Source organism: Tachypleus tridentatus, chromosome 2, assembly GCF_004210375.1.
Source record: "Tachypleus tridentatus isolate NWPU-2018 chromosome 2, ASM421037v1, whole genome shotgun sequence".
Classification (NCBI taxonomy): Eukaryota; Metazoa; Arthropoda; class Merostomata; order Xiphosura; family Limulidae; genus Tachypleus; species Tachypleus tridentatus.
Window position 1 is genome coordinate 37,472,331 of NC_134826.1, and position 60,948 is coordinate 37,533,278.

Here is a 60,948-nt window from a genome sequence, read left to right on the forward strand (position 1 = left end):
TGTTTACAGGATGAAAACCTTGTAAGTTGCACGAAAAACTGGTACTAAACTTGTAACTGAAAGAATATTCGTAAGGAAAGAAAATGTTAGTGCTATTATATTTTAATGGTCAAATGTAAGGATTGGAATTGTCCAACCCAAATCATTTTCGACCCAGTTTCTTCCAACTGGAACCAAGATCTATCTACCTGATAAATAGATGGTAGAGAAGTGAATTAGACTGCACTAGAGGATAATCTGTGTTATCTATTATTGAGCAGGGACATAATAAAGTAGTCCAACTGGAGGTGCTAGTCAAACAGAGATCTGACAAATCATAAACGCGAGAATTTGGAAGAAGAAGCTCATTTTCTATGAGCATATACGGCATGTATATATATATACATAATATATATAATGTATATTCCTGTAACTTAAAGTGTTATATAAATATTTTCCTTTTTATGAACAGTTAATTCACCTAACATTTTGAATTATATATATTCTAACTTGAAAGGGATTACTTCCATTTCCGTTTCTATAATAATGCGTGTTAGTCTACTCTTCCTGAAAGATGTAGGAGATCATTGTTAGTAATATTTCATTTTGTGAAATACAATTTGCTATATACATATTCTTAGTATGTTGTACTAATCTCTTTCAAGGAAGGTAGGTAATCCTTGTTAAAGTTGTTTAATATATTTTTGTTAAAAGGTATTTCTAATGTATCTTTGTACTTGTAATATTTTTGGAGACTTGTTTTTATGCAGATTTCTGCTTTAAAGAGGTTTTATCATGTTATTTTATCGTTTAAAGACGTTCCATTTTTGTATTGTGCATAGTTGAAGCATTAAGGGATTTATTTTTATCATCATTGGTAATTATGTATTATACGGTACTTTTGTCGTAAAAGGTTTTCTGCAAATTTACATTACATTATTGACTAAGAGTGTATCTTTCTTATTTGAACGGTCCCGCATGTCCAGGTGGTTAGGGCACTCGTCTCATACTCTGAGGGGTGGTGATTCGGATCCCCATCGCACCAAACATGATGGCACTTTCAGCCGTGGGAGCGTTATAATGTGACGGTCAATACCACTATTCGTTGGTAAAATAATAGCCCAAGAGTTGGCGGTGGGTGGTGATGACAAGCTGCCTTCCCTCTAGTCTTACACTGCTAAATTAGGGACGGCTAGCACAGATAGCCCTCGAGTAGCTTTGTGCGAAATCCAAAAACAAACAAAATCTTACAGGTATTTGGGTATTGATGTTTATATACCCAGGAGGGTCAGGTTTCGTCGACCTCTTTCTCTTTCCTTTAAATTTTGGTTTTGCAACTGTTAAGTGTATTTATATATTGTACACGAGGGCCTGAGTAACCCGCACGTACTCATACCCCTTTCATGGTACGGCGCGCGGATCGTAACTTGCAGGACACAAGATCGAAACTCGGTGCTGAACATGCTCGCCCTTTCAGCCGTGGGCACATTATAACGTAGCGTAAGAGCTGGCGGTGGGTGTTATGTTGTAACTGCTTTTCTAAAACAAGATAAACAAAGATTAATATTATTCCAAAATTTAATCTTCTCGTAATATCTACGTGTTTTTTACAGAGAACTTACTTCTCAACTAATACTTTTCTTTCAAATATAATATGGATGATATGGAGCTGCTTTAGTGTACCTGTAGAACAAAAATATTTTCTTTAGTTGTTACCAAAAAAGTGTTACTAGCACTTTTAATCACTATATATAAAATTTATATAAAAATCACTATATAAAATTTAAAGGAAGGAGAAAGAGGTCGACGAAACCTGACCCTCCTGGGTATATAAACATCAATACCCAAATACCAAATAAGTTTTGTCATATATAGTGATTAAAAGTGTTACTAGCACTTTTAATCACTATATATGACAAAACTTATAAAACAAAATATCTATAAAAGGTAAATATGAATATATTTGCAAATAATTCTTCAAGTTTTAGAATTCCGTTCTTGAATGTCGTAGTAAATTCCTAATAAAATGTGTCAACTTAAAAGTGCAATAGACATGTGTGGTTTACTAACTATTGCATTTGCGCTTGATGTAACCAAAATAGAAGTATAAAAAACTGTTTTCAAAATTTTTAACCAATGTTACCTAAATGGTTATGCGTGTATAGTTGTTCCTAACTTTCGATTAATAGACTAATTAACCATAAACCTTTGAGCTATTGTTGTCTGACCGAATAGTTAGGTGTAACAGTTTTTATTATTGTGGACCAACTTTTCCAATATACAAAGCACATCTTTGCAGCAACCAGCACTGACATATGTTTTTATTTTCGGTTAAGTGTTTAAAGCTCTCAACTGCAAGTTTCCATTCTGTTTGGTCCTGGCATGGCCAAGCGCGTAAGGCGTGCGACTCGTAATTCGCGGGTTCGCGCCTGCGTCGCGCTAAACATGCTCAACCTCCCAGCCGTGGGGGTGTTATAATGTTACGGTCAATCCCACTATTTGTTGGTACAAGAGTAGCCCAAGAGTTGGCGATGGGTGGTGATGACTAGCTGCCTTCCCTCTAGTCTTACACTGTTAAATTAGGGACGGCTAGCACAGAGAGCCCTCGAGTAGCTTTGTGCGAAATTCAAAAAATAAACAAACCATTCTGTTTGATGTAGTAGATAAACACATTCATAGTTTATTATTTTTATTTGTTAAAATTATTTAAAATTCCGCTTTAATCAAAACTATCCACAATATCCATTGTAATGTTTTTCAATATATATAAACAAAAAACGTTGAAAACCCGACTGAGCTTTATTGATGCGTAATGTGTTCACCATAAAACATTGTAGTAAATTAGTAGCTAAAACGACGTGATTTTTTAAAATAAAATACATATAGTTTTTAAAATAAAAGAATCTTTGTACATGGTGACTAACAAATTACCCGTGTAAAAATTGTTGGAGCTTCTCAATCTTGTTGGGTAGTTAAAACTTACTCTAATAGTTTTCGATTCATTTTTACATTTGAAAAGTGAAAATAATTTCTTTGGAATAACAAAGTCTTAGTTTCTGTTAGATATATATATATTTTTTCAGATGAGTTTAAATTTTGTTTAATTTAAGTGTATACGGATTCCAAAAGACAAACAAAAAACAAATTTAAGCACACATCACAAGAACGTAGACTTCCGAAGCTCAGTGAGCATATTTTCTTAGTGGTATACTGCTCTAAGGTATAAAAGTACTAATAAACTACTCAGATTATTATGTTGTGATTTCTTAAAAGCATTTCGCAGAGAGTGGCCTAAGCGTGTGAATAGATACATGCCGAAATGAAAGAGGCCCTCTAATGATCCATCTCTGCGTTTATCACTTCTGCTGTAAATCGGTAAATTTCTAGCAGATAAAGTGGATGTAAACGTTATTCTGTATATATTTACTTTAGAACTGCGCAAAAAAACATATATATCTTAAAAGAAATGTATATTACTTATTTCTAATCTTACTTTCAGTGACAAAAACAGCAAGTTAAAAGTGTTAAATGGATAGAAAAATATTAATCAAACGAGAGTTTTCATGAATCGGATGAAAAAACAACTAATCGAAAAATTACTCTTTTTAAATCGAGATACGCTAATGAAGATGAAGATAAATCTTTTAAAGTTGGCTATAATTTTAACCAATAAACTAGGTAGAATCAAATCATACTAAAGCTAAGTTACATTTTTAGTTATGGTTAACTTGTGTAAAATAGCCCTCCATCGAATTTTACAAGGCATTTAGATATAATTTTTCATGCCTACTTAATTGATTATTTATCAAAATTTTTCTTACAGTAGCTTTGATGTTGTTTAAATGTATATCTAATGTTCTTATATTAGTTAGAATCCACATTACGTTAAACTGAGATATACAATATTCAATGGAATAAATTTCTATTCATTTTTAAATATACTCAAGTTCCGAATACATAAGCACATATAGCCTAGTTGCTTTGCGCCATAAAACACCAAACCAACCAACCGAATACATATGTCAGGTAGCAAAACATGCACATGAGGAGTAAGAAAATTGCACAGAAACGTTTACGAAATCGTCGTATGATTCAGTTGTACGTTTATACCAAATGGAATTTTATAACGACCTCCACCTATGTTTCCCTTGAGCCACTCTTCCAAGTGATATAATCCTGATTTACAGTATGGCATAAATGATAATAGACCCCACAGGATGTCATAAGGTGACTTGTTCTATTGTAGCCACTCTGAGGAGATGCATGGTTTGTGGTGGGTTTACAGATATCAGAAGCGGATATTGGTGATAAATACAAAATTAAGTGTTTCTGAGAAAGGTTTGGCAGAGTTAAAATCTGGAGATTCCTCTGGGCAAGAAAGATAAATAAAATCACTATGATGCTTGATGAAGGATTTTAAGGCAATATACCAAGTATTTTTAATGCCGTTTTAAACATAGAAGGTTGAGTAGGTAAGGTTGAAAGTCACAATCAGCAAGTCAATTAACAACTACAGCAGATATAAAATCACGGTGGAACGGCATGTATCAGAACTTTTTCACATTGTTTGTAGTGTAGTACCACCAAAACATTATCTCAAAATATTCATATACTCAAATCATAAAGGTTGTACAGATTGAGAACTTAAGGCAGGGATTCAATTGTACTTAAAAGCATCGAAAAACAAAAGAATGCGGGTAAACTCTGGGCACAGAAGAATCCAGAAATAGACGCAATAAATCGTATCCCATCCTCAATCAAAGCATGGCACTTAATAACAAATGAGAATTCACGAACGTAAAGGTCAGTGGTAAAAACTATACACATGTCACAGCCTACATTATGCAACGTAATCGAGGAGGATTTCATTCTAAAAGAGTAACACAAGCTGCTTTTGTAACATATCTATTTAAATATTACATAACTTGGTATTCATATAAAGAAATACTGTTCATGTCATCAGATATAGTGACTATGGGTTTCTCTACAATAGGACTGTTGAAACGAGCACTGAGAAATAGTAGTTCTCATGTACTAGATGGATTATGAAAATTAGCAGAGTGGAATGTTGCGTTTTGAGGAGGAAAACTTTGCGATGAAGTAATTTATAATAAAAGCAAACTTGCATGGTTTTTATCAAGCTGAATGAGCGTCAGGCAGACCATTACTATACGTAATAACGTAGTGAGGCTCAAAAATAGGTTTAATATATCGTACTTACCTTTTGTAATTTTCTCCCATCAGGTTAGAAATGCAACATTGTGGGATGGAAGCGATCGATATCAGCGTTTAAGTGCGGCATGGATGTCATTCACTTTTCTAAAAAAAATCCTAGAACACAATTCCTAAGAAATCGTGTTCCCAACATCATTACATTACTTCCATCAGTTTCCACTATTAGAAAAAACAAAAGCCTAGTCAACTTCGTTGTATGAATGTTTCTCTACTTCACTTGACCTGTAGTACAATCGCGGACGAAGAGCAGCTCACTAAAGCACGGCACTCGCTTATAGTTAACCATTTTTCACAAACTAATGTAGGACCTTTGATAAAAATCAGTGAGTTTATGTTAGCAGGTAAAATAAGGTAATAAAAATTAAAATGGTACTATAAAATGTTATAGTTTGTTTCGAATTTTGTAAGAAATAAAGTCAGTACCCTGAAACGTCGTTAGTACCAAACTAGTACCATCCATTAAACTAACTTTAAATTTATTTCAGACTTGGCTTCATTATATGTCTTCTTCCCCAGTAAAAAAAGACTGTATCTGAAACTGGTACTAAAGAATAAATACAATTGCTTAACGTCTCATTGAATTAACCAAACATTATTAAGTGCTATTAAATATATATTACTTGCACGAAAAAAAAATGAGTCCCAAATTGGCAAGCATGTCAATTTATTCCAAAACATTCAACGAACGGACGTTGTTTGTATTCTGTGTTACATAAAAATTATAGTTTGACCAAAACTAAAGATAATTTGTCCGTACAGTTAATCAATCTTAGTATAATAAAATAATCGTCGTTAGTACAGCGGTAAGTCTACAGACTTTCGACGCTCAAATCAAAGGGTTCGATTACCCTCGGTGCGCTTTTCTATAAGAAAACACACATATTTTTGGAGCTTTTCAAACCGTAGTTATAGTCATGAAGCCTCACTTAAACTAAGTTTTGATGAAAGAAAAACAGAAAGCGAAATTTGTCGTTAGACTTGCAACATTTCATTGAGTTAGGATTTCGTCTAACTCCGTTCTCTTCAGTAAAACCAACCAAAGAGCAAAATGAGGTATCTTTGAAATAATTAAATTAATCATCTTTCACTCAAGACTAATGACTGACATTCATATAGTGATCTGAAAAAACGTATAATATTACTCTTACCAACTTGTTCTTCCATATTTTTAATGGTCAATCTGCAATAACATTTCCTCATAAAATGTCAACGTTGTGAAAAAACTCCTTATTGGAAATAGTTTTGTCCCCTGAACTGTGTTGAAACATAAATAGATAGAATTAATATCTTATATATTACTCAAATATCTGTGTGAGTTCAGTTCTTATTTTTAATAGTACAAGTACGAGGTAAAGTGCCCATGAAGAAATTAAATAACGTTTAAATATAATTCTGGTTGTGAATAGTTATTTCACAAAGAAATTAATTTTTTTTCTTTGTATCCATAAGTGAAAAACCTAGATAAATGCTCTTTTGTTAATAGGTTTTAGCACCAAGTAACACAACGTGTTTTCAATACTTTTTCCATCACAGTGAACCGAGCCCTAGACTTTAGCATTGGAAGTCCTTAAACTTACTGCTGAATCAAAGGGAAACATAAACATCTTCTGATATATTAATTTTAGTGAATGATACAAACGAAATTTACATTAGAAAAAAGAGCTATTCTGATAATAAATTGTCGTATCGTGTTAAAAATGTAAATAAAAGTAGAAATATACTAATGACATGTGCAAAACAATACTTGTTGTTAGTATGAAAACACGGTTAAAAATAAAACTTCTAAATGATAAAAAATATGAAGCTCTGGATTTTTAATTAATGTGCAATAACAATCATCTATAGCAGTGTAGATGTTTTCTAATTATTTTTTTTTGTGTGTATTATAGTAATTAGATTAAAGACTGGGCAGATTTTTTATTTCACTAGATGGTAAGCATAAGACTTTTTTGAGTGTCTTTTTTGAGTTTTACTTATGCGAAACATGCTTAACAAAATTATTTATATAGAAAAATACAGTTATAAGTTGTATTGTTTTATTAAGAAACAAATGGAAACGTAACCTAACTGTAAGAAATTTATTTCATTCTAAATATGCTAATTCATTACATAAACGTGATTTTATGCTACATGCATAAGAGCTTGTGCTTAATCTTCTCCTAAGTAAATGACTAATTTCTGTCTTAAAAATTTGTACAAATTAACCTGTAGTAAATGATTAAAAATAAAAGTCGTGTTTGTTTTCTTTCCTTTTGCACTTCACCATTGAAGTTTGTTGAACTTCGCGCAAAGCTACTCGAGGGCTATTTGCGCTAGCCCTCCCTAATTTAGCAGTGTAAGACTAGAGGGAAGGCAGCTAGTCATCACCACCCACCGCCAACTCTTGGGCTACTCTTTTACCAACGAATAGTGGGAGTGACCGTAACATTATAACGCTCCCACGGCTGAAATGGTGGGCAGGTTTGGTACGACAGGGATTCGAATCCGCGACCCTTGGATTATAAGTCGAACGCCTTAACACGTTTGGCCATGTCGGACATCATTGATGTTAACATCAGCATGAAATTTGGCAAATTGATAATATAACACTATTCTATACCTTGATTTTTAAATTAATAAAAATCTTTAACAATTGTCTTGTTAGGAGTCTAATTTCCGATAAAGAAGACATTAATTAAAATTAAGTGCCCATAGCTCAAACTTTGCAAAAAAATTGTAATATAATATTTTTATTTCAATCTATAAGAATGTTCACATAAAGCATGTGTATCAAATTTTTATCATTCGTAAGTAACTTATGGTGTCAAAACATTTTATGTTATGTATTTCTTTACCCCTGCAGCATTAATGACATATATAACTAAAAGTGTACTTTTAAATTTTGCAACAGCATTCTTTTGTTTTCTGCTCAACTTGAAACTTATAAGACATATTTCACAGTGTTTTCTTAGCATGTAAATGTGCTTAGTTATAAGGATTACTGACACTTTAATATTAAATCGAATGTCAGCTGAACTTCTATCATTGTCTGAAATGGACTTAAAATCGAAATGTTACAAAATAAAGTAAAATAGTGAGATTACAATCAATATTTTTATTTGTTAAATTTTGAAGGAAATCGATAACTTTTTTGTATCTATATAAAATTTCATCAGGTTAATAACATCGTCATGTTGGTGTACTTAAACAAGTCCGTTATAAAGAATCCACACGTATTCAGTAAAACATGTAAATAAAGATACAATAAATGAGGTTAGTCCTCAAGACTAAAACATCATATAAGCTTGTTGACAAAAAATACAATAAAAATATACTCCGATAATAGACTCGTTACTTAAAAGGTATGATTTATCATATAGAGTAAAAATACAAATGAGGATTTATGTTACAGTATATTTTCACTGTAAATGGTTTTTGTGTCAGATAACCAAACAATTCCCATGAGTTATTACTTATTTTACAGCAAGCCACATAATGGCCAAAGAAACAGTTGTGTTCCTCTACACAATCAAGGAGTCGATGAGAACTCTTTTACATTAATTATTCTTTCTGCTTGTGTGGAAGGACATCTAATTTCTTTGTAACTGGGGACTTCCTGCAATAACCTCTTCACTAGCCTATCAAGTTTAAATTATTTCATACGATATATAACATAGTCTTCTTATTAGTTTCATTTCATCACGACAATTTATCATGATAGTTTTAGCTCGCAATTGGTACACTTTTGAAGTTACTCCCTTTTTCCCTAGAGAATAAATCAATTTTATGATGACAAGGTGTGTGTGTTCAATTCAATATAAGAAGCGTATTTGGCGCTAAAATGAGAATACGTGTATGAGGCAAAGTTATCCTTTCTTTGCAAACATTAGACGTATCGAAGATTCTCTGAGCATCTGAGCGCCTTTATCATTATCTGCCTTTAGAAACTTTGAAGTTCGATCTGTCACATATAAGTTTGTTCTTACTTCACCCTTTCTCCTAATATTAACTTTTCTTACTAAAATATTTGAATTGCCACTCAAAATATCACCAATTTATATCTTGAGGTTTATTGTTATTGTTATTTTGAAGTAAGCACAAAGCTGCACAATGAGCTATCTGTGCTCTGTTCACCACGGTATCGAAACCTGATTTTTAGCGTTGTAAGTCCGCAGACAAATCGCTGAGCCACTGGAGGGCATCTTGAGATTTACTAAGACATATTGATTGCCGGTTTCATGAAGCCTTAGGGAGACTGAATATTACAAAACAAATATAATCAGATCGAATCGGTAAATAGTGGTAATTAAACTCCCTAGTTTTTAGTAATTGAAATTATTCTCAAGAATTCTTGATGGTCAAATACTTTCATACTGGAAAAGAGGATGTGTTATAGGATAACTGATAAATAATAAGCACTTGGTATTTCATTTTTTCTTTGCGGAGATTCGAGATATCTAAACGTTTAGCTTAAATTTATAACACACACTTAGGTCAAGCGCTTCCTTGTGTGTCACTTTCCTCCAAATACCCTTTAGATTATATTCCATCTAGTCCCTTACATTATTCAATGACACATCTGATGAATTTAATAACAGTACCTTCTAGCATTTCCTCCAACAACTTTATTGACTTCAAACACGGTCCAGGAATTCCATTAGCATGGTTATTGTAAACCTTAGCATTTGAGTCTGTAATATTGCTAGGAACATGCCATAAACATCATTAATAGTTTTAGTTAAAATAATATTGCCTACACACCGAAGATAGAAGTTACAAACCAATGGATTCCCTTGCTTTAAATTTTTATATTAGGAAAACATCATTAAAAAGTGAGCAACGTCAAACTTAATATATGTAGAAATACCATTACGAGTAGGCTTTCAAGCACTTAAATATGACAATGTGTTCTTTATATTTGTGAAAGTATGGATAACTGCGTTCATAACTACCAAAAAGCAATCACGCACTGTCTCTCTCTTGTCGGAACAGAACTTGTTGTATTGTATGCTTCGTGCTTAACATTTGAAACACAATAAGTTGTAATTTGAAAGAACTTCGGTGAATAATTCCAAGATATAAGAAAATATATAGCGAAAATTAACCACCAAATCTCACGTAGATAGACGCTCAAAGACAGTAAGTGTAAGACTCAAGATCTCCAAGGTCCATTTGTCTTTTTCTTCCTATCTGCATCAGATGCTACAGGATTTCAGTTTTGAAATTTCATTACAAACTTGTTGACACCTAACTATACTAAGTAGTTTCTTTCAAATTTTGAGTGAAGCACCTTGAATTATACTTTTCTCGATTTTCACAGTGAAACGTAACTGTAACTTGATAAACTTCTTACTTACCGAATAGCTATTTCAATTTAAAACAGTCATTCAGAACAGCTGCTCTGAATATTTAAGTAATTGTTTAGCTGTTGGTTATATCTTTGCAGAGCATTGTTTACTCATCTCATAATTCTTTAAAAAATCACACAATTCAACTGTGTTAGTTTTAGTTTCTTTTTTATACGTCTTATGTAGTTTTTCCTGGTAATAAAGAACTCCAAGTTTCTTTGAAAAACGTTATTGTAAATTTATCACTATTTGGTATACTACCTTCCTCAAACTCCTTATATATAGTCTCTGAACAATGTTATCTGATGACGTACTATTGTTGCTGAAATTGCTTTCTTCTATTTCTTTTGCAATGTAAATATCCTTTTTGAGTAACTTCAGCATTTTCCAAATTTCACTTCTGTTACCTTTAACAAAACAGTATTAAGCTTTCCCAAAAATTTCGTCTTTTAATTCTTCTAATAGTTGTTGTTAAATTAGATTATTTGGGAGGACGATATCACAAGTACCATCCTTTACTACTGACTTTATTTTGCTAACAAGAAGAATTTTTTTATGTATTTAGGTTGAATTCTTACAGGCCTTCCTTTCATTTATTTTGAAACGTTTTAAGTCAAAGAACACTTACCAATAGATCAAAATAAATTCATCAGTTTTATTTTATCTCTAGATATGTTATTCTTTCTGAAGCTTAAAAATAATAAAACTTTTGTGTTTTTCTTCATTTTTCTATTTCTGCACAGCTAGTTTTTTATTTTAGTTCACGATAATACACATAAGGATAATAAAAAAGAGAAATAACTAGAAAGAATGAATGTTGGATTCAAAACAATTTGTGCTTCTAAATGAAACTGACGTCTGTTGTATAAAGAGAATACGTTTCACAAGAACGATGCATATCTCTGAACATGGGTTAAATACAAAGACATAAAAAAGAAATTTGCTAAGCTTGATCTTCAGCGCTCAAAAGTGGTGATATCTTAGTTTCACCAAATAAATATTACACAGTCAAAGACAAGATGCTTACTTGAAGTAGGTTTCTTAAATAATTTTTTATATGTCTACTTTTTTTTCAATGTCACTAGCAATGAAATGCGTAGTATTATTCATTTAGATGAACCTATACACTGAAACTAGATCTAAATGATATTCCCTGAGTGGCACAGTAATACGTCTGCGGACTTATACTGCTAGAAACCGGGTTTTGATAGCGGTGGTGGGCAGAGCACAGATATCCCTTTGTGTAGCTTTGTGCATAATAACAAAACAAAAAAAAACAACAAACTAAATGATGCACTCTTACTATAAGACTGCACTGAAATCTGCATTGGCCTTATATAAGGGAAAATATTTAAACTGTGATTTCCAGTTTATGTTTCTTTTCAATATTTCTTAATTGTACAAGATGAAACAAAAGTTCGTAGCTTTTTTTCAGTAAAATATGATAATTATCTAAAAAATCAGACTGATGTTGTGACAAGACAATGGATCCTTTGTGTCTTCCACCACACTTGCTGATGTAGCCCTAGAAACCCCTCTCATATCTCAGTGCAAGAAGGACAAAGGTATAGCATAAACTGGAGATATTACTATCAGAATTGAATATAAGATAAAATAACATACAATACACTTAAGGAAACAAAAGATTGTGTATACCTTAATTGTAAGAGGTAGACCTGTTTTCAGTCTTTCAAAATACTTCAGTTGTAATTTGTAGACAAAATTACGTCGTCAATTTCCAGAAAACTTGATCTGATACTTTGAAATTTAGGACCATGGAAGATAATCCGAATCTTACATGTTCACCAGTGGTTAGTTGTGTAGGTTACAGAGGAAAGAAATTTCATGTTTGACTCTATCTGGAATTTTGTACATGAAAGATTCATTCCCTTCTACGAAGTCATTTGTAAATCGATATTATTTTCATCCAACAAGTTACAGTTAGCAAAACAGATGAGTAATTTTTACAGCGGTAACAAACTAACTCAAAATTGTTGACTATTTCTAAATTTATGTCTTTTGGCTAAAGTAGAAATATAATGCAGAAGCAGTCTTCGCTCATGATTAAATGAAGACTGTTTTTGCATTAATAAATAAATAGTAGATTTTTGAGATCAATAACATTGCTCATTACAGTAATTGTTGAAGGACAATTACTATTTATAACACTTACAAAGTGGATTTTTGCTGTAAAATATAAACCTAAATTATCGGTTTTTCACTTAGACAGATATTACAATTGCAAGTCCAGATTGGTCAATTCGGACAACATAGTAAGGCGTAGAAAGAATTTGCATTCGCTGATCGCGCAAGGCCTAGGTTACCTGATTCCTTTATAAACTAAACTAAACTAAACTAACAATCGTGGCAGGTATTCCGATTTAATACTCAGCATCTCAAAAAAAGATGCAAGCAATCGAGAGCGCTCAGAAGAGTTATAAACTAAACATAAAGAAGTGATTATATATACTGGCTGTCTTCACGGTATCGTGACTTTGACTAAACAAAATCAGTTTCATAGAATGTATTTTTCATTTGAGAAAACAAACAAACTGCAAGTACGTTTTTACCTACTTTCTAACCAATTTGAAAGTTCACAACTTGGGGCAATATAAATATAGAATACCATATACATAATTTTACTCAAATGATCAGTGTTGGGGAGTAACCTTGTAAACTTTTATTTTTGTCGTGTTGTACAGAGACTGTGAAGCTATCCTCACACGATGTTTGTGGCGCAAGCGTAGTTGTAGTGCAGTATAAAATTAGTAGTATGTATGTATTCCACAAAGATCACTGTAGTTTCCATGTAGCGCAAGTTTAGAAATCAGCAGCACAAAACAGCAATAAATCAAAATTAAATATGTGCCAAATGTCATATAAGTCAGAGTCGGTAGTTTGGAGCAAAGTTATCGCCCCTCCCCACTTACACACAAAGATTGATCTCATAACTGTAGTTCTAGAGCAGCATAAAATCTAGAATTTGTGGTACAAAACAATATTAAATTAGAACTAAATATGTGTGTGGTAAATTTGATTTGTATTAGAGATGGTGGGAGAGGGAAGTAAGTTACTGGACCGTCTTAAACCAGTCGATTCAAATCAAGTAAATATATTTCAAGGTCAGACGTGTCTTACTTTTCAATATACACATGAGAAAGTGCAAGATAAATAATATCTGAACTATTATCAGAAAGTCTTAAGCTAATTTTTTTCTATTTCACAAATAAATAGCTTATTCACGATCATATACACTAATACTGTATACATAGATCAACCATAATGTTAAATAAAAACAAGAAATAAAGAGTATTTAAAAGATGAGAAATAAGATAAATTGATCTCCTTAACATCCCACCTCACTAAAACGAAACAATAATTTGATCTGGAAGAAAAATGCAAAATTGTACATATCTATAAAAAGAAAAAACCTATACAGTCTGGAAATTCTAAAAATAAATAAAAGTTTAAAACTAAATGCAGAAGAAAGTTTTAAACGATCGAACAGTTTAAGCTTTTCCTCACTTTTTACTCCACTTGTTTCGAGGTCAGTGTTTCCCAAAGTGTGGTCCACAACCAGGTGCTGGTACGTGGAAAAAGGAAAAACACCAGTCGCATAAAAATAAAAAAATAAAATAAATTTTAACCCTTTTACTACCTATCGCCATTTTTTGTACTTTCTCCAAGGCCTTGTTGTACATTGAAGAAGTTTGTTTGTTTTTGAATTTCGCACAAAGCTACTCGAGGGCTATCTGTGCTAGCCGTCCCTACTTTAGCAATGTAAGACTAAAGGGGAGGCAGCTAGTCATCACCACCCACCTCCAACTCTTGGGTTCCTCTTTTACCAACGAATAGTGGGATTGACCGTCACATTTTACGCCCCCACGGCTGGGAGGGCGAGCATGTTTAGCGCGACGCGGGAGCGAACCCGCGACTTTCGGATTACGAGTCGCACGTCTTACGCGCTTGGCCATACCAGGCCCTATTGAAGAAAGCAAACGCAAACGCAAACTAACGTGGCAGGGGTTTAGTTTAGAGAGAGAGAAATCAGATGAGTTCTCTCTCCAACTGGGGTGTTCAGGAACGTTGTAGTTCCTCTTCGTCCCCTTACATGAGAATTTTTTTAAAATATCCGTGGAATTTTTACTTTATTTTTAATATTTCAAAAATGGAGTGGGGTATTTGTGAGTGAGAGGAAGGGCGGGAGAACTGGACGAGAGCAGCGAAAGTGAAGTGGGCCAGACCTTGGCTCGAGGACGGAGTACACTGGCAGCTGGTGAATTGATTTTTAAAATTTACTATGATTGATTTGATACCCTGTGACTGGGTAAACGGCCCTTTTTAGAATGAGGCTGGGACCTACAGGTCCGATGCCAGAGATTTTGCTGTGGGGGAAAACGGGAGTACCCCGAGGAAACCCACTTTCACGGCCTGGGCGCCGAATAATCTACCCAAACCGTGCCCGGAAGTGGCTGGGAAGAGAAAGGAAAAAAAAAAAAAAAAGGAAACTGATGAACTATGTTGGTGGTATACGTGGAAACTGTTAGCTGCAGACTTGTAGATCAGGTGGTGACTTCGTCATGAACTTGTTTTTACACTTGAATACCATTGGTGCAATTGAAAAACGTGGTCTCGGTGGTGGAACTGCTGGCTGTTCTTCGGTGAATTGTTCTTCGTTGGTCTGTGATGCTTTGTTTATTGAAGAAAGATGTAATTAAACCAGTTAATGTAAACATATTCTAATAAAATAAATATTTCCAAATACATTATAATTTAAATATTCATTTCATCTAACTTGGATTTCTTAGTACTTCAACTAAGCTAATATAACAGGAAGAAAAAAGAAAAAGTATGTACTTACAGGGGCGTCGAGAGGTAGGTCGGGACCCGGGGAAAGTCTTCATAAATTCATAATGCATTCATGGGCACATGAAGAATTTTTCTGGTGAGAAAGCAATTTTCCATAGTACTGCGATTTTTCCTGAAGTATATTATGAAAATGAGAATATATTATTCTTTATCCTATATTCAACCGAGTCCCAGGAATATAGCTCCCTCCTCTTATCAGGCCTGTGTACTTAAGGCTACAAAACTATGGAATTCACAAATTTATGGCTGCCTTTATACTTTCTGTCCCTAAGGAATTAAAGTGTCCTCATTTAGATCAACTTAGAGAGTCTAAGATTAAGTTTTACGATGTTGATATTCTTGTGAATGGTTGTTGTATGTGAGATAAAATTCCTTCTTTGATCTTAGCTGCAAAGAGGGAAAGGTCAGCTAGAAATAACTCCCTGCTGAGTTCAAGTTGATCTTTCTCCGTCTGCAGGTAAAATCAAAGAAGTGATTTTGTCTCACATAAAACGACCATTTGTTCATTTAAGTTAATTAGTTCTTCGACATCAACGTCTTAGGAATTTTATTCCAAATGTGTTGAGTGTGCTTACTCTGTTAATGTAAACTGACAGCATGCGAGACCTGAGTCTTGCGTCTGGTAGCACCAAGGGGCAGCAGATAAACAGACAAGTTTTTGGTGGCCGGTGCTAGAAACGTCAGTTTCTTCTGAAAAGAAAGAGTTGTTTGTGACTTAGTTTGTACTAATTAATAAAAAGTTGTTCATTATTAAGAAAACCCATCTACAATACAGATAGATGACTGAAGAAACATACATCACACAAGAAAACCTCAAGTTATGTGTAAATGCAGCCTAGTTCTAGTAAAACTTAAGTTAGTAAAATAATATGCCTAATTATAAACGTTGAAGTGATGTGCAGCTTGGTAGCAAAGAAAAGAAAACAAAGAGCTATTAGACTCGACTGTATTGTAATGAATATTTGAAGTGTGGTTTTATAAGTGGTGGTAGCAATAAGGACTTGACACTATGTGTTCTTTATTGCTCAGCATTATCAAATGAGAGCATGAAACTACCGAAACTAAAATGCCACTTCAATAGCAGACATCTAGAATACTCGATAATGCCAATTTAATGTGCTTTGTGATATATGATTATAAGAACACAATACATGAAAATCTATTGTCTTGTAAACTATTTCCAACAAGAACAATGGCTGGCGAAATTTTTAATTGAATCAATAACTTTATGTATGCAAAAACGGTTGGTTTCGGTAGAGAAAGCACTATGTAGAGTAGCGAACAACGTTTCGACCTTTTTCGGTCATCGTCAGGTTCACAAACAAATAATTTCACACACTTTTTACACGAGATCTTCCAGTGGAGACTTTATTATGGCTTCATATGAAATTTCAAAACCAGACTATGACCGAAGAAGGTCGAAACGTTGTTCGCTACTCTACATAGTGCTTTCTCTATCCATACCAGCTGTTTTTACATATATAATTTTCTCTATAAGTGGGTTTTCTCGTCATCACGGATCAATAACTTTATAATTCCGAATGGTATTCAATGGAAAAAAATGTGTTGGATTGAATGCCTCTGGTGCTTGTTCAGTAAGAGGAATTTTCTAGAGGATCCAAACAGTGGCACCAGACTGCGAATGGGTGCATTGTAACATTCATAGAGGCGTTAGCCGTAAATAAAATACCCTTACTTTTGAATTCAGCTGCAAGAATATGTTAAATTAATAAACTGTATAAAAACTAGTTTGTTGAATTCCAGAATCTTTACTGTTTTGTGCAAAGTATTAGGATGTGAACAAGGGAACGTCTTAAAACGACTCACCGAAAATTTGTTTTTGGAGCAACATCCCCCATCAGCAAAGAATGTAATATATGAATTTAGAGATAGGCTTCATAATTTAAATTGTTTAATTAAGGTGGCATATTTATGTGACATTTTGGCTTCTTAAATGCGTTAAATCTAAATTTACAAGGTGGTAACATAAATATTTTTAAAGTACAGAAAAGATAAAAGCAGCTATAAAAATTAGCTTGTGTTTGTTTTTGAATTTCGCACAAAGCTACTCGAGGGCTATCTGTGCTAGCCGTTCCTAATTTAGCAGTGTAAGACTAGAGAGAAGGCAGCTAGTCATCACCACCCACCGCCAACTCTTGGGCTACTCTTTTACCAACGAATAGTAGGATTGACCGTCACATTATAATGCCCCTACGGCTGAAAAGGCGAGCATGTTTGGCACGACGGGGATGCGAACCCACGACCCTCAGATTATGAGTCGCACGCCTTAACGCGCTTGGCCATGCCAGGCCCAATTAGCTTGTGAGTACATTGATTTGAGAAGAGAAATCAAAAGTCTTTTTCTACTTTAACAAAATTACAAAACCAAGATAAAGAAAGCAATATTCCAGATGAGATTTTCTCAGTAATCAAATATAATCTTCTGGGCTAAAATCATGCTTGAAGGAATACTTTCCTCCAACTGACAGTATTAAAATATGAGTCAGAAACCCTTTTACGGTTGACACAGAAAATGAGGAAGAGTTACAAGTCATTGAATTAGAAATTAGTTCCATTATTGAACTGTCCTGTGACGTTGTCACGACTTCTCAATACCGCTTTTCTTAAAAAATTACAAGAATAGATTAGATGTCGAGCCAGATTTGAGGATCAAAATGACTTCTTTCCTTCTGATTTAAAATTGCTGGGTGATGAAAGCAACATCATTCATCTCATTAGGTGGGTTATTTATTAAAAGATCTTTAATATATATACATTTCATGTAAAGATTAAATAACATTTAAATATCATTTCTTTTATTTCTTTTTACACAGTAATACTATAAAACACCCGTATATTTTACAATCGATGTTGTATTGATAAAACTATTGCTTCCAGTCTGACGTCATTTCTTAGCGGGTTATCTTTGGGCGATTTGTAAAAAAAGACTTCGGGGTAAAGATTGTACTACGAAAGATAAGTTAATTGAGACCATAATTGAGGTGTGATACCGCGATCCAAAAATTAGTAAAGATTGCAGGACTCGATGCCAAAGCGGATTAATGATCTTCTGAAAAATAAAGGCGGTCATATCATGTGTTAATTTGTGAGTAATTTTTGGATTCTCAGAAATAAAACGCAAAAAATTGAAAAAAATCGTAATTTTCCGTCTTGTTTCAATTAATTTGCACAAGAGTGTAATTAGGTATTTGAGGAAACCCGGCCTCAGGAAAATTATAAAAGTAAAGCGGTCTCTAACTAGAAAAATTTGAGAAACACTTTTCTAAGTGAATGTCAAGGTCACTTCCATTTCATTGCTTAAACTCATATAAACTTTTTACAAAACAGTTCAGTCTGTTTCTATTGATATCTTCACTGAAGAAACCATGGTCGTAAATAAATGACTCTATTTTATAATCGTGGAGATGTACCAAGTACCAATGGTTTCAAGCATCAGTTATATAAAACATCGATCTGATTATCAATGATGCTTTAATTTAAAATACTTCAGTAAAGATACCAAAATATACTCACCATTAAGATTTGATTGCTTTTGTATATCACAAATAAAGATTGTTTCATTCTGTCCTTTCTGCTTTAAATTCAGTCGAATGTAAAATAAATCAGGCCTTAGTCTGTAAAACATTTTGTGGTTAACGTCTGGTAATTATACAGATCCTACCTAATTATTTCCAAAGAAATCAGTGAACCTGAAGCTATTACACGTACATAAATGTTTAAAACCAGTTTATACCTTGAAGTATTGCCCACAAAATCTATTTTTGAAAAAAGAGTGATTGTTAGAAGTAATAGGTCAAAACTGTGTGTTTTGTATGTCGACTGCCCATCCATGCTTCTCAAATGAAGTCTCTACAAACTAAGAAAAATTTGGCTTCGTCATGCTATCCTGCAGGCAGGAGCGTAGATTTTTTTACACCCAATGGGGGGGTGATTTTTGCAACCACTTATGTAATCTCTGATTATGTGAACCTGAAAGCTGTTAACATGCAGTCACAAAGTAATCTTGTTGCCACGATACTTCAAGGTTTCCATGTAGGTTTGTATAAGTGAGGTGTTGTGAATAGTTTTCAAAATGTTAATAGAATAAAGACAAATGTGTCACAAAGTAACTGCTACATGAATTTATTCCTGCACACTGCACAGTATAAAAGATGGCCGTTATATTTGACGAGGTTACTAATAACTTTCATTGCATGAATTACGTTTTCAAATATTAATAAAATTAGTAATTACCTTTGATAAGTTTATATTACTGAAAAACTGTTGATGTTCTTTGATAACAATAATTAAAATGTTTTTGCGAACTCTTGAAAATTACACATCAATATAATGTAGCACATAATTATTCATACCTTTCATTGAAGATTCACTTAGTCTTCTAGTCTACATGTTCCCAAACGTAGACCTCATTTGTGATGATCTGTTTAGGAATTCTTTCATAAGCTCTTCTATATTTATCTTGTCAACCTCATCTTTGTGAGTGTGACAAACTGCTACATGGTTGAGGCAGCACTGAGACATAGTTGACCTTAACAACGTTTTCAACCGTCTTGATGCAGAAAATCTGCGTTCACATTCGCAGCTGGACACTGGACATACAAGTAAAATTTTCATGAGAAGAAACACTTCACTAAACATCTGCTGGCTTGTTTCATGCATTTTACAGTAAGCATCCTTCGCACTTTTCAGAGATACTGCTTTTGTTGTTCTTTTGAACATCGGCAACTGAAACTCGAGAAGTTTATAACCGAGTTGTCAGTCTTGCCAGATGTGATAATGTTCTCAAGTGCCAGGTATTGCCTCAAGTCACTGTTGAATCTAGTGGTCAGATGTTCTATGACTGTGTCCACAAATTCAAAATATTGGCTTCTGCAGTAATCTCTAGCTGTTGCAGAATGGTGTGCTGAGCCATCACCTGTGATCCTTCTGGGGGTCTGCGAATGCGTGGTTGTTTAATAGACACCAGATCTAGGGAAGTAACCTTTTTCTCAGCTTCATCAAATATCTTGTCGTAATTTTCCTCTGTTCGCAATACCCGAAATTGCTCAACTGTCATTGCAGATGTTCAGTCATGCCAGATATTGTCGCTGATTTTGCTTGGAATGCACGGTTTAGTTCCTCTAATGCAGCTAATGGATGCTGAGCCATCAACAGTCCTAAAACTCTCTTTCCTTTGTCAAATCTGTCCAGAAGCCCTCGTGCTTTCACTGCTACATCTGATTTTTCATTTGCTAATTGAGACAAAGAATCAACAATGTCACTGTAGTGATCATTAGCACATGTAATTGCAGAGAGGCGGCACAACCAGCGTGTTGGACAGAGTGAGCGGATATATTTAACTGGACCATTGTGGCTGTCTGATGATACAATATTTTCAAAGATTGTCTTGTATTTACCTGACTTCTGAAGCAAGACACCAAGTTCATTTACCCACTGGATAGAATCTCGAACACATTCATAAGCTACAACTGCATATTGCATTATTAAATTAGCCATGTGTGCTCCGCAGTGAAAAAACAAAGCTGACGGCTGCTTCTCTTTTATTTTTGCCTGGCATCCACTGTACGCACCACTCATGTTAGCGGCTCCATCACAAGTTTGTTGCTCTTAATCCTGACAGCGGTAAATTGAGTCTAGTCAGTACATGAAGTATAGTTGAAGATATTGTTTCACCAGTTGTATTGGAAGCACTGTACAAACCAAGAAATGTCTCATGGACGTCAAGGTTCTCATCTACGTATCGTACACATATTGCTGCTCTCTGTTCGGCACCTGTAACATCTTGAGTGCTATCAACCATTAATGCAAAGATTTTACTTTGCTGCACTTCGTGTGCTATGTTCCTCAGTATTTGATGGCTGAACATCTCCGTTATTTCATTCTGATTCTGGTGTGATATGAATGTGGTTTTCTTTGACAAATAGGCCGTCAACTCGGGATCTTCCTCTTCCAGGAGCTTCATTAACTGCAAGAAGTTCCCCTCCATATCAGTATGTCCACGTAATGCTAAACCTTGATGCAGTAAGAAACGTAAACTTCTGAATATTTTGGCTAGACTTCTTTTGCATTCTTCCTGCTACTTCTTTTTTCCATCATGTAGCTAGACAGTCACTGAAGTTACATCAAGTGAACCTTCTGGAGATATAGCAAATCTGTGCTGAGAGGAGAATTGGTGTTCGTTGAATTTTTGTTTTGCCTTTTTCCAGTTGCGAAAACCGGTGGACATGAAGGTATACTCCACTGGCCTCTCCAATTTCCCTGTAAAAAGGCCTCTATTTTCCGCCTTGGCACAATGAAAGCATATGACTTTTTGAGTCTGATTGTCGAAGTGCAGCCATGGGAACTCATCAAACCACTTGCCTTGGAAGGTGATATTTTGATATTTTGCTTTCTGTCGTGGTATAAGTTGTGCGTCTGGATAATATGACTTTCCACACTGTATCTGTGAAGTGTCAGATTTTTCATTACTGCACAAACTTGTTTCACAACTATTTGGTGGTTCATGATGTGCAATAGTTGCACAAGCATTTTCAGACTCGTCCTCTGATGAACATGGTATTTCCTCTGTAGGACAAGTTTCTATTCCTTTCCTTGAGGTTGTTGGATTATCTTCATCTGCATTGTCACTTGTGGTACTAGTAACTGGCTTGTAGAACTATCTAATATTGGAAAGTTTCAGACGCTTGCTTGTCATAATTGGAATCTGTTTCCCAGATGACTCAACAGGCTAAAATACAGTCTTTATTGAAAAACTCTAATTATAACGAACGAAGATAGAACAGAATGGAAGTATGACTGAACTGTACAATGTATTTAAGTCGAATGCGCGAACCTCACAGTGACTACCGAGCCGACTGACCGCCTGGGCATCGCTGGGACAATAATGCGTGCTAGTTACAACACAAGTAATTGCAACTTTCTCGAAAAATACTTAAACAATCACAAATATATTATATTCCTGTTAAAGCTCATCAAAAGGCAAACACGTTGTGATATAATGTCTATAACCACGTCTATTAAATAAAAACACCTAAACAAAAACTAGCAATACAATTCGAGTAGAGGCTTTAGGCTGTTGAAATTGCTCCTTTTGTGTTCTAATTATACAAGAAAATACAATATTTTTAATATCTATGACGAGAGAATATATTGTTCTTTTACCATAAAGCACTAGCACTTTATTAGAGGGCGGTGATGATCTGAAATTTTATGGATTAATGAGGGCCACAAACACAGGTCTAATGAGCCATGTTGTAAAATCGAGGCTCAGACTAAAGGGAGCGGAGGGGGGTGATGTAGGGCGCGTCTGGATCCGAGCGGCCCGAACCTGTCGTTAACTGTACACTAAACGTATACTATGGTCAGCGACTTCGGCAGCTATGGAGAGTAAGGCACTCGACAATAAAACCGGCTATACATGCATAAGAATAAATGGAGTAGGAAAACCGCACAATATACACATAAGATTGATGCAGCTACAAGCTACAAATGGCCTACCAGATCTGGATCACAGGAGTTTACGCTTGGGAGTAATATTTTCGAATTTTATGCTCTGTTCAATGTGTTGTGATGTAAATTTTACTTAATCTTACACTATGTACAAGGCGTAGGTAGATTCTGTGATAGTGTACATTTCGGCTTCTGAAAAAGCCTGCATCTAGGCCTAATTATGTAATTCGATTGGTAAGAACACGAGAATCAGAAGAACAAACACACAATTTGTAGACCTGTAATGCAATAAAACAATCAAACAGACCAAAATGTAGGGGGGATGATTTTATGTACCATACCCCCACCTAAACTGAAGGGGGGGATGTATCCCACCCATACCCATCAGGATCTACACACCTGCTTGCAGGGGAACGTCTGGAAGCAGAATATGTATATCTATTACTATTTTAAAATTAGCTATATTCCAATGCTAAATAATGAAGTACGAAGAATAATGAATACTTGAGAATAAATTAAGCTCTTACTGTATTTAATACCTTTAATGACATAAAACGTATATGAAAAAGAAGCACATGTTAAAAAGAAAATATAAGAAATGAATATTTCACAGTTTATGAGATATGGGGTCTTATATTTCCCCTCGGTGGACTAAGCAGACAGCTTGATGTGGCTTTGCTGTAACCAACCACATACATACATATATATTTCTTTTTCTCACACTTACTTCATTTTTTCTTAACAGTTAATGTATTTTGCCTATAACATTTGACATTATTTTTAAATAGCTGTTCATTGTGTACATAAGATAATTATTGTTTTTAAAAATATCGTTAAATTACTATTGTATAATTCTGTGTCAGGTCCACTGTGAAGAGCAAAGACATCGGGAATATTTCTCAGAGATTCCACCCATCAGGAGGCCTATGAGAGATGAAACAAAATGTGTGTGGAATGCATCAAGTCAGTACAGAACATGTAAGTGATGTACAAAGAGAAATTAAGAATATAAGAACCTGTATAATTTAGTAACATGAATTTTAAATATCACATTTATACATATATTGTAATATCAAATATATATTTATACTTTTTTTTTATATTTAAGTACTGAGACGATAATACTATAGTTTAACACCAGAGAAAAACAACATCACGTGAGTCAGAGCCTTCTGTTTAGTGGTTGAGATATGACGTAAAACTGGAAAGTTAATAAGTTAGTTAGAAATTGATGGTGTGTGTGGGTGTTGTATTACAGAGTGAGAGAAGTAAGATTCCATAATTATTGGCTTAGATTTACTTTAATTAAGGAAGATTAGTGTTATATCGTATAGTTTTAAACTATAAGTATATATTATAACATTAGGCTTAATGTATAAAATTAAAAGTAAAACGAATAAGTTAGTAACATTGTATTATTGTTAATAGTTATACTTGCAACTTAATTTAGTATGTCAATAGTTTTATGGACGACTTTAACTTTCAAGTTCAACTACGTAATCACTGCTTTTAACATCATTTTTAATAATATTAACTTTTTGACGAAATATTAAGTTTACTTATTTAGGAAGAAAAAACGTGGATGAGATCGTTTTTCACTGCTAGCAGTGCTGTTAGTGTTAATGATAATGATTTCTAAATTTTCCACACCTCTGCACTCTTCATCCTGTTAGCCAGTTATTGAGGTTTTTTATATTGTTTTATATAACAAGGGTATCAGTAATAAATATCAGTTTTAATCCCAATTGAAGTTTCATTGACGAAAAAAAACTAAAAGTGACCAAAGAATATCAACCATAACAAAAATCAGGTTGAATTTAAAGTATTGCAGGAAATGTATTTCATTGCTTGTATGAGGAGCTTTATTGAAATCAAAGTTTCTGATTTTTTCTTAAGTATGTCTGTTTTCCAGGTTGGCACAGTCTTTTAAAACTGGTTTAAACATTCTGGTTTTGTTGTATATCTCTAGTGCTAAGAGAATGCACCTGGCTGAAGGTTTTTGTTCATGTCAGTGTATTTGTAAAAAGCCTAAATTATCTGGAAACCATTTTATAAATGGAATTCCTTATGGAAAAGAAGGAACTACATATTGGAAATGATGTTTATAGTAGTATGGCTCATACTTTAATAAAAATTGAACATTAGTTTATAATAAGTATATTCAATAGGATAATTTACTTCTGTTATTAGCAAGATTATTTCATTATTAGTCCCTACAGATTGATCTAAAATAGCTCAATACCTGTATAAGTCTCTTTATTGAAGAATTTCTACTATGTTCTTATACATTTCTTAACCATAGTGATACTGTTATAGTTCATGTACTTGTTCAAATGACAATTTTCCTATGACTCAAATTTTTTTAATTTCCAACTGTTGAGATATAATTAATACTCTTCAGTACAAAATGTGTATGTTTTTGTTAGAATATCAAGCAGTTTCAAGCTTATATTCCAGAGCTATACCAGAATGTGCTGGATGAACAAGGAAAAAGTACATTTGCTTTATTATAAGTTCATTTGAAGCCCTAAATATGTGTAATTCTTTCATACAAATATCAATTTGTAATTAAATGGTACATCCATATTGTTCCATTGAAGAGAAACTGAGTAGAGGTGTGCAAGAGATGTTTTAGGTTTTATTTTATTTTGAGACTAAAGTTTTGATCTGAAACATTTAATAAAAAGGCCTGGCATGGCCAGGTGGTTAAGGCAATTGACTTGTAATCTGAGGGTTGAGAGTTCAAATCTTCATTACACCAAACATGCTTGCCATTTTAGCTGAGTGTATTATAATGTGATGGTCAATCCCACTATTCAGTGGTAAAAGAGTAGCACAAAAGTTGGTAGTGATAACTAGATGCCCTCTCTTTAGTCTTACACTGCTAAAACTTACTAGGATATCTAATATTGAATTAGGTAACCTTTCTTCAGAACTGTAGTTTTGTTTTTCAGTTGGTTCTAGTTTGTTATTGTAAGTATATGCCAAGTACATGTATATGCATGTTCACTGATCCGAAGTAGTTTTTCAACACTCAGTAATGACCTAATATATCATTACTAGAATTGTAAATTTGAAGACTAGGTTAAATAAAATGATAGACATCACTTTGGTGTTTGATGTAAAAAAACTGAATAATTTGGTGTAAAAGGGTCCTTGCATGTGGAAAAGAATTTGGTTAATTTTAGAAGTGTCATTTAACTACCTTGGACATTAAACAACAAGAACTAAGAATGTTGGAATCAGAATATACTTAAGACTAGCTTCTTCCTCAGCCTTTATATTCCAGATCCATGATTCTCAAGCCAGTTTATTCAAATCCAGACAGACCTAGCATGTTAGAAAATCTCAAAGCAATTAATGCTGTGAATAGGGACTTTTTAATTGCTTTTGTTATAACATTTGTCAGTTTTTTTCTAAAATGATTTCAGTTGTTTTGATCAAGTTTGGAAATGGGTTTGTTTTTGAAATTCATGCAAAGCTTCATGAGGGCTGTCTGCACTATGCGAGGAAGAATCAGAGATGTTACTTCAGAGGGCCTAAAACTACACACTGAAGAAACTGAGGATGATGTCAAGAAAAGAAATTCATGTTGATTCCTGTATGTGGTAAGGGGATCCCCAGAGAAAGTTCTGTTCTTTGAATTTACCTCCTCTGAGACCTAAACATCCACACGTGTTTGCCGTGCATGGTGACCTATGAGGGGGACGAGAGAATCCTAGTGGTTAAGGGGTCCAAGCATAAAACACTACTTTAGCCTTGAATTCCTGTAGATGGGTGTCCTGGGTTGGCTCCCCTGGGTCAATTGAGTGGTTCACTTGGGCTACGATCAACCAAGTACCAGTGTAGGATGTTCTCAAAGGGTGTTGTGGACATTACATCTGATGTTGATGTTTGGGTATAGTGCTCACAAAACACTGGCATTGCTGCAGTCTCCTTGTTTAGCACTGTGGTGTGTCCCCTCATAAGGTTCCATGGTGGATGGGTTCAGTGAGCACCAAAATCTACTTTCTTTACTATGGATACCCCAAATAAAAATTAAATAAAATAGTGAAAAAAACAATGCCTAGGTAAATGACTACATCTGAAAGGTTCTGAGTAGCAATCTTCAACTTCTGTAACACCTGCGCCTCATTTTCTTATACTACATTCTCTTTCAGACAAACCTTTAGGGCAAATTTCTCCCTTGTTTCTTCAGAAGGCTGGCTCTCCTAGTCAGTCAAAAAGATTTGCTCTGGTGATGTATTGGTAGAAACATTCACTGCTAAACACAATGAATGCCTCTTGCATTCGAAGGCAATTGGGGGTATACCCATTGAGGTCACTCCTCATGCTACTTTGAATTAATCATGAGGAGCTATTGTTGAGAGGGATTTGAAGGACATCCTTGAGTCAGAGATCCTTGCTGATTTCTGTAGTGAGGCATATCTCTGCTTGCAAAGGTGGAATTATGATGCTGACCAATGTTCTAATTTTAATATTTACATCACCATGTCCACTTGCCACCATCAAGGCAGGTTATTTTAATTTCAAGGAACAGCCACATATTCCAAACCCTCTCAGATGTTTCCAATGTCAGCAGTTCAGTCACTCGAAGACATGATGTTGTGGTTTCTTGATGTGTGTTTATTGAGATGGCAAGGGCCATGAAGTCTATGAGTGTATAACAGACCCTCACTACGTTAATTGTAAGGGTCTCACCCATTCTATTTTCTTTCTTGCCTTCAGTAGTTAGAAGAAAGAGGTACAGTGTTTGAAAATGATTCAAACCATTACTTACCCTGAGGTTTGAAAGTTACTCTCCACCACTTCATTTCAGATGTATGCTTCTGCAGTTCATTCTACTACTACAATGAAAATACAAACAGATCTCTTTGTGCTTCCAAAAGAATCATTCTCAAACCATATGAAAAGTCTTTTGACCTCCATGGTTAAAAAAGTTGATGAATCAAAGTCAACACCCCTCTGTGTCTCCATCATTCCTTCCAGCAGATCCATGGATCCACTTCTTTTAGTTTTGAGTTTGGGCATTTCCTCAGGTCTATCTTTTTCTCCAGCCCCAAAATGTAAAACAATTTGTTCTCTCTCTCAGTTGCTGGATTCTTCCAATGCTAGAGACCTGCCCAATCAACCCAGGACAGGATACATAGAGATTTATAGACCTCCCTTGAATAAAGCAAAAATATATGATCAAAAACAGAAGGGGTCTCCATCCAATTTGCCTTCACATAAATAAAAATGGCTACTTTGATACAGTGGAACTGTTGAAGTTTACTCTCTAATCTGGATGACATCAAAGCACTGATTGCTTCTTACTATTCTATGTGTCTTTTCTTATAGGAAACATTTCTGAAACCTGCCTATACAGTTACTTTTTGGCAGTTTTCTTTGTACAGAAATGACAGGCTGTATAATGGATGAGTGAATCTATTTCCTGATTCTCTTGCTATTCTTCTGATTGTTTTTAACTGGATCTGACAGGAGAATGCATTTCCTGATGCATGGTGCCAGGCTATTGTCCTACCTTTCTTGAAGCCTAGGAAGGATTTCAAGATTCCTTCAAACTACTGTCTAGTTGCTTTGAGCTGTCTCTGTAAGACCTTAGAGAGGATGGTTAATGCTCATGTCATTTGGTTCCTCTAATCAAAATCAATCAATCAACCTTTCATCCACCCAGTTTGGGTTCCAACGACAGTGCTACACTATGGACCACCTGATTTGACTTGAAACATCAATCAGAGAAGTCTTTCTCAAACAACATCTTGTATTAATATTCTTTGGCATTGAGAAGGCTTATGATACAACATGGAGGTATGTCATTTTGCAAGACCTCCACTTTTATAGGTTACATGGCCATTTGCCCATTTTTATTAAAAAAAATTTAATGGACAGGAGATTCCAAGTTCATGTGAGTTTGACACATTCCTGTACTTTTCTACAGGACCTTTAGGTTCCTCAGAGCTGTGTTTAGTGTGTTACACTTTTCAGTATAAAAATTAATGCCATCACTGAACAACTCCCTCTTACCATTACAAAGGAACTCTATGTTGATGACTTTCACATCTGATTTCACTTGACGGACATGTGGTATATTGAGAGACTGCTACAGATTACCCTCACTTGTATATTGAAGTGGACCACAGCAAATGGCTTTAACTTCTCTTTCTAAAACAGTTTGCATGCACTTTTGCCACCAATAGGATATTCATTGTGATCCTGAACTCCATATTGGTGAAGTTGTGATGTCTGTGGTTCCTGAGACAAAGTTCTTGGGGCTTATCTTTGACTGTAAGCTGACCTTTATACCACACATCAAGCAGCTATGGATCAAATGTACAAGGGCACTGAACATCCTCCGTGTCCTCTATTCCACCACTTGGGGAGCATATTGATGTTCTACGCTGAAGATATATCGTGCTCTTATTCAATCAAAATCCAACTATGGATCACTGGTCTATGGCTCTGCCAGAACCTCATCCTCAAAGATGCTGGGCCCCATTCATCATCAAGACTTTGGCTCTGCACTTTCTTGTTTCAGAGCTTATACACAGTTTATGAACCTTCTTCGTACCTCTGCAATTTGCAACTGTCTTTATTGTATGCTTTGAAACTTCATTCCTTACCAAAGCATCCCACCTGGGGTTATGATTTCCTTCCTTGGTGGGCCATACTTTTTTAGAATAGACGATCTGCCACTGCTCCTTTTGGCCTTCGTATCCAGGTTCAGTTGGATTAATTGGGTTTGTCTTTGGATAACATTGCTGTATCCACTGGTCACCCCATTTCACCATGGCTTCTTACAGTCCCAAAATGTGATCTGTCATTAAGTCATCTGAGAAAAGCAGACACTCCTAATTGGAAATACTATCTGCTATTTGCTGAACATCTTTCAAACCATCCTTCTATTCCTATTTATGCAGATAGTTTGAAATCAGGTGACTGTGTGAGCTCTGCCATGGTTTGTTGTGGTTTGGTGGTTGAGTGCAGAATCCCCTCTACAGCTTCTGTGCTCACTGCTGCACTGCATGCCATTTCTCTTGCCCTGGATCACATAGAAGCTAAGCAGTACTCAAACTGCACTATTTATACTGACTCTCTTAGTTCTCTACTGGCCCTGGAATTGCTTCACGTTAGTTCACACCCTATTTTCATCAATATTTAAAACCAACTGGCCCATTTCTCTCTAACATGTACTTCTATGCAGTTTCTCTGGATACCGGGTTACATTGGTATTTCCAGGAATGAGCTCATTGACACCACAGCTAAATCTGTCTTCTCAGGCATTTTCACTGCTGTGCCTGTTCCATATATGGACTATGGTCCTGTATTCAAGGCTTGGCTCTGTGCCAGCTGGCAGTTGACTTGGAGTGAGCAACGTGAAAGCAAGCTTTTGCAAATAAAACCCTATATTAGACTTTTGCTGTCTTGCTTCTGTGAGGATTGGAAAGAGGAAGTTGTTCTAACTAGACTATTCATTGGTCACAGTTTTTTCACTTAGTTTTCTTTTTTCTGGAACTGATGTGCCAACATGCAGCCTGTGTAACACTCAGGTCACAATAAGCCACATTTTACTTTCTTGCTGTTGTTACGACTCTCAATGAAGGCACCATTTTAAACATGTTCTGTCCCAAGGTTTGTCCATGATGTTAGACATTGTTATTGGTGATGGTGACACTGTCCACCTTGGTAATGTTTTAAATTTTTAAAGGACATTAATCTTTTTAATTTATACACTAGGCATTTTCATTGTGATTCCATTTTAAGAATCAAGGTCCATCTAGTTCGAATTGAAATTAGAAAATGGCCGTAATATGAAATAACTTGGAACCAGGACTGGAAAGGCCAACTTCAGGTGACTGACGGTGGTTTTTGTACTTAACCTGTTAGTCTTTCTGGTGAGTTATGATAATTACAGATACACTACAGAGAGTTCTTTACAACTTGAACTACTGTACTTTTTCTCTTAACATTGTAGACTAGATGTAAACATTGGTTTTATGCTATTTGTGTTTCTTTTTAAACTTTGTTTTGTTTTGCCTTAATTTCCTTTTATGAATTTTATTAAATCTACTTTTAACTTTTTAACGGATGTTTGGTGCAGATAGCGTAGCTGCTTTGTGCCATAAAACCCCAAAACAACCAACCAACCAATACTTTGAGGCTTTTTATAAGTGTATGAAGTGATGTCATAAATATCAAGAAAACTAGTTTGAATGATACCTGTGGGGTCAGGAAGAAAGATGATCATGTGGGTCTCCTTTAGTTCTTGTTAACTGTCATGTCCTTATGAATTCAGAGCTGGTCTGATATAATTGTATAGGTTGTCAAATTTTGTTTCTCTTTCAGGGTTTTGCCAGCATTTTCCTTTTGTGCCAATGAGAAAAGAAATGAGAGTTAAGAATATAAAAACAGTTGAATGATACATCCAAACATTATTAACTGTCTTGTAGTTGTGACTGAATTCCCCATTTTTTGCATAGAATCTGATGGGAGGCTTGAAATTGCAAGTTCTACATTTGACAGAGAGAGAAATGAGCCTTTGTATACAACTGTTGATAAGTTAATTCAACCTGGAAACAGATATTTTGTAGCTCATGCAGAATTGATGGCAAAGCTTGATTCTGCATTAAATTAACACATTTGTAGTTTTGTAAGCAGTTAAGTGACTTATCCTTATTTGAGTCCTGAAATCCAGAGAGATAATTAAAATGCTTTTAAGACATGTCATTAATATTAGCTGCTTTAAATATTAAACATGTATGTTATTAGTTGTAAATAGAAATTAAATGTAAAATACCAAATTTTAGTAAATTAAATATGTGTTAACACTGAAATTTATATTTTTAACTAGATGAAATATTTTCATTTTTGGCATAAACTAACATGTAGAGAGACTAAGCAATTTTTAGGAGGCTTAGAATTTTGTTGAGGCAATATATGTGCATTTAGTGTTGTGGTCACATTTCCTGGTGTTTTTATTCATTTGTTCTATTCTTAATTATATGATTTAACATTTTTAGCATAAACTAACATACCTAGAGACTATAAGCAATTTTTAGGAGGCTTAGAATTTTGTTGAGGCAATATATGTGCATTTAGTGTTGTGGTCACATTTCCTGGTGTTTTTATTCATTTGTTCTATTCTTAATTATATAATATAAATTAACATTTTTAGCATAAACTAACATACCTAGAGACTATAAGCACTTTTTAGGAGGCTTAGAATTTTGTAGAGGCAAGGTACGTACATTAGTGTTGTAATCACATTTCCTGTTTATTCATTTGTTCTGTTGTACCTACTTAAAATGTATTTTTAAACCTGTAATAAATCTCATGTGAAGCATAAAGACAGCATGATGGGATATAGTATCAGTTCTACTAACATTAATTATTGTATTGTGTAAGACATGCAATATAGTTCTGATTTCAGCATAATTTGTTTGCACAAAAAAGGTTTTGAGATGGACTGGTATTTGATGTAGTAAATTTTACAAAGTAAAAATATATACATCGGGACAATTTCAACATTTGTAATTTTTATCATATTCTCTAAAAATGTTTTTAATGCAAAATAGTTAATATATGAAAAATAACTCAATTTGTAGATTATTCATCTTTGTTACTTTTTTTACAGTTGAAAAAATAATGCATGTAGAATAACCAAGAAAAATATCCAGATTTTAGTACATTGTTAAAATAGTCTGTTAGTGATGTAACTACACAAAAATAATGCCAAGAGTTTGTTTTTTGAACCATCTAAAATTTTTACTAAATTTTAAGCATAATTTAATTCCTAGATTTTAGTATTTAATATTTATATACGTGTATTAAACAAGTGGTGCACTTCAAAAAGAAATCACTAGGCCATGGTGTAATGTGGGATATAAAAGATGTCCTGGTTTTTTGGAGGTGTCTGGAAAAGTAGGACCCACATAATGGTAGGAATACACAATTTACTAGTTTCGGTCACTTTTCACCAAGTCTGACATGTAAATAAATAGCACTGCAGTACAACAAGTAAAAAAAAAAAAGGCAGTTGAAGAGATTGCATGCTCTTCTGCAAATATTTGGTTTCAATATGGGCTTGAAATTCTGCTATCTTTCTACACAGGTATTATCAACAAACTGTAAAGGGAGCTACTCTTAGAAAAGTCAAAAGTAAATTTAGAAATAAAAAAACCTTACTCCCAGAGGTTGGCATTCCAACTCTGCATATAGTCATTCTGCAACAGGAACACAGCAGAAAAAGAGGTAATCTTTAATAGCTGCAGCTCAAATTAGATCTCAAAGTGGTCAAGAGATAGTTACATGCTAAAAGTTTAGTTGCAAAAAAACAGCAGTTACACAACATGCTATGCTGCAACTAAAAATATACTAGAATAACATTCATAGTGAGTTGCCTAAACTAACATGAGACCTATAATCAGTGATGACGAGAAAACCCTCCTCTACATAAAAATTTTCTCAAACCAAACCAGGTGTTTTTACATATATTTTAATGTGAGACCTATCTTCCACCCCTAAAGTCTGCTGTAACTAATGTTTTAATACTATAACACCAGATTCAGGAGGTAAAGTTTTTTTGGTCACTCCACCCTCCAATAGCGTAACTTTTTCATTTCTGAAAGCAATCATCTTTTTACAACTGTCTGCAGACAGTGAAGGCTGCTATTAGATGTTGGCTTGAGCACCTACAACTTGTTTTGTCATATTTTTTTTTATTTTCTTTCCTACTCTCTTGTTATTATTTCTTTATATGTGAAGCTTTGTGAAAGGAGGTTAAAAACTGATTGGTGTACTGCCACCACTTAGTCCTATTTTTACAGTTTATTCCAATAATCAAGGCATATTGTATACCCAACATTATTATGACTGTTTGGTTGTCCCTTGTTTTTGTTCAAGGCTTCTTTGGTATTGTAAACATTTTATTTCATCATAGCTTTGGTTTTGGTAATGCAGTCCTTTCTTTTTGATGGAAATATTATGAAAGTGCTCAAGTTATAAGGTATCATATTGTTACATTCATTTCTTGAACCTATGTGTTTTTCTAACATCATTCACATTTTATTCTCCAATTGCTTGAGATATTTTTGGAAGCAGTTTATGTTGCTTTGCTGTATAAATATTTTTGACTGTGTTGTGTATTGATACCTTGGACAAGTTGATGACTTTTCACTTTGCTTATTTTGATTGGGACAAGACTTGCAAATTTTGGATTCCTGGTGTGAACACACCATTGTAATCTGAGTGTGTGAACATTTTGGATTTGATAGGGCTGTTTTGAACCCTCTTTTCAAAAGTGATTAAGTTTTGGTTACGTCACTAATAAAACGCCAAACAATATTAAAATAATTCTGATACATGCAATTCCACGACATGACTGTTGCCACTTGATTTGTATATTCATAATTAATATCTGTTTTTGGTTTTCAGTAAGAATTTACATCTAAAGCATAAAGAATTACCTATTATCACTAAATTTAGTTTATCTAAAATATTCATATAATTTGTTTCTGATCTGTAAAAATGAATCATTTTGTTCTCGCAGGTGATCCATGCAGACGAGAAAATCATCATTTACTTTCCTTGTGAAGAGTTGGAATAAACTTTGAGAAAGAATCATTGCTGCCTTATTAAGTTACTGTTTTTCTGATATTTTGCCATTTATAATCCTTAAAGAAAATGAAGACTGAAGCTGTTAAAGTTATTGTCCTTGCAACACTTTTGGTGGTCACATTTTTTGCAAGTATGCTACCCTTATTCATTGCAAGGCAAATTCGCATGACTCTAGACCCTACAAGACGATCGACTCGTCAGAGGATTATTAGCTTTCTTAGTTGTTTTGGTGGTGGAGTGTTTCTTGCCACTTGCTTAATGGACCTGTTTCCAGAAGTTCAGGAGCAATTATTAAATGGAATGGAAAAGTTGAATATCAAAACAAGCTTTCCTTTCTCAGAATTTATCATGATATTTGGATTTTTAATGGTATTGACCACTGAACAGGTGAGCCAGTATACTTTCAGCTTTTAAGTTAGAAAACCTGTTTAGGTTTTTCTGAATAAAATGTGAATATCACATTTCTGTAGTTCTACACTGTAAAATTTGTTCTGCATTTTGTTGTACCACCAGTATTGCATATTACAGGTATTATAGAAATATATTGTACTGAACATACTTACAAACCACATGAAACAAAAAAACAACAATTTTTTATAATGTGAGGCAAAACAACTGCTATAAAATTGTCATTCATATCCTCCCATCACTCACAAGTACAGGTTATGAATTGGTTGTCTTACGATGGGTCATGTAGCTGTAACTGCCAATCATAGTTTGAATGCTTCAAGGTGTTAAGTAACCATGGCTAGATGTTGTATGTTTCACTTAGAGAGCAGTCAGACAAATATGATGTGGCATCAGACAGATACTTATTTTGCAAGATAAGTAAATTGTCTTCTCTCTGTTTTTGCAAGTAACTTTACAGCAAACATAATTCCCATCCCAATGAAGAATAATTTAGCAATAATCAAATGCTTCTTTAGCTCAATACATCTTGTGTTTTCATGTTGAATGAAGTGCACCAGGTTTTAAGTTACTTTTTTTGTCATTGTTACTGCTTGCACAAGTTTAGCTATACATTGTTTTATGCAAGAGTGTGTGTACCTGCCAGTCTTGTCCTGAAATAATTACCTTGATAATTTTAATACACATTAATTTTATACTAAACTAACATACATAGCACTTGGTGTTGTATTGCTTGTTCAATTTGTTTCTGTAGCAGTGATTCCTGAAATTTTTTTTATCGAGTTTGATATTATCAGGCCAATGTAAAAAAAACTAAAATACTGCATGAAAAAAAACTTGGGTTCATCATCGTTATTTAACTTTAGACAATTATGAACTTTCATCTTTGTCAGCTCTTGCCAAGTGGCCAATTTCACTTGCAAAATGTGTATGTGACCAACATAAAAGTTGGTTTAAATAAAGTTCTAATCATTGAAAACTGTGCTATGTAATATTAAGATAGTTAAAATAAATCCAGCAGCTGTACATTTCTTGTCAGTTCTTGTTTATCTTGTATAATAATTAATGCTTTTGTGTCATTTCAAAATCCTGCTCTAAATTATTTACTAGTCATCTTTGTCCATCTAATCTGCAGGCCATGCCAGCCTGAAACTACATAATCTTGAATTAATCAAAATAATGAAGAGAAATCACATAGGCAGTATTTCTATCACTTCAATAGTAGGAATAATTGAAAACCCTGATTTTGATTAGTTATTTTTGTGAGTTATGATACTAACAAACCTCAATTAGCTAAAAAAAAGTGAGCAGATATCTTAGTCAGTATTTTGATTGCTTGGATAGTTGAAGTAATAGAAAGTAGTAATAATCTGGGTTATTCTTGATGCATGATTTGAATCCACTGCTCAACTATCCTAGTCATTAGACTTCATGTAATTTGTAATTTTGAATTAAATGTATGAAAACTTCAATTTGTATTTAGTCTTTTGCTTAAAAACTTAGTGTATATAAACAGATTTATGTATGTAAATGTTATGGACTAATTACTTTTCATTTTGCCTTAGATAAACGTTCAATGTGGCTTTTTAGGAAGAAAAGAAGGGGAAATTGGAATAAAATTGAAAATTAACAAGAAAATGAAATTTACCCACTTGTGAAATACTGAGATGAAGATAATCAACTTTAAGCTGTTTTTCTTTTGTTTAGATTATTCTGACCTGGAAAGAAAGAAGTCCAGAAACGCATCCTCTTCTTGGTCACAGTCATAATCACAATGTACTTGATTCAGACTACTCAGTTTCACCTGCCTTTGATCATCAGTCTAGTATTGAAAGTGTGGGAAGTCTGGAAGGTATTAGCAACCACCCACACCCAGAAGACCACATTTCATTTTCTGTACATGAAGATCCTAGTTCTCATTCTACTCTGCGTTCAGCACTATTAGTTTTAGCTTTGTCTCTGCATTCTGTGTTTGAAGGACTAGCTATTGGGCTTCAGCCTAATGTTGAAGATGTACTAAAAGTGTTTGGTGCAGTTACCATACATAAAACTATTATAGCTTTTACCCTTGGATTAAATGTAGTCCAGAGTAAATTTTCACACAAAACAGCAATTATATGTATATTGCTATTTTCTGTAATGGCCCCATTAGGTCTAGCGATTGGCCTTACTGTCATGAATGTGGTCCAAGGCAGTGGGATAGCACTGACTAGTGGGGTTTTGCAGGGTCTTGCTTGTGGTACGTTTCTGTATGTTACTTTCTTTGAAGTCCTACCTCATGAACTAAATTCTAGCCATGATCGTCTTCTAAAGCTTGTCTTTGTTATTCTGGGATTCTGTGTGGTTTGCACACTTGTTGGGCTTCAGCCTGATTAACGATGAAAAACTTATTAGAGCTAAGGAAATGGATGCATATATTTTTACATTTTCTATTTTATTCTGTCTTTATTTATTCAAAGTTTGAATAACCTAAGTATGTAGAAACTCGTACATGTATTTCCCATGTTTAATTTCTATGCAAGGAATGACCATTATCCTACTTCATTGGTTGAATTACACACAGTGAACATAGAATTTTAGAAATTATTTGATAAAAGTTGAGGTAACAGACTACTGTTTCTAGGTGTACATGTTTTATTACTTTATATAAACATTAACAGCAAGTTCATCTCAAATACAAACACTTTTATGAAATCATTTTAAATTTTACTAACCAGAAGTTTTCATTTTCAACTTTATTGAGAATGTTGTTACTCATCAATCTTAAATGAATCTCTAATAAAGATGTGAATCAAAACACTGACTTAGTAAATGTTCCAATTGTAAATCAATGTATTGAATTTGTGTTCAAGTAGCAGACTTTATCTAATACTCAGTTTGGTTAAAAGTGTAGTTGTGTTGTAATTTGGCAGACGTGTTAGTATAAATATCTTTCAATTTGTTAAGTCTTCACCTTCATTTTGAATTGTCTGTAGGATTGATCGTAAAATAGAGTTGATGTGGTTTTAAATTGAGTCAAGAAATTCAAGTATTTTTTTAAAAATATATATTTTAGCAGGTTTTAATTTTGTGTACATGTGTTAAGACAACTTATTTCAAAAACAACTGTCAAAACAGAATCAACTCAACCATTACTGTAAACCCATCAGTGGTGGTGTAGTAAACATGAGTAACGGAAAACATTTGGTTATTACAATAACGTTTCATTGTTTCTGAGCTTTGTTTTAACATCAGGAAGAAAAACTTTAATTTAGTACAAGTGTCAAAATCTCAATTACATCATATTCTGTCTTATTTTTATCAAATGATAAAAGTACAAAAGACACGAGTATGAATGTACTGTAATTGTGTTGCAAATTAAACTAACAAATGGTAAGATTTAAAACATTCATTTGTTTTCATGTTACTTGGACACTTGGCACCATAAGAACAAAAAATGACTTTGTAATATAGAGAAAATATTTGTCTTAGGTGTGCAATATAATACATTTAGTTCCTTTTTGAACTTGTTTTTGAATTTTTATAGAAGAAACAGGTATTTGTAATTAAATCTGTATTGTGCATTATGGGTGATTATGATTCGTAAGTTTCTGCAAAACATATTGTGATGCACTTTACTTTTAGTTATGCTATTTATTGCACTTAACATGTTGAGTATTTGATGAAAAGGGAAGCATATTTTAGTACTGCAAATTTTCATTCCAAGTGTTGACTTGTAATAAAGACTTTTGTTATGTATTATTATTGTATATGCTGAAAATCAATTACAGAATCAAACATAGCAGCTTCTAGTCGATGAATTTGACACCTACTGCACATTCGAAAAAACATTACTATAGATGAAATTTCATGATGTAGTTATGCATAAGTAGTAATATAAGTTTACCTTATGCTACCCCTATAGCACTTTATAGAGGTCTATATCAATTAAATGCAAAAACTAGGCTTGTGGTTGGCATGCCAGGATCTGGAGTGAAGATTGTGATGCTATTGGACATGTTCTGCATTTTCAGATGTGGGTATGTTGCAAAAGTGAGCCAATTCAAAGAGCTTCATAAAACCCTGTAGCAGTAGGTGCTATTGACTGGTTGCTGCTTTTCTGGTTTGTAGTTAGAAATTAGGTATGACTGTACTGAAATCTGTTATCTTATTTGTTTTAGCTGTATGGAATATAAGGTAATGTTCAGGAAGAAAGTTTCAATTTGTGAAGTACTATTGTAAGTAGACAGCCAAATAAAATAATCCTCATTATGTTTCTAGAATAATTTTACTGTGTTCTGTAAAATTTTTAATGTTTTTAATGGTCCTATTAAATAATATTTTCTTTGATATTCTTCCAACCTGAAAAAAAATGGACAAATGTATTAAATTGCTAGTGTGATATGTGGAAGGCAAAATATGAGGTTTTTAAGAGTAATTAGTAAGGATTATTGGTCAATCCACCTGCAGTGCCAAGGATGTGGGTAAATGTTATGCTTGATATAATTTAATTTTTCAAATTAATGATTTTAATTCAAAATATTTAACACCAAGTATGTAAATGCCCAAAAATGTACAATTGATGATCAAAAACAATATTCACTATTATTGCTTAAAAGAACAATATAATCCCCATCACTAAAAAAAAACAAAGGATGATATTTGCTTGAATTATTGTAACTCTTCCATTCCATATATTATTGTCACAGTTACCCTTACTTTGAACACTTGTTCGTTATTGAAGCTGATGTAGAGGGCGTGCTTAGATGTTTGAATATATTTATTAATATAGGTATAAAGGTGTTCCTTTGTATTGGTTTATTTTGGGCTTGAGTTGTTGTATAAGTAAGGCTTCTTTAATTTTGCGCTTGTTCATGTTTGTTTCTTTATTTAGTATTTAGGTGTTTTCTATGGTTATGTTGTGGTTACTTGATTTGCAGTGTTCGAAAACGTGTGAAGGTGACTTTTTGTGTTCTTTGAATCTGGTTTCCATTTTTCTTGTTTCTCCAATATAAAGTCGTGGCAGTTATAACATTGTATTTTATAAATAATGTTGGTGAGGTGTTTGTCAGTGTAATTTTTACATAGTATAGATTTAAGTTTTGTGCCTGGTTTTTGAATAAATTTGGTATTAACTGGAATGTCATATTTTGTTACTAGTTTTTGCCAAATGTTGGTTATTTTTTCTGCTGATGTCGAGAATATATGGTATGCAGCAGTATATGGTTTCGTGATTTTTTGATTCGTGAGATATATTTACTTTTGTTGGTTGATTTTGCTTTCTGTCCAGGTGTGTGCATATAATGTTTTCTATGGTTTGTGGAGGAAACTTGATGTTGATGAAGTATTGTTTTATTTTGTCTAATTCGTCGTTAATTTTCTCTGGTGAGCACAGTTTTATCGCTGTGTTTATTTGGTTTCTTAGTATGTTGAGTTTTTGTTTTGTTTCATGTGCTGAGTCCCAAGGAATGTATAGTCCAGTATGGGTTATTTGTCGGTGGATTTCTGTTTTAAATTGTGTATCGGTTCTTGTAATTTTGAGGTTAGGAAATGATATTTGATTGCTTTCTTTTTGTTCACATGTGAAGTTAATGTTGGGATGTATAGCGTTAATGTGATTGAAAAAATTGTGTGTGTTCTGCAGATGTGAATCCCGCAACCGTGTCATCTACATATCTGTGCCAGTATAGTGGTGGATGTAATGCTGTGTTAATTGCTTGTTTCAACTTGTGTCACAATAATATTGGCTAGAACTGGTGATACTGGGTTGCCCATGCTTAGGCCATTTGTTTGTATATAGTTGTGGTTGTTGAACATGAAGTTTGTCTTCATCGTGGTGAATTCTATGAGGGTTGCTAATTGGTTGCTGGGAATGTCTATAGACGGGTTAGGGTCTCGGATATAGAGTTCCAAGGCTATCTTGCAGGCTTCAGCGGTTGGGACTTTTGTAAAGAGGGATATAACATCGAAACTGGCCATTAAGGCTTTATGATTAAGATTAGACTTGAAATTAGAAGAGTCTGATGAATGAGCTGGCTGATGTTACATATTTGGAGAATGCCCATGCTATGTATTTACCAAGATTGTAATTAAACGATTCATATATAGACATTATTAATCGTAATGGACAATTTGGTTTATGAGGTTTTGGTGATGCAGTATATTTGTGGTGTGCGTGAATCAATTTTGCGTAGGTGGGAATAAAGTGTTTGTGAAATTGTGTTGGCTTTTTTCATTTTAGTAGTATTTTTAGTTGCGTTTCGTGTGTGTTTGTTGGATTTGTGTGTATTGGTTTAAATTTGTGTCTGGTAGGATGTTAGTTTGTTTATATATATTTATTTGTGTTCATTATGATTATAGAGTTTCCTTTATATGCTTTTAGAATATTTTTGTCTTGTTTTAGGTTTTTAATGGAATTAATGTCTCTCTTTGTAAGATTGTTTTTAGCTTCCTGTTTTGTGAAATTATGTTGATGGTTTTGTGAGAAAATTCTTTGATAAAATCTTTTAGGATGTTGTTTTTAGGTGTTTCTGGAAAATATAAATTTTTCATTTTTCGTGGGAAGTTTGGCTGTTGATGTCAATAAAATTGTCTGAGTTGTCTTTCTGTTGGTTGTTTTCGGTTTTCTTGTAACATAAGCCAGCTCATTCATCAAAGACTCTTAATTTCAAGTCTAATCTTAATCAACTTAATCATAAAGCTTTAATGGCCAGTTTCGATGTTATATCCCTCTTTACAGTAACAAAATACGACATTCCAGTTGATACCAAATTTATTTAAAAACCTGGCACAAAACTGAGGTCTATACAATGTAAAAGCTACACTGACAAACACCACATCAACATTATTTATAAAATACAATGTTATAACTGCCGCAACTTCTATGTTGGAGAAACAAGTAGAAAAATGGAAACCAGATTCAAAGAACATAAGTCACCTTCGCACGTTTTCGAACACTACAAGTCAAATACACACAACGTAACCGTAAAAAACACCCAAATACTAAATAAAGAAACAAACAAATGCAAAATTAAAGAAGTCTTACTTATGCAACAACTCAAGCCCAAAATAAACAAAGGAACACCTTATGCCCATATTAATTTAGTCAAACATCTAAGGACGCCCTCTACATTCCGACACTCAGTTACACAACCCCTTTGAAACATGTGGTCAGCTTCAGGTCCGTTACCTCTTCCTTTCTTTGAGAACCTGACGATGACCGAAGAAGGTCGAAACGTTCGTTCTTCCACGTAAAAAAGTTTCTCAACCCAAACAAGCCGTTTTTTACATGCATATATATATATATTTTTTTTCTACGAGTGGGTTTTCTCGACATCACTGATTATGTTGATCTTTGTACAAGGAAGTTATGGGATTGAGACTGGTAATCACGAGACCTTAAGTACTTGATTATATATTAACCCTAAAATTGTCATTCGGGAACCATCGAATTTTTTCGGGCGTTTTCTAAACTTGATACGAAATTAAGTATGTTGATCTCATCAATGATAATAGTTATAAAACAAACTTTTTGGTTCAATTAATGTTTATTTTATTTCGATTGAACTATATTTATTTGTTTGTAGTGATTAGTGAAACATTTCTAATTTTATGTTATGGAATTTTTATAATTTAACGTAATCAAAGATACAAGTATATTTAACTAAATTTAAATGATAAAAATTCACCCTTATGCAAGTGAGATTTGTTTACGGAGATAACTTTTCAAGGCCATTTTAAGCTTTATTTAGCGATCAAGTTATTGCTGTCAATGTAACCCTGAAAGTAACTGATTTCACACTTACATTACAACTGTCTTTATCAGGGGCGTAGATTTTTTTACACCCGATGAGGGGTGATGATTTTTGCAACTACTTACGTGGGCTGTTCAACTTGCAAGTTAGTAATATCTAGTTACGTGAACCTGAAAGCTGTAAACATGCAATTACAGAGTAATCTTGTTGCCATGATACATGCATGTATATTTAGGCTACTGACTGATACTTACGAACTATCGCTTAGATCGAAAAGCTTAGAAGCACGCCTATATTAAAGATGTACATTTCGGCTACTGAAAAAACCTACATCTAGGGCTAATTATGTAATTCGATTGGTAAGAACACGAGAATCAAAAGAACAAAATTTGTAGGCCTGTGATGCAATAAAACAATTCAACAGACCATACTGTAGGGGGGGGAATGATTGTATGCACCATACCCCCCATCTAAAATGAAGGGGAGATTTCTACCCCATCCCCCCCAAGCTCTACGCCCCTGGTCTTTATCGGTAAGGTACTGAATTTTATGTGTATACAAATGTTAGCCGTAGCAAAAGACTAATATGTTACGTTTCAGAAAACAAACTTTTCTTGTTTAAAAATTGTTTATCTTCAAAGTGCTGTGAGCATGAATCTCGATACAGGGTTAACGGGAAGCGATCCATTATTGCATCAGAATTTTAGCTATAGCAACACGATATTTATACGATTTCGCATATTTCGATTTAGCATTATATTTGATGGTATAGTTGAAGAACCGATCACTAGGCCATGAAAATTGTGAAAGGGGAGGTAAACAACTGCACCACTGTCTAAATTCGCCAACGAGTGATTTGTTTGTTTTGAAAGATCGTCAATCCTACTTATCTTTTTTTCTTTTTTTTCAATCATAAATGTAATAAGCAGAAACTTGCTAAAGGTATTCCATAATTATTGTCTAACAACACTACACAACATCTTCCCTTTTGAGGCTTTTGATTACGTAACAGTCAGTCTACAGAGAGGGGAGATGTTAAATTGTCCATGTATTTACATTGCTTTCTTTTTGTTTTTCCAAAATTACCCAGCATTTTGCGTACCTGATTGTGGTTTTACAAGCCCAATGTTCTTGCTCCGTTACTTCCAAAAATTAAAATCGTACTTCACACTTTGAACTACTAACTGCCGCAGCAGGTAAACGTTTAGTAACCCGGATGTCACTTGTGACCATCAAAGTATAGTTCAGTTTTTCAGTACAGCGTGAATTTATAATAATCATATGTTCACTTCATTATGACTTTATATTTTATTTTTTTGTGTATTTAAAAGTCCAAACAAAATTACTTGAAATTAAGTAACATTATTACACATGTTGTACTAAAATTATGATATTTTACATTATAATAGCTTGTTTATTTTCGGTACAAATCTTTTTACGTCCAAGACAAGAGCTATTTCAAGTTGAGTAGGATGAGGACCAAATAATTTATTTTGCGACATTATTCCACGTTTTATTTATGTACATCTAAATATTATACTTTTGGGTAGGACTAATTGATGCCTGATAGTTCAGTAACTGTGTTCATTCATACACTGTACGAAACTGAAACTATTGGTGTATTTCTTTACAAATTTGTTAAATGTATAAATGTTTATGACAGTTATGGAAGTTAAGACTACCAGTTTATTTCTGTAAGCATTAAAACTCTTGTATTATATAATATTCTTATCGTAGTTCTGTTATGAAACGTCGCAATAAATTTAAAAAAGAACTTTCTATAGACTGAACAGAAAAAGCAGTGTTTCTCTTTAATACTTTTATGATAGATATTTTCGTTTTATTGATGTGGAAACAAACTAAACTTTTACGAGTGGTAAAATTTGATACACTGTGAAATTTTTACATTATCATGTCAGACATAACCTATCAAACTTGTTCCATGACGATACATTTCTGATCATTTAAGTATTGGACTTTGTATAGGCTTTGAAAGCGAAGTTTAACCTTTGACAGATCTTCATATGATCATGTGTTCGTTAGTGTTAATTATAAACACGCTTCAAGTTGTTTCTTGTACAATTTCATCATCGCTTTCTTTCCTGATCGTATTTTGATGTGCTTTTCACGTTGGTAATACTTCTTACCAATCATGATGCAGTATGTACAAAGTATGAGCTTTCATTCATGCTTAAAAGTAAATAGAACTCACATATACTGTGTGTAAGAATCCTTGTGAACGCAATATTTTAAGAATACACAATAATATACAATTTCGTGAATAACTAAAAATTGAATATTTTGAAAAGCAGGGTAATTAACTCTTTCACTCTAGAGTTTCTCTGATATTTTTCAGAAAAATTATAATTATACCATTATTTGGTAATTATGATAATGTTTGGACGATCTTATATCAGTTGTTGTTATGGTCAGTAACTATCCGATAACATATGGTAAATTATTAATTACGAGCATATATCTTTCTAATTAATTTATATTCTACGTTTTGGCTGTCAATCTGCTGTTATTCTCAGCGAAGTCCTGAGCAGGATTGTGTTTTATTGGTTGTAACAGGATAATGGTTTAACTTCCAACAACAACAACAAAACTACTAGTACCTAGTAAATAGTTATTTTTCGATAAACGATGTGTAAAGAGAAAAGTATCGATTTGGGAATCGATTTTGCCACCACTAAAATAAATGAATTTTCTGGTTTGTATTATTTTGTGTTGTATTTACAGTCATGTTGTATGATACTTGTTGTGTTGTGGATTCTTCTAATGACAGTTAAACGAATAAACGTTTAACAATTGAATTCTTCAAGTTTCTCAGATATTCTGAAAGATAAAGTTAAAAAGCAGATATTTCAGTTTTAATTAAATTGGTAAGATTTTGTAGCTGCGTTATTTTCATATCGTTTTGATGTTCCTCAGAGTAGCCTACAGGAACATTAGGCCCGGCATGGCCAGGTGCTTAAGACGCTCGAATCTCCGTCACACTAAACATGTTTATCCTTTTAGCCTTGGGGACGTTATGATGTGATGGCCAATCCCACTATTTGTTGGTAAAAGAGTAGTTCAAGAGTTGGCAGTGGATGATGATGGCTAGCTTCCTTCCCTCTCGTCTTACACTGTTAAATTAGGGACGGCTAGAGCAGATAGTCCTCGTGTAGCTTTGCTCGAAATTAAAAAAAACAAATAAGTAAACAGGAACATTAGTAATAATAGAGAATTCGACAGATAGTTTGTGAGCATTGCGAAGATTTTTCTTCCTTCCTTGTGACAGAGTATTTTTGAACAGTGATTTAACTTCGACATCCATGGAAAGTTCAATGAGTTCATCTTGTAAATTAGATTCAATAGTTACCTTTTCTGTTTCCGAATCAAATAGTCAGGTACGTGCATTTTCTCCAAGTCCTTAAAGCGCACTTTAAAATCTTTACTCAATTTTCCAAGGTGCTTTATGTATATATCCAAGTTGTCATCAGAAATAATTTGGTCTTTATCTTCCAAATGCCGTAAGGTTGAAAAGTACTGAAATTGTTTTCGTAGTAATGAAGATTTAAAAAGGCCTAAGGCCCGGCATGGCCAGGTGGGTTAAGGCGTTCTACTCCTAATCTGAGGGACGCGGTTTCGAATCCCCGTTGCACCAAACATGCTCATCCTTTCAGCTGTGGAAGCGTTGTAATGTGATGGTCAATCCCACTATTCGTTGGTAAAAGAGTAGCCCATAAGTTGGCGGTGGGTGGTGATGATAAGCTACCTTTCCTCTGGTCTTACACTACTAATTTAAGGACGGCTGGCGCATATAGCCCTTGTGTAGCTTCACGCGAAATTCCAAAACAAACAAACAAAAAGGCCTATTTTGACTTGGAAGCCTAAGAATATTGTTCGGGTTTTAATAATTATTACATCTTTACCATGCAGACGAGTCTGTACATCATTTAGTTTTGAATATAGATTTGCCAAATAGAAAAGATGATTCTTATTCTTTTTCAACTAATAACATAGAAAGGAATACACATCTGTAAGAAACTCCACAGTTGAGTCATACAACTCGGCAAGCCTTTGAAAGTAAACACCTTTTGTCAGCCACCTTACTTCAGTATCCAATAGTAACTAGTTCACTAATTCATCACTTTTCACACGGCTTAGCAAACAGTCGCGAATTAAGGGGATGTGCTTTAGTTTTATTTATCGATCTGATGCATACCTTTAGAGTATCATGCAATTTGTCATTGAGGTTTTTTTGCCACAGTGTGGTGTCTGTGCAATACACAGTGAATAGTACACACATCGGGATCCTTTTCTTTAAGAAAGGTAGCAAATCCTCTGTAACCGCCAATCATTGAAAGTGCGCCATCTGTGGCAACCGCAATCATATTGCTGAGTGGAATATTGTGTTTGTTTAAATACTCCTCCAATCATTGAGAAATCGTCACCACTTTTGCATCACTTCTAAAATATCTTGCGAACAAAAACTTGTCAATAATTTGTTTTTGAATTTGGCTAAAATACTTCACATAAGTATGTGAATGTTTGAACTACCAAAAGTTGATACATCACATTGAATGTAAAACTTACAATGCATAAGCTCAGACGCAAAAGTTTTTTCCACATCTTTAGCCATCTCATCAACAAGTCTTTGAACTGTATTTGCACTTAAAGGCGAGCATTTTAAAACAGGACCAGAGTCTTTTTTTCATAACAGTTTCAATCACTTCTTTAATTGATGGTATTATGATCTCCTCTGCAATAGTATACGGTTTTCCTTTATTTGCTTTTTTGAGATAAATATTATATGATGCCCTTAACTCTTCTTCACTATCAATATGAGCAGGTGTTTTCATAAATGACATTATATTTCGTCGATTTTTATATTTTACTTTCAACGTTCTAAAAAAATCAAGATCTTTATCTTTCTTATCAGGATGAATTATTTGAAGGTGGTCTTTCATCTTTGTTGATTTCATAGCATCATTATTAAAAACCTTTTTGCATATAGGCTTCGTTTCATTTGTAAGCGAATGTAAGAATCCATATTTTAAGTAATCTAGCAAATATTGTCGTCACTTCTTTCTTGGATCTGCAGCTGCCAGTACGGTTAATGGGGTCGGGGCTAAAGTTAAATAAATGAACTTTATCAACAGGCTGCAAGAAGCACAAGTCAATGTTTTAACGTTTTAAATTTAAAGCATGAGCAAAAGTGCATTGAATTTTTTGTTTGCTTGTTTTTGAATTTCGCACAAAGCTACTCGAGGGCTATCTGTGCTAGCCGTTCCTAATTTAGCAGTGTAAGACTAGAGGGAAGGCAGCTAGTCATCACCACCCACCTCCAACTCTTGGGCTACTCTTTTACCAACGAATAGTGGGATTGACCGTAACATTATAACACCACCACGGCTGAAAGGGCAAGTATCATGGGTGCGACAGGGATGCGAACCTGCGACCCTCAGATTACGAGTCGCACGCCTTAAAACGCTTGGCCATGCCGGGCCCTGCATTGAAATATATAAAGTAATAGAAATTCTATTTAGTTTTTATTGCTATCAAACTACGTAGCCATGTGACACAATGTTATACACTTTTCGTAGATCTGAAACACAAAATTTTCACTTACTTATTTTAAGTACAGAATTTTGATATTTTAACCTTTCAAGTACTGTTTTATTAATTATGATACCTAATGTGCCTTTTAAACTAAACAAACTCATACCATCACTTCCGGATACAGCAAACACTAATAAATAATTAAAATAACCAAGAAAAAACTATCATTGGTTTGTTTTTGAATATCACGCAAAGCTACTCGAGGACTATCTGCACTAGCCATCTCTAATTTAGCAGTGTAAGACTAGAAGGAAGACAGCTAGTCATCACCACCCACTGCCAACTCTTGAGCTACTCTTTTACCAACGAACAGTAAGAGTGACAGTCACATTATAACGCCCTCACGGCTGAAAGGGCAAGTATCATTAGTGCGACAGGGATTCGAACCCGCGACCTTCATATTATGAGGCTTAACCCACCTAACCATGCCGGGCCAGTATCATTCGTAATCATTAGGAATGTAAGCCAGAATGCACCTAAAACATATTGAAGAATATGTTACGCTCACAATGGTTCCTGATTGGCCCAATTACAACCGTCAGTTGAGTGGGTGGAGAGTAAATGACTGTCTTGTCCAGACTCGTGAATGACTCCTGAATTTTTTGTACGATTAATTTATGGCTGGTATTTTTATTTCCTTGATTAGAAGACTCTTTCTTTCTGTACAATATATTATCTCGATTTTACCAACAATATTTAATAAGTCTTGCAATGATGCTTCTGTATTAACAATTTCTAACCGAAACCCAATCGTTTCACGAGTGATTCACAACTCCCGGAAATGTATCATCGACCCCTAGCAGTCGATATCGACCACTTTAGAGACCTCTAGTCTATATGAACGTAAATGTGTTTTGTACTGAGAACTATAAAATTGGTGTGATTGTGTTTAATGCATCTGCTTTCAAAGATAAGGTTTTGTTTTTGAACAAAGTTGAGTTATCTTTACATGGCATGTTGACAATCTTTTGTGTACATACAGTATTCTTGTTGTTAGGAAGTGACTATGTGGTTTCTTGTTAGAAAATGAAACCTGCTCTTTAAGACTAATGGTAAGAATAAGATTAATTAAGAAACTAATGCCAATTTCATAGGTTTTTCATATGTCACACTTAAAAATAAATACAATTGTAGGAGTCAAATCGTGAAAGTAAAATATATATTTTTTTCTTTTAAATACAACAATAAATTTGATGATTTTCACGATATCATGGAAACGTGTAGATTCAAAAAATCAATCTGACACAAAAATACAAAAACTTGTAATTCAGAGCACTTTCGAAAGTGAGTGAAGTATTTATAGAATACAAATACTAATACTAAGTATATACATATTTCAAGGATTTCAAGACGTACGTTTCATTTTTTTTTTAACGTTTGTAACGTTTAGTACCGAGAAAGCAGCAGATCGAAAACGTTATAACAGAAAGGTAGACAGTAGTGAACCACAATACCAAATAAGGAAGATACAGGCTTGAAGCCCATTGCTGGAGTTATCCCTGGACACATTCTGTGTCTTGACCTAGAGGTGATAAAATTCACAGCAATGGACCCCAGTGCCAGAGAGACGTGGTATATTGATATAAAATCCCATTTCTTTAGAAAAAGCTTCTGTCATGACAAAATAATTCAATGTCACCAAAAACAGGTAATGGGACGGCGAGAAAAATCCATGAGTGAATTTATCTTAATGAAAAGACATGAATTATGTGGTTTGTCGCTACACACCCTAAGATTTCGATAAAGATGTTAGATAATGAACAGAAGTAATTTTTGTAAGGATCAATAACAAAGCTAACTTTGGTGACAATCTGATGAAATAGTCCACTTGTTGCTGTAAGATCCCATTTGTATCTATCAAATTAGAAGAACTACTTTTAAAAATAGACCTACTAAACTTCTTGGATAATCGGAAAAAAACACCAAACATTGTGTACATAATTCTGTATTTCCGACTCAAAATCAAAAGCTACTCGGGGGAATTGTTCTGACTTCAGAAGACGAAAGATGACAGTAATCCAGAATCTACAAAAAGTCCGCTTCACATATTCCTTATGTTATATTTGATTTAGTCTCAATTAAGGTTCAGTAACGAGAGAAAAGTGAAGAATACTTAAAAATTACTTAAATATATGTTGAATAATCGTTAATACTGTTATACGGATTATAGCCAAGATAATTTCTTGTGTTAATTTAATTGATAAATTAACTGATGCCCCTCAGTGAACTCAGCAGATAGCCCGATGTGGCTTTGCTGTAACATACACATACACACACAACTAATGCTAAGTCTATGTTATTGAATATATTAGAAGACCTCATTAATGAATTTATAGATCTTCAAAATGACGAGTTAGCATTGTTTCAAAGTAACTTTAAGAGTTTCGATATAGATGAAATGCTCTACGGTGTGTAAAAAATAAAGCACTCATTTAATTTGTATTCCGTTGTCTCTGCTTGAGTTCTTTATTTCACACGTAAACTTGGTGGCTCGTGTGGTTCGCTTGCGAAAACACAACCCAAATAAATTTCTTCGTAACAAGTATAAAGTCGAACCCAACGACTAAGCCAAAAAGGCTTCCCATACGTCTATTATTCGTCAGGAACATTCTCGAAATGTTAAAGCACTGAGTTCATTTATATGTAAAAACATAGAGCTTTCTTTACCCATTACCCTTTAAAAAGTTGTTTTTACGTATATATTTTTCTCTACAAGTGGGTTTTCTTGTCATCACTGAGTTAATTTGATCTGGTTTTTATTTTAATTGTGAAATGCATTCCTGATTATACATTCCTGTCAGGGTTATGTCTACTAATTAATACGCATATGCTGCAGATGGTAGTAAAGAAATGTAAATTTATATCTTTATTCATGTAACTTTTTTCTCAAAATATTATAGTTTGGTTGCACTGGTTAGATGCTATACGTTGACTTTGTTTGTTTTGGAATTTCGCACAAAGCTACTCGAGGGCTATCTGTGCTAGCCGTCCCTAATTTAGCAGTGTAATACTAGAGGGAAGGCAGCTAGTCATCACCACCCACCGCCAACTCTTGGGCTACTCTTTTACCAACGAATAGTGGGATTGACCGTCACATTATAACGCCCTCACGGCTGAAAGGGCAAGTATCATTGGTGCGACAGGGATTCAAACCCGCGACCCTCGGATTACGAGTCGCACGCCTTACGCGCTTGGCCATGCCAGGCCACTATACTTTGACATGACAGGATTTAGATAAAACGTTTCCAAGGTCATTCGTAAACAAATGAGCCTATCCCTCTGTGTGGTCAGCACACTAGATAAGTCTTTAATATTGATTGATGTATTGAACATATGCAGAAATGAACACAAGTTCCAGATGTGAGCGGTAGGCCTTGAATTTAAAATTAGTTTTTACAAGGAAAGCTAGTGTTTCTTTCCGAACAGCTTTGACGCGGTCTTGTTTCACCTGTTCATAAAAAAAAAGTCAGACATCACTTTCCACTGTTTTATTTCATGAATAAAGATTTGTGTCCAACTTCTGTTATCCCCTGCTGAGACAGCGGCAAGTCTTTGGATTTACACTGCTAAAATAAAGGGTTAGATGCATCTAGGTCAGTAGTTGTCAACCTTTTCTGACTTGCGGCAGTGACTTACGACAATCTGAAAATTTTCGCGGCAAACGTGGAAAGCCTTAACGATTTTTTTAGGTACACGTTATACGGTAAGCGTTAAAAGCCTTTGAACGAAAATCACGGCCAAAGTAAGCGATATTAATGTCATGTGCACATTGACAATACCATCGCTTGCTTTGGCCGTGAGTGTTGTTCTAAGGCTTTTTAACGATTTTGTGGTATAGCAGAAAAATCAAAACTTTTTAATTTTACATCTGTTTTCAATGTGACGCTTGTGCCTGCTTCCGAGAGCAAATCAAATTGAAGCGAGTTTTTAACGTAGACAAACAAGCTCGCATTTCATCATCGACTGTAAGAAGCCTTTCTCTCTTTCTGGCTTTAATTTTCGTCAATGCTGAAAATCCAATTTTGCAAAACCACGAAGATGCAAATGAAAGCAGAACTTCAACTGCTTTTGAACTGATTGCAGAATATGAATTTTTAATGGAAATCCAAAACTCATCCAAGCTTTTTTCGGTAAACAATGACTGATAAACTTTGTCGTTTCGTAGATCAATGAGCTGTTCTTCCTCCTCAGTTGTAAGATTTGTTGTCTCGTTGATTCCAAATGGATAGGTCACCCAGTTATATTTGTCGACAGCAAGTGATGGGAAGTAATGTTTTAGTCCAGACTGTAGGTCGCTTAATGTGTTCAAAATTTGAGGAGCAATTTTCTTCTTTGACGGATATTCGTTAACAGAAGGAAAACAATCAAGGACTCCTTTCGAGATCTTATTCTTCTACATCGTCACCTTCTCATCGAAGGCCTTCAATTTGGATGTTGCAGTAATAATGTTTTCAGATGGTTCTTGGAGACTTAAGTTCAGAGAATTTAATTTGTCAAACAAGTCGGAGAGAAATTGAACCTTCAGCTACCACATTTCATCGTGAAAAGAAAATTCAAAACCTGCTTCCTTAACCTAAAAAAAAAAAGAACTTACTTCAGGTTTTAGTTGGACGCTTTAGCACCTTTCCTTTCGAAAGCCATCGAACTTCAGTGTGATACAGTAGCTTTTTGTAGTCTGAATTCATCGCCTCACAGAGAAGAGAGAAAGGTCGAGATTGAAGTGGCCGAGACTTCATGAAATCACCACTTGAATAACTTGATTCATAACAGATTGCAAATCTTTTGGCAAAGATTTGGAGGCGAGCGCCTCTCTGTGAATCATGCAATGAACAATCCTAATGTTTGGATTCTGTTGGCGCACCATAGTGCCACTCTCATATCAATTTCGCAACAAAGTCTGTTCCTTTTCTTCGTTTCTATGTCTACCATCCTCGAATAGAATTGCTCGCAAAGGTACGTTGTAACAAACGGTATGAGCATCTCAAGGGCTTTCTTAACAATAAGAGGATACGCTACGATTTGGTGACACCAAAACGTTGAGAGCGTTGTTGTTCTGAAAAGTTGCTGTTGAACCTGGCTCTGCTGAAGTTCAATGATATCGTCGAGGTATACATCATTGACATCTGCCGTCGCAACACTAAACGTGAATGACTGTCTCACCCATGCTGGATATGACTCTCTGATGGGGAAGTATCCGTCGAGAGACTTTGCGAGCTCATCTAAGTGCATGGCAATTGCTTGCTTCAGTTCCCCTGGTAGAGAAATGTCTCTGATTTTAGACACATCTTCGATCTTACTTACACTGTCGTCCAGCAGGGGAAAGTTTGCGAAGTTATCATTCTCTGTTCGTCGTTTCCATAACGGTAACTTTTTTGAAAAACCTTCAGGTTATTTTCTGCTTCGATGATGTAGACTCCACTGCCCTACATCTGTTGATTGAGATGATTGAGAGCATTGAAGATATCGGCCATGTACGCCAAATTGAGAATAAACTCAAATTTTTCGCAGCAATCTGCATGACAATGTTAGTGCTCTCACAAAAACAGGGCTAATTCCACACGCATGGCAAAAACACGATTCAGCACCTTTCCCCGGGATAACCATCGAACGTTAGAATGGTACAGAAGTATCTCGAATTCAGAGCCCATTTTATTACACAGCTCTTTGAAGATGCGGTGCTTCAGGGCACTATTTCGTACAAAGTTCACAGATTCCACTACAATTTTTAATACTTCTGTCAGGTTTGGCACAAGGTTTTTGTTGCCAACGCATGCATGTGCAGAACACAGTGCGTTACAATGATGTGTGGTGCATCGGTTTTCACCAGCGCACCAAAACCAGAGTTTCGTCCCAGCATGACTGAAGCTCCGTCCGAACAAACTGCAGAAACCATATCCCACGAAAGATCGTTGTCTCTGAAGAAGTCATCCACAAGTTTCTTCACTTCGGCTGCCTTAGTTGTTGTTGTAAGAGGCTTACAAAATAAAAAAATCTTTTATCTCGTCGTTCTTCACATAGCGCACGAATACAACAAGCTGGCTTAGATTGGAAACGTTGGTGGTCTCGTCCAGTTGAAGGCTGATTTTTTGATTGGCTTGAAATCAGATCTGCAACTACTTGAGCCAAGATATCTCACTCATGTCATATATTCTGCAGCTGATTGTGTCATTTAAAAGAGGAATTTGAGATAACTTATTTTCAGCAGCTTTTCCCAGCATGATATTCACCATCTTCAACGCAGCTGTTTTTACGAGTACTTCACCAATGGTGTGTGGTTTGCCCTGCTTTGCGATCAAGTATGCAACTTCGTACGATGCTGTGAGGATCGGTTTGTCGATGGGTACAAAGCCGAGAACAGGCAAAGTAGCCTTTTCATCGAACCTGGCTCTCTTTACCTTGAATTCAGCAAGCGTTGTGTTCTTGTATTTCCCATCTCCATGCAGCTTTAGGGAGTGTTCTCTTAGTTTTGCCAGTGCTAGACTAGAATTGCTCAACTTGGCATTGCAAATCATGCATTGAGGACGCTGACTCCCATCATGTTCTGTTATACACGTTAATCCATATTGTACGTATTCGTCCGACCACTTTCTGTTTTTGCTCGACATAGTTAGTATGAAGGGATTGAAAAATTATGAAAAAAAATTATAAATGACGCACGATTACTACAGTCACAAGTCGACTGCTAAGCGCACAAAGTTCCCTGCAGCACAGATATTAAGGCCAAGTGATGTGACGTGATCAGCCGCAGTTAATGATGGCCAAGTGGAGCATGACGTCACGAATCATACGAGTGGGGTGAACGGAACGGACACACACACAACGTGTGTGTATGTCTTGACCTCCGCCGAACCCCTCAGACTGACTCACCGAACCCCTGGGGTTTGATTGAACCCCAAGTTAAGAACTACTGGTGTAGAGTTAAATACTTGGTCGTTATGGTTGTCTGCTATTTAAATTTTTTTTAACTGTTATAAGAAGTGAAGTAATTTTGTTATAGAATTGAACTAAGATATACAGTGTCTCAACAAATGGCTCAATATGTCAAATCAGTTAAAGTTTTAATATCCATACCAGTAGTCTCATGAATATATTTTGACTCTTTATGTGTTATAAAGAGCCTAGTTAGAGCTTATTATTTTATTTCAATTAACTTCTGTTGCATGAACGTAGTTTTTTCTTTTAAACGCAAAGCTACACAATGGACTATCTGTGATTTCTTAGTTGCTTATCACGGCTACTTAAAACAGATTTTTAGTGTTATAAGCTCTCAAGCTTGCCCGCTGCACCACCCTGACAATGTGGACAAAACTTTTACATTCATTTGAACTTTGGGTTCATACTTCAAATAGTGACGTCATGTACTATGTGGTATTTTACTGCTGAACTAGAATTGAGTAGATTTAGATTTAAAGTTTGGACAATCCACACAAGTGAGATATGTTTCTCCTCTAGTGATCGCTTCTTCTCTTCGGAGAATGGTTTGGTTTGTTTTGAATTTCGTGCAAAGCTACATGAGGGCTATCTGCGCTAGCCGTCTCTAATTTAGCAGTGTTAGACGAGAGAAGGGGTTCCCAAACGGTGGGTCGCAAAGCCTTGGCAGGGGAGTCGTGTAGCCTTGTTAGAAGTAGCTTGGGATAACATTAATTTTATTTCATCAATTACATTTTCATGTCGCGAGTGCCAAAAGGTTGGGAACCCCTGGACTAGAGGGAAAGCAGCTAGTCATCACCATTCACCGCCAAATCTTGGGATATTTTTTTACCAAAGTATAGTGCGATTGATCAACACATATAACGCTCCCACGGCTGAAAGGGCGAACATGTTTAGTGTGATGGGGATTCAAATCCGCAATACTCGGATTACGAGTCGAGTGCCTTATCCACCTGGCCATGCCGGACCCTCTTCAGAGAAGGAGTGTGTGTGTTTTCTTATAGCAAAGCCACATCGGGCTATATGTTGAGTCCACCGAGGGGACTCGAACCCCTGATTTTAGTATTGTAAATCCGTAGACATACCACTGTACTATCGGGGGGTTTCAGAGAAGGAAGAGTAGCGTGGTAACCTACCACTTTAGTATTGTGAAGCTGCAGTGGGCTATCTACTAAATCCACCGCATGGAATCAAACACTAAATTTTAGCGCTGTAGACTTTTTGCTGTCCCATAGGGTAGAGACATTGAGATCTTATATTAGAATGTTAAGCATATTACAGTAATAAACTGAACAAATTGAGAAACGAACATTGCTGTTATCCACATCATCTTAAACATCATGTCGCTCCCTTTCTTCAAAACGCCATTGTACGACCAGTCACGATATGGTAGACTGTTATCTGTGTGAATTAATTTGCATCATAGAATTACTGAAATTAAGAATATTATGTAGGATATTACCGAATTCAAGGGTTAATTTCATTAACTGTCTTATGGCTTCTCAAAAAAATACATACTTTTTTTTTAAATTCAGCGCATAAAACTGTATTAGAATAACGTTTATTCAAATAAAAAAATTAACAGGTCATCAAGCCAAAAAGCTCTCAGTTCAAACATATGCTGATGGTACTTTTCTACTCTTTCACAACACTTATCACGCCAAGAAGTTTCTAGAATACCTAAACTCACAGCATCCTTTGTTATCGCAAAACCATCAACATAATTTCACAAAACAGGAAACTAAAGAACAATCTTACAAGAAGAGACATTAATTCCATTATATACCTAAAACAAGACAAAAACATAAAAATTCTAAAAGCAGATAAAGGAAACGCTATAATCATAATGAACACGAATAAATATATCCAAAAAATTAACATTCTATCAGAAACAAACTAATTTATACCAATACATACAAATTCAACAAACATACACGAAACGCAGCTAAAAATACTACTAAAAATGAAAAAAGCCAACACAATTTCACAAACACTTTATTTCTACCTATGCAAAATTGACTCACGCACACCACAAATATATAGCATCATCAAACATCATAAACCAAATTGTCCATTACGACAAATAATGTCTATATATGAATCGTTTAATTACAATCTTGGTAAATACATAGCATGGGCTCTCCAAATATGTAACATCAGCCAGCTCTTTCATCAGACTCTTCCAATTTCAAGTCTAATCTTAATCAACTTAATCATAAAGCCTTAATGGCCAGTTTCGATGTTATATCCCTCTTTACAAAAGTCCCAACCGCTGAAGTCTGCAAGATAGCCTTAGAACTCTATATCCAAGACCCTAACCCATTAGTAGACATTCCCAACAACCAATTAGCAACCCTCATAGAATTCACTACGATGAAGACAAACTTCATGTTCAACAATCACAACTATATACAAATAAATGTCCCAAGCATGGGCAACTCTGTATAACCAGTTCTAGCCAATATTTTTATGACACAAGTTGAAACACAAGCAAGTAACACAGCATTACAGCCACCACAATACTGGTACAGATATGTATAAATGACACGGTTACGGGATTCACATCTACAGAACACACATTTAATTTTTTCAATCACATTAACTCTACACATCCCAACATTAACTTAACATGTGAACAGGAAGAAATCAATCAAATATCATTTCTTAACCTCAAAATTACAAAAACCGATAGACAGTTTAAAAGAAAAATCCACCGAAAAATCACCCATACTTAGGGGCGTAGATTTTTTACACCCGATGGGGGGGATAATTTTTGCAACCACTTATGTGGACTGTTAAACTTGCAATCTCTGATTACGTGAACCTGAAAGCTGTAAACATGCAGTCACAGAGTAATCTTGTTGCCACGATACTTGCATGTATAGAGGTTTTGCGTGAACCTATTAGTGTCACGTGACCACAACGAGGTTTGTAAACATACCGCCATATTGGGTGGCAATTGTCCCGCATGACTGAACGAGTTAACAACTGCTGTATTCAGTACTATTCACATGTAAATGGCTGCCGCTGGCTTTTCATCACTTGTAGCACACCTGACAGGTGCTGATAAGGCCAGGTATGAGGAAAAAGTGAAGGAACTGGGTGTAGGAGACCCGTATATGCTCCCGCCACGTGTATTTACGCCAGTAATATCCAGCCAAGACAACGTTGCTCAGAGTCAGACTGTTGCCGGAGTAGATCTGCCAAATATTACATATGGGGACATTTATATATATTTGATAAACAGGACTTCCACCTATACACATGAAAGTCTAAAAGGTTACAAAAGCCTTGATGCGTACAAGTACTTTGTGGCAGGATTTGTACAGAATGTCCAGATAACCAGGGCAACGTCGGATAAAGTCATCATTACAGCAAAGGATTGTACATCATGTTATATTACATACATGTATCATGTACTCTGTATGATAGCTTTAACTACATTTTAGACGAAGACTAGATACTGAAGTAAAGTAGGGCCCCCATTTTAATAAATGGTTCAATATTATTGTACTACATGTGTACTGACTGTTGTCAAAGCTCTAGCCTAGGAGCACTTCTATACATGTTTGTATAATGATATTAAGACACCTAATTGTCTAGGCTGTTTCAAAACTTAATTTTTGATTTATGATTAATATTTGGTACAGTATCAATATATAGATAATAAATAGTACAAGTAGACATAGACCGTTAAAGCTGGTCAATAGCCATGTTAGGTTTCTGTAAAAATAATTTAATAATTAACTGTTCTATTATTTTTTATATTATTTTATTATTTGAGTGACACATGTATCCCAACCTGATACCCAGTTGTCTTTGAAAGCTTATATATACACAACTTAATATTTTCTTTGTTATTTTACAGGTGTGCCACTCTCAGCGGCTAAATGAACCACCACTAAAGCCATGGGTTGCTAGCTGCAGGAATGGAGAGATAATATCTTCCCACTGCACCTGCAAGGCTGGACTAGGTGAAGTCTGCTCCCACGTAGCAGCAACTTTGTTCTACATGGAAGCTGTCGTAAAGAGACATCACAGCACAGCTTGCACATCGATGCCTTGTGAGTGGATTGTGCCATCCAGAGGAAAGGGACACTTAAAGCAGGTCACAGACATGGACTTCACAAGTGTCACAACCAAAAAAAAAAACTGACCGAGCAGTCTACAACAGCATGCCAAGCAACAGCACCAGCATGCCCCCCAATGATTGAGGAAGAAGTAAAGGCATGCTACCTTGCAATTCAGAACACTGGAGTGAAGTCTGGCTTCCTCTCATTGACTAAGGACTATGCAAGACACTATGTGCCTGCTGCAGTATCAGTGCCATTGCCACAACCATTGACACTGCTGCGTAGACATAATCCAATATCAGTGGAAGAGCTAAACCAGGTGTGTGATGACATTTTTACTTCACTGACGATTAGTGTTGAGGAAGCAACAGCTCTTGAGAAGCTGATCAGACAGCAATGGAAAAGTAGGCTATAATACGATCATCGTGCTGGTAGAAAAACAGCCTCAAAATTCAATGCTGCTTGTCATACCAGTGTCGCCAACCCTTCTAAGTCACTTTTGAAACAATTCTGTTACCCCCACGCTACCAAATGTTCAACCAAGGCAACAAGATGGGGATGTAAGCATGAAGAACATGCTCGATCATTGTATGTACAAGTGAGAAGGACACAGCACCAGCAACTAAAGGTAGTAGACAGTGGGCTACACATTATCCCGCAATACCCTTACCTAGGTGCGACACCTGATGGTCTGGTTGAATGCCTTTGTTGTAGGAAGGGTGTACTTGAAATAAAATGCCCACACTGCAAATGAGGCAAGCCACTGGATGAAGCTGCAGAAGATGGACAGTTTTGCCTGGAAAGGATTGGTGACAAACTCTCACTGAAGAAAAACCATGCCTATTATTACCAGGTTCAGGGTCAGATGCTTCTAACTGGTGTGAACTATTGTGATTTTGTTGTGTGGACAGATGACCAGCAGTCTCTCCATGTTGAAAGGATTATGCTGGACACTGACTTCATAAATAGAATGGTATGAGAGCTGGAGACATTCTTTAGACTGTGTGTTCTGCCTGAGTTCGTGGGGCAGAAATTCACAAAGCCATCAGAACAAGCTGATGATCAGCTGTTGTGCTACTGCCGTACAAGCAGAACTGATACAATAACACTACGGTGCAGCAACATGGGCTGCAAAGTTGTGATTTCCATATGGAATGTGTCGGGCTGCAAAGACAACCAAAGAAATGGACCTGCTTAGATTGCAAAAAAACTCAGTGAAAAGAAACAATAATCATATCAGGTTGTCACTATTTCGTTATTGCCTTTTGTGTAAATTTTAAATTGTTCACTGTTCATGTTACGTGAAAGGGTGCCAGCTAACACAACTGTTCATTTTCTGCCTCATACAAATAATCAATATTTTTTAGAATTTCACCTCTTTAGCATGGATGTTATATACCAGTACAGTGTATTTTATCTCAATGTGCTGTCACTACACATTATAATTTATATTCACCCTTTTCAGCCAAGGATATGAAATATTATTAATGGATGAAAATAATTAGACAGAGTGCAATATGTAGATATTCATGCTGTTTATTATGATTCACAACATACATGTTTGCAGGCAAAATAAAATTTAAGATATGAATTTCTAGCATACATTACGTATTATTTAAGATTTCCAGAAGTACAGTTTTTTTAACAAGGTAGTTTTAAACTATGCAAAAGTGTAACTCTTAAACAAGCACCCATGAA

General features: G+C 34.9%; 1 protein-coding gene and 1 pseudogene across 2 annotated transcripts; both read left to right on the forward strand.

Moving 5' to 3' along the window:
• Positions 1-23,758: 23,758 nt before the first annotated feature.
• LOC143241063 (zinc transporter ZIP1-like) lies at positions 23,759-39,169 on the forward strand. 2 transcript variants are annotated; one of them, XM_076484555.1, is made up of 3 exons: positions 23,759-23,858; positions 34,429-34,883; positions 36,612-39,169. In XM_076484555.1, exons 2-3 carry the CDS (start codon positions 34,563-34,565, stop codon positions 37,278-37,280), a joined length of 990 nt encoding a protein of 329 aa, XP_076340670.1. In that variant the 5' UTR covers positions 23,759-23,858; positions 34,429-34,562; the 3' UTR covers positions 37,281-39,169. The 2 variants fall into 2 exon arrangements, with proteins under 2 accessions (XP_076340670.1, XP_076340660.1); XM_076484545.1 differs by lacking the exon at positions 23,759-23,858 and adding an exon at positions 24,017-24,148.
• Positions 39,170-58,064: 18,895 nt separating this feature from the next.
• Positions 58,065-60,229, forward strand: LOC143245474 (uncharacterized; annotated as a pseudogene).
• The last annotated feature ends 719 nt before the right edge of the window (positions 60,230-60,948 follow it).

What these genes read in the sequence shown, in the direction of transcription:
- LOC143241063 (XM_076484555.1), top strand. Translation starts at nt 34,563, where the DNA reads ATGAAGACTGAAGCTGTTAAAGTTATTGTCCTTGCAACACTTTTGGTG. An exon ending in TGGTATTGACCACTGAACAG is followed by an intron (nt 34,884 to 36,611) that starts GTGAGCCAGTAT and finishes TCTTTTGTTTAG; the next exon opens with ATTATTCTGACCTGGAAAGA.